This window comes from Ovis canadensis, chromosome 23 (assembly GCF_042477335.2).
Source record: "Ovis canadensis isolate MfBH-ARS-UI-01 breed Bighorn chromosome 23, ARS-UI_OviCan_v2, whole genome shotgun sequence".
Lineage (NCBI taxonomy): Eukaryota > Metazoa > Chordata > Mammalia > Artiodactyla > Bovidae > Ovis > Ovis canadensis.
Window position 1 is genome coordinate 64,901,227 of NC_091267.1, and position 72,089 is coordinate 64,973,315.

The window sequence follows — 72,089 nt, forward strand, 5'->3', positions numbered from 1 at the left end:
GCATTCGGCCCTGATGCTGTAGGTAGATGAGAACCATCAAAGAACTGCGGAACAGAAGAATGTCTAAATGAGGTTTGCGTTTATTCAGTTCAATGCAGCGGAATTGGAGGGATGAAGAGAGGCCGGTCAGGGGGCAGTGGAATAGGTCTGCTGCTGCTGCTGCGTTGCTTCAGCTGTGTCCGATTCTGTGCGACCCCATAGACGGCAGCCCACTAGGCTTCCCTGTCCCTGGGATTCTCCAGGCAAGAGCACTGGAGTGGGGTGCCGTTGCCTTCTCTGGTGGTCTAGGTCAGGTGACAGAATATGAGGGCTGGCACTGGGTCAGAGTGGAGATGGATGCAGAAACAGGAGTGGCTTTGAAAAAAAAAAATATTTGTAATGGATTAGAAATTAAACCCTGTTGGAAGGTCACTTAGTTATTTAATTTGAGGATGTTATTTAACAGGATGTATCCAATCGATTAGAACAGATCCCAGACAAGTTCTAAGCATATGAGAGGATTTTTAATATCCTTTAAAATTTTCCACCAAACCCTGGGGTGTGATGCCTTCAAAGTTACTGGGAACTTCTTGGAACAGCCTAGGCCGGTTTTTAGGCCCCCGTGCCTTTCTTTGTCTTTTCCTCCATTTATTTCCCTTAACGCTTAATGGAGCAGTTTCAGTTTTGTAGGTAAACACAAGCACTTGTCCTGTTACTTCTCTCATCTTTTACTCCGTTTCAGAACTGATTCTTTAAAATCCCACATTCTTATTCTCTCCTGTTGCCAGGTCCCTGATATTAGAGGGAGGAGAAACCACTGATAATTCAATAACATGCAAATCAATTTGTATTCCAGGAAATGCCTCTGGGATAAGATGCCAGGAAAACAATTCTGAAGGAGTTAAACCCTAATGGTGGACGTGCAGATGCTGGCAGCTTAGTTGAGAAGACACATTTGGAGTTAGAGAGATATTCCTCTCAAATATCATCTCATTAAATGTCAAATAGTGCCACCTGGTCATCCTCACTCTTAGAAAGGGGCTCACCATCCAGGCTTTACTGCTCACTTTGTTTGCACACCTGTAGAAACAATATTTGAGTAACTGATTTAAACCTTTCATTTAGTTTTAGTCCATTGGGGCAAAGCCAGTAACAGGCAGAATCATTATTAACTAGATAGGTCAAAACACTGATTAATTCAGAATCCCAAGTGACTCTATGCCAAAGAATGGGATTAAATTTTATGGCTGAGACAAACTCCAGCCCTTTTTTATTGAGGGTCTACTTCTGCTTTCTATAGCTCCATTCAACTGCACGGTCTGTGCTTTCACACCCCCGACTTGGTTCCACCAAGTACCTTTGTCCACTTTAATCAAATCATATGTGAGACTGGAGGGGGCTTCACCTAGGTCTTATGCCCATCATTCTGGCTTTCTTGCAGTGAGCAGCTGTCTGTCCATCCAGTCTTAGCCTGCTGTGTGGGATAATCTCTATGATGGCTTTTATCTCTTTATTTCTGCTCAGTACTTTGGTTCCCCTGCTGGAATTGGAGACTTGCCTTGAATGCCAGCCCAAATGACTAGGATCTTGTCAACATGCCTGCCGCTTGACATTCCCTGCAATTTGGCAGCCGAGTGCTGTCTCCCTTAGTGCCAGCCACTGACAGAGGTCTTGTTCCAAATTAAATGGACCACCCAAAACTCAGAGTCTGCCACCCACCTGACTTAGTGCCTCACCTCTGCCTGGTGACACCTGGGGTCCAGCAGATGGGATCCTCATTAACATCAGGGAAGTTTGGAACTAACACTACTCATGTGAACCTTGATGTAAATTGTCTTTGATTCCTGGAGGTAACAAGGCAACTCTAAAGCCAGCCAATGCTCTTCCCTATCTGCACCCCTGTACACATCTCAAGGCTTACATGCCTTGTTGCCCATAATTTGAAGCTAATACAGTAAGTCTCTGGTTTGTCTAGCTTTATTGACACCAGATTTAACCTCAGCATGATTTAAAATCTCTGTTTGTATCTCTGCATCTCTGGGTCTACTTTATGTTCAGCAAAGCATATAAACTTATCAAAAAATTTTTCAGTGTTTATGATTTAGGGCAATATATCTGGAAAGTAGCTGGTGACAAACCCATATTATACTGACTCCCTTTTGAAGTTTGTGTTAGAAATACAGCCAGGATTGATGAACCTGGAAAAAGATATGTTGAAGGAGAGGAAAAATACTTGCTCTTGGTATGAGGGTAAAAATGAAGAAAAGAGATACTCAGTGTTTGATTTGTTTTTTTCAGGCTTCTAAGGGGAAATAAACTCTTAGAGGACTTTTCTTGTGGAATCATTTCTGTGGAAAATAATGGTACATGGAAACTTGTTGAAAAAGGTGGAGGGAGAAGAGAGAAAATAATTGGCAACTGTAAAGCACGCTGTTGATCAGAGAAACCATTCACGCAGGTTTAACGCAGAACCGTCCACAGCACAGACTTTCAAGCACCCCTACACCTGGTCAACCCAATACTATGCAGAATTGAAAACTGCATTATTTTCCACACCTGAGTTTCTAATTTGAAACAAACAAAAAAATGCATTTGATGTAACAAAATGAAGAATATCTTATCTCTCCTTAATGAATGATTTTACAGTTCCTTAAGGTATACTCAACGATTGACTACAGAATTTAACCTGCCAGGTTATCTTCAAGCCATGTTCTTCCTAGTTAGGTTTTGAATTAGGTCCACTCCCCCCATGCCTCTCCACTGTCCCTACCTTCTCCTGCCTCATCTCAGATCCCACTGTCCACAAGCGTTACTTCTTTATCCCTATGTACTTATTCACTTTATTACTGTTTACTGAATATTTCTGTCTTTTCTCACCATCTAAGAACCAGGTGCTACCCTCTCTTGGGTGATGCCTCTCATGGCTGGAACCCTGCTGCAAAGAACATTCTAAATCTCAAACCAAAGTCGTTAACTCAAGAGAGGGATGTCATTGAAATAAAGGAATTAAACTCTACTGCTTGGGTTGCAAGCGTCAAATAGCCAGTCAGACTTGGATAGTCAGAAAAGCTCTTCTGACCCCTTCAAGTCACCTCGTGTAGCTGGTAGCTAGTTCCTCTTGCCCTGAAGGTCTGCAGGGCTGTGGACTAGGCCTCCAGTAAATGGCTAATCAGCTCTCACTATGCTGCATGAAAGAAAAAGTGAAGTCACTCAGTTGTGTCCAATTCTTTGCAACCCCATGGACTGTAGCCTGCCAGGCTCCTCTGTCCATGGGATTTTGTAAGCAAGAGTATTAGAGTGGGTTGCCATTTCCTTTTCCAGGGGATCTTCCCGACCCAGGGGTTGAACCTGGGTCTACCCACATTGTAGGCAGACGCTTTACCGTCTGAGCCAGCAGGGAAGATATGCTGCATAACTCTACAGTAAACTGTGCTAAACCTGGACCCAGGCTACCACATTGACAGGACAGTCAGTCCAAAGGGTTGAGCAAAGAGATTTAGGCAGTGAGTATTGCAGAAATCAGTTGCATAGCACCTCTTCTCTAATGTAATTGATTATTATTGTTTTGGCTGCTCTGGGTCTTTGTTGCTGCCCGCAGACTTGTTCTGGTTGTGGCGAGCAGGGGCTATGTATGCTCCAGCTGCAGCAGGCGGGCTTCTCCTTGCGGTGGTTTCTCTTGTTGCAGAGCAAGGGCTCTAGAGTTCCTGCTCAGCAGCTGTGGCGCATGGACTTAGTTGCCCCACAGCATGTGGAATCTTCCTGGATCAGAGACCGAAGCCGTGTCCCCTGCATAATCAGGCACATTCTTAACTACCAGACCACCAGGGAAGTCTGCAATAGTGTCCTGATTGTTGCATAACCACTGACTGATGTGGATGCTGGCACTGGCTCTCTGATGGAGAGACATGTAGATACATCAGGCTGAGTTCTACAATGTTAGGTTTTCTAACCACAGTATTTGTTTCCACCCCTACACAACTCAGAGAAAGGAGTTATTAGCTGTTTTAAAAATTGTGAGGCATAAAGTGTATAAAAGAAAATGGAAAGAAAAGTTGAGCAGTTGAGGGTAAGTAGGTTTTCATCAGATACTTGGGAGAAAGTATCTGGAGTCTAAACACTAACAATAAGGAATTTTAACTGTTTAAAAGAATGATTTGCTAAAATATAACAATAGAGATGGCGTCTCTGCATACTGTGATTTTTTTTTTCTCTTTATGGCATGCTTTCCATTGTCACTCATACTGCTTAATCTCTTCTCAAATGTTTAGTTTGTCAAGTGGGAGGAAAGTAAACTTCCCAAATAGACAGCACCCAGAGTTAATATTTTGCAAAATTTGCTGAGTCTGAATAAGACGAAGCAGTGATTTGAGGAAAACGCAGATAATATTGTTGAGGGAAAATATCTTCAGAGGAAAATAACATTTGGCTAAAATACAAGCTTTGATGTTTCAGAAGGAAAAAGAGGATAGCTGTGAAGACTGTGAAGACAAAAGGTCAAACATCAATGATACCTTTCTGAAAATTATATACGCTTATTTGGAAAAATTCACTCTTTGGGGAATCCAGTTCTAGGAATTTTAATAAATACATATAGTTTTGTAATTGTCTTAAAATCAATACACAAAGACACTCCTCATCCCTTCCAATATTCCTTCCTTTCCTAGTTTCTCTTTTAGTAAAAACAAAAGTGCCCCAATAGTGTGATTCTTGGTAACTGCTACTCTCTTTTCTACAGCTATCAATTACATAATAATAGTATCATAAAATAAAAAAATAATACTTAGTCATACACTTGAATAAAATATTTTAAAAACTGAATTTGAGTTTATATGAATATATTTTTGCAGAGACATGTTGTAAGATGAGAAATGAAAAGAACGTTCAAGCACAAAACACCTGAAGCTCTAAGGAAGAACTTGAATAAGAAAATAATGTGAATTTGTGGAGACAAATGAAAAACATTTGAGTGTTAAAGCTTGTTCCTGTCAACTTACAATGTAAAACTTCAGGTGTCAGCTTATAATGGAACTGAGTGCATAGCAACTCAAAACTATTTTTTGAGGGAAAGTGAACAAGACATTGAAAACCAGTCAACTAAAAAATTGGTCCTTCTATGGAGAATTATTTTATCATAACAATCATTTCTGTCCTCTACCCTTTGCTTCCTCAGTCTCCAACCTAAGGCAAATCCTTCTGTTTTTCTTCCATATTCTCCAGTTCTCCTTCTCATTACTTTCAGTTCAGTTCAGTTCAATTCAGTCACTCAGTCATGTCCAACTCTTTGCAGCCCCATGGACTGCAGCATGCCAGGCTTCCCTGTCCATCGCCAGCTACCAGAGCTTACTCAAACTCATGTCCATTGAGTCAATGATGCCATCCAACCATCTCATCCTCTGTCATCCCCTTTTCCTCTTGCCTTCAATCTTTCCCAGCACTGGGGTCTTTTCCAATGAGTTCACTCTTCGCATCAGATGGCCAGAGTATTGGAGTTTCAGCTTCAGCATCAGTCCTTCCAATGAATATTCAGGACTGATCTCCTTTAGGATGAACTGGTTGGATCTCCTTGCAGTCCAAGGCACTCTCAAGAGTCTTCTCTAACACCAAAGTTCAACAACATCAATTCTTTGGTGCTCAGCTTTCTTTATAGTTCAACTTACATACCCATACATGACCACTGGAAAAACCATAGCCTTGACTAGACGGACCTTTGTTGGCAAAGTAATGCCTCTGCTTTTGAATATGCTGTCTAGGTTGGTCATAGCTTTTCTTCCAAGGAGCAAGCGTCTTTTAATTTCATGACTGCAGTCACCATCTGCAGTGATTTTTGAGCCCAAGAAAATAAAGTCTGTCACTGTTTCCATGTTTCCCCATCTTTTTGCCATGAAGTGATGGGACCAGATGCCATGATCTTAGTTTTCTGAATGTTGAGCTTTAAGCCAACATTCTCCTCTTTCACTTTCATCAAGAGGCTCTTTAGTTCTTCTTTGCTTTCTGCCATGAGGGTGGTGTCATCTGCATATGTGAGGTTACTGATATTCTCCCAGCAATCTCAATTACAGCTTGTGCTTCCTCCAGGCTAGCATTTTTCATGATGATGCCTGCATTTAAGATAAATAAGCAAAGTGACAATATAGCCTTGATGTACTCCTTTCTCGATTTGGAACCAGTGTGTTGTTCCATGTCCAGTTTTAACTGTTGCTTCCTGACCTGCATACAGATTTCTCAAGAGGCAGGTCAGGTGGTCTGGTGTTACCATCTCTTGAAGAATTTTCCACAGTTTGTTGTGATCCACACAATCAAAGGCTTTGGGGTAGTCAATAAAGCAGAAATAGATGTTTTTCTGGAACTCTCTTGCTTTTTCCATGATCCAACGAATGTTGGCAATTTGATCTCTGGTTCCTCTGCCTTTTCTAAAACCAGCTTGGACATCTGGAAGTTCACAGTTCACATCCTGTTGAAGCCTGGCTTGGAGAATTTTGAGCATTACTTTGCTAGCGTGTGAGATGAGTGCAATTGTGCGGTAGTTTGAGCATTCTTTGGCATTGCCTTTCTTTGGGATTGGAATGAAAACTGACATTTTCCAGTCCTGTGGCCGCTGTTGAGTTTTCCAAATTTGCTGGCATGTTGAGTGCAGCACTTTCACAGTATCATCTCTCAGGATTTGAAACAGCTCAAGTGGAATTCCATCATCTCCACCAGCTTTGTTCATAGTGATGCTTCCTAAGGCCCCCTTGACTTCGCATTCCAGGATGTCTAGCTCTAGGTGAGTGATCACACCATAGTGATTGTCTGGGTTGTGAAGATCTTTTTTGTAGAGTTCTCCTGTGTATTTGTGCCACCTTTTCTTAATATCTTCTGCTTCTGTTAGGTTAATCACTTGTAATTATATATTTAATTAACACCTCTCCTGCACAGGTGTTCAAATATATTCCTTTACTGATCCAATCTCTATATTCTATTTAGGACCAACCCAGAGATCCTTGGGAGCAAGGACCACATCTTTATATTGTGAGGGCTTGGTACTATACCTGGCATAGGAGAATTTCCAAAATGTACTTCATTAAATGATGAATGAAATTGTGTAAGGAGAAGGTTATGAATCAGTTAAGAAGTTGAGGAGGCCCTTTTGGGCACCATGGAAGTTTAGATAATTGTGCACCAGAATTTCATGCTTACCTTTCCATAATTTGCAGTTTTTATGTGGAAGTAGTGATGCCTCCAGGGACTACAGTTCCTGGTTCCATTGCTAGTAGGTGTGGACAGGGCATGCCTATAATTTCTGGGCCAGATTTTGTTTTTAATGAAGACTTGGCGTCTTCTCTAGTCTCTTTCCCCTTCCACAGAGAGGTCTCTGAGGTCGCAGGGGATGATACATTCCCAAGACAGAAATAGCATAGGTCTCTGAATACTACCTGGAGGAAAGCTGCTTTCTGGCCTGTCACCCCCACATATAACAGACCCTGGTATGCATCAAAGTCCTTTGAAAACCAGGTGCTGGTTGTTAGAGTAGCTAGTCTGACCACAAAAGCCTAGTGCTTTTACTGCCTAAGGGAAAACCGGATAGATGTCTGTTTAAACAAACAAGCAAACAAAGAAAATCTCCAACAACAACACTAAAAACAATAAAGGAGGATTGGTGTTGCCAAGTACCCAGTCACCATCAACTCTTTGAATTGCCACTTGCCCTTTTTTGAATTTAAACTCTGGACTTACAGTGCTAAGCTTTGGGGAGGGGTTTAGGGGCTTCCTTTTTCTTTTTCTTCCTTTTTCTTTTTTGCTTTGCATTACCATGAAAAACCTAGACAGTGTATTGAAAAGTAAAGATATCACTTTGCCAACAAAGGTCTATATAAGTCAAAGTTCCAGCAGTCATGTTCTTCTCTGGTGGCTCAGAAGATAAAGAATCTGCCTGCAGTTCAGGAGATCTAGGTTTGATCCCTGGATCAGGAAGATCCCCTGGAGAAGGGAATGGCACCCCACTCTAGTATTCTTGCCTGGAGAATTACATGGACAGAGGAACCTGGTGGGTACAGTCGATGAGACTGCAAAGATTTGGACACGACTGAATGACTAACACACACATGTAGGGATGTGAGAGATGGATAGTAAAGAAAGCTAAACACAGAAGAATTGATGCTTTAGAATTGTGGTGCTAGAGAAGACTCTTGAGAGTCCCTTGTTCTGCAAGGAGACCAAACCTGGTCAACCTGAATATTCAACAGAAGGACTGATGCTGAAGCTGAAGCATCAATACTTTGACCACCTGATGCAAAGAGCTGACTCATTGAAAAGACTCTGTTTCTGGGAAAGACTGAAAGAAAGAAAAAGGAGAAGAGGGCAGTGGAGGATGAGATGGTTAGAAAGCATCACCAACTCAAAGGACATGAATTTGAAAAAAATTCCGGGAGATAGTGAAAGACACGGAAGTCTGACATCCTGCAGTCCACGGTGTTTCAAAGAGTCAGATATGACTTAGCAACTGAACAATAACAACAGAATGAAGCTCTGATCTGACTTTTGACATGAACACAAAGTGCTAGATGGTCTTCTTGACCTCCAGCAAACAGGATGGAGGAAATATAACAATTCTTGGTAAATTCCTTTATAACAATGGTTTGATATTTTTATTTCAAAAGAATCTTTTTCAAGGTATGTTTTTTTTCCTTTTTGCCCAGTTTCCTTATCACTTGCTGTAGATGACTTATTTTGCTTTCAGGAAGACTATATTACAAGTCTGTTTTATCTAATAAACTGAAAATTACTGCTTTAAAAAATTAAACTAATTAAATTCCTAAGATTTAGTAGCTTAGAAACAACATTTCAACCAGTAGGTTCTATCGAAAGAGTAGATTAAAGTACAACAAAAACCAAAAACAAGAACATAATTAAACAACTAGCCTAGTCTAAAAAAGTAGGATTTCAAACCATAGCGTTTCTGAGTGAAAATAAGAGAAGAAACATCAAGATAGCCTTTAAATTTGTTAAAAGGAAGTAGTAAAAGTCTTTGTGAGACTTTGTGGTACAAAAGCAGGAAGCAAGGGGTATAAGACAACATTGCTGAAAGCCTGAATGAGCATTTCTTGTGTATTGATTGAATACTCTGAAGGTCACATCTTGGGCATGAAAACTGGCTTCCAGGCTTGGGGGACCATGGTTAATAGCATGCTTTGAAATCCCCTTCTTTCCTTCCTTCCAAGTTGAAATTGAGTAAAGAAAAAATTGTGATTGGGACATTGGGACATTGGGACATTGAAAGCTGAGAGCATCTTTCTGGCTCAGAAGAATGGTGCATTCCACCTACTCTGGGAACCTAGACAGGGGAATGAAATGATTTCCACACCGTTCCATATTTCGTCCTGTTATTTAAGAAACATCATCTACAATGGACAGACTGCTTTGGGGAGTGACACAGATCATTCTTAGTGAGCTTGTAGTGTGAGGGTGTCGAAGGGGTGCAGGATAGAGGGGCAGATGGGCCAGAACACAGAGAACTAAGGGATATTGCCATCTAGGACTGCTTCATGACTTTATGAAACAGTCAGTCTCAGAAGGAGTCTGCTTTGGAAAAAGAGTGTCAGGACAAAATGGCTTCAAGGCAACTTGCAAATGCTGCCAAGAAGCTGATATCTTGGCCGTGTGAGATTGCAAATGGCAGTGAAATGGATTTTTCTGCAGAAGTGCCGGTGATTCTGAGGATATGAGCAGTAGAAAGAGTTCTTGCAGATCTAGATTTGCTAAGTACAGATGAAGCTGACAGTTTCACTCCATGCCCCTGGAAAACTCAAGTTAAGGACTGAATGTCACTGCTGAGCAGTCCCACTGGGAGATTGCTTAACTGGTTTTCATGAACCTATGAATCTTTTGAAGGCACAATCTTGGGTCAGTAGTGTCACACTTCATTTGATAAGTGGCTTTGCTCATTGCTTTCCAATATCTGGAAACATATACCATATTGCACACTATTCCACCCACAAAACAAAACAAGAAAATGTTATTGCATATTTGGATAAGCAGCAAGTGGGGGAGAGGAATTTGATTCTGCAGAAGGAGCAGATAAGGATGTTTTGTGCCATTGTTAAGTTGAAGGGTCCAAACCTGAATCTGAACCAGGTGATTATATCATTAAATTTTCACCACTGGTTTGCTTCATTTTAAAATGACCTTTCTTTTTAATTACCTAACTCATGTCATATGTAATCTTATGACTAAAATTCAAAGCATGTTGGTTAAATGCCTTGAGAGAAATATCAGTCCCATAGCAGGGAACTTAGAGAAAGAAGAACACTAATCTTGAATGGAAGAGATCAGCTGAGACTTTATGGAAAAAACAGTAAATGATCTTGAATTTGAAAAATAAATAAGAGTCAAAAGACACCACCAGAAAATTATTAGAGCTAATCAATGAATATAGTAAAATCCCCAAATATGAAATTAATAACAGAAATCTCTTGCATCCCTATACCCTGACAATGAAAAATCAGAAAGAGAAATCAAGGAAATAATCCCATCCACTATTGTAACAAAAAGAATAAAACAGCTAGGAATAAAACCTACCTAAAGAGACAAAATGCCTGTATGCAGAAAACTAAGACTCTGATGAAAGAAATCAAACAGATGGAAGGATACACCATGTTTTGGTTTGGAAGAATCAATATTAAAATGATTGTACTCCCAAAGAAATCTATAGATTCAATGCAATCCCTATCAAACTACCAATTTCTATAGAAATAGAGGAAAAAATTAACAATTTGTATGGAATCACAAAAGACCCCAAATAGCCAAAGCAATCTTGAGAAAGAAAAATGGAGCTGGAGGAATCAACCTTCCTGACTTCAGATTATACAGCAAAGCTATAGTTATCCAGACAGTATGGTACTGGCATGCACAGGCGCGCACGCACGCGCGCGCGCACACACACACACACACACACACACTAGACCAATGGAACAAGATTTAAAAGCCCAAAGATAAACCCACTCACCTACGGAAACCTTATCTTTGACCGAGGAAGCAAGAATATACAACGGAGAAAAACGACAGCCTCTTCAATAAGTGGTGTTAGGAAAACTGGACAGCTATGTGTAAAATAATGAAACTAGAACACTTTCTACTACCACACTCAAAAATAAACTCAAAATGGATTTAAAAACTTAAATGTAAGGCCAGAAACTACAAAGCTCTTAGAGGAAAGCATAGACAATGCAGTCTTTGGTGTAACTCACAACAAGGTCCTCCTTGAAAGCTTTTGCACAGTGAAGGAAACAATAAACAAAAGACAGCCTTCAGAATGGGAGAAAATAATTGCCAAGAAAACAACAGACAAAGGATGAATCTCCAAAGTACATAAGCAGCTCATATAGCTCAATATGGGAAAAACAAACAGCTCAATCAAAAAAAATAAAAAATGGGCAGAAGACCTAAACATACTTCTCCAAAGAAGATATGCAGATGGCCAGTAAACTCATGAAAAGATGCTTAATGTAGCTCATTATTAGAGAAATGCAAATCAAAACTACAGTGAGATATCACCACACACCAGGCAGAATGGCCATCATAAAATAATCTACAAGCAATGAGTGCTGGAGAGGATATGGAGAAAAGGAACCCTCTTGCACTGTTGGTGGGATTGTAAACAAATCCAGCCACTATGGAGAATAGTATGGAGATTCCTTATAAAACTAGCAATGAGACTACCATGTGACCCAGTAATCCCACTACTGAGCATATACCCTAAGGAACCCATACTGAAAAAGACACGTGAACCCCAATCTTCACTGAAGTACTGTTTACAATAGCAAGGACACAGAAGCAACCTAGCTGTCCATTGACAGATGAATGGATATAGAAGGTTGTGATACATATTCAATGGAATATTACTCATTCATAAAAAAAGAATGGATTTGAATCAGTTCTAGTGAGGTGAATGAACCTAGAACCTGTTATACAGAGTGAAGTAAGTCAGAAAGAGAAAAAAAAGCATTATATATTGACATATATATGGAATCTTGAAAAATGGTATTAATGAATCTATTTGCAGGAAAGGAGTGGAGTTGCAGATATGGAGGATGGACTTCTGGACACAGTGAGGGAAATGAAGAGTAGGACGGATGGAGAAAGCAGCATCAACATACACACACCACCATGTGCACAACAGATAGCTGCTGAGAAGTGGCTATATAACACAGCGAGCCCAGCTCGGTGCTCTGTGATGACCTAGAGGGGTGGAGCAGGGAGAAGAGGGGCAGCGGGTTCAAGAGAGGGATGATGTATGTATAATCATGGCTGAACTGTGTTGTCGTATGGCAGAAACCAGCACATCATAAAGCAATTTTCCTCCAATTTAAAAAGTAAATTTAAGCCTGAGTGATAAAGAAAAATAGCCAACTAAAAACGTTTTGGGCTTCCCTTGTGATTCAGCTGGTAAAGAATTCGTCTGCAATGCGGGAGACCCGGGTTCAATCTCTGGGTTGGGAAGATCCCCTGGAGAAGGGAAAGGCTACCCACTCCAGTATTCTGGTCTGGAGAATTCCATGGGCTATGTAGTTTATGGGGTTGCAAAGAGTCGGACACAACTGAGTGAGTTTCACTTTCACACAAAAACATTTCAGGATATTTAGCATATATAAAGAAATATGGATAGACCTTAAGTGCACAGGTGGATGAGTTATTTTGAAGTGGAAGTCAAACATTTCAAGTACTCAGCAGCCACCATGCCTCCTCCCAATCACTATTTCTCCTTGCTCCCCAGAAGTACCCACTGTCCTGACATTTAACAGCACAGACCAGTTTTATTCATACTTGAACTTTATATAAACAGAATCACACAGGATGTACTCTTTCACTTTGGGCTCTTTTGCTTGACATTTTGTTCCTCAGCACAGTGTCATTGCAGGTCATAGCCTTTCATTACTTTTCCTTGCTCTATGATAATCCATTCAATGTATATATCACAATTTATCCTCTCTACTGTTGATGAAAATTGTCTCCACCAGCTTTTGGTGCTTACAAATAAAGATGCTATGAATATTTTTACATACTTTTTGTTTACAAGCATATGCATTATTTGAGTACATATCTGAGAATGAAATTGTTGACTTGGGTGTGCATACGATTAACTTTACCTGATGATGGTAAACTGTTCTCCAAAGTGGTAGTTGAATATGATTTAAGAAAAGAAATGGTGGGGAAGAGAGTCAAGAAACAGGAAAAAATCATGGCAAAGAGACGGGGATAGGAAAGCATGTTCTAGAGTGGCTTGAAGGATATACTATTACACAAATCAAGCAGAGATAAGAACAAGACTATGGAAGACCTTTATGTCTTTCTTGGAAATTGGAACTGTCTAGGGGATGGAGAATCATCACAGAAGCTGGAATGAGGGTAACATTATGAGCTCTATGCTTTAGGAAGAGCAGTCAGTATGAAGTATCTGAGGGTGAGATGGAGGCTGAGATTCTGAATCGGGATACTGAAACTGGGAATCAAGAGTCATCTAGGACAGGTGTCTCCAACCTCTGGGATCTAATGGTGTGACTGACCACCATTAATAATAATAGAAATAAAATGCACAATTAATGTAATGTGCTTGAATCATCCTGAAACCATTCCCCCACCACCCTGGTCCATGGAAAAGTTGTCTTCAATGAAACCAATCCCTGTGCCAAAAAGTCTGGGGACCACTGATTTAGGAGATAGAGTGGCTGAGATTCCTGTTAGTCTCTTTTGCCACGTAGGGCCCCTTTCCTGCTGAGTTCTGGAACTCTAACATTGCTGGGTTTCATTCTACCTTTCCTTAACAACCATGGCAATTGACTTCTTTTAGGATTCCTTAATTTATTTCCTCTCAGTAAGATTTTTTTTCCTAGTGATAAGAGCTTCTTGGGGCCTCCCTGGCAGTCCAGTGGTTAAGACTCACTTCAGTGTTTCTATGGCAGGAGGCATAAGTTTGATCCCTAGTCCTGGAACTAAGATACTGCATGGCATACGGCGAAGAGCTTCTGTGTGGTTTTAAGCAGAGACTGAGAAAAAACAGCTCAGAATGGACAATTCTATATTTTTAATGAATGTTAGATAAAAGCAAGAGGTTACCCAGGAGCCTTTAAACAGTGCTCTGTAAAAAAAAAAAATACTATCTGTCAAAAAGATGCTAAAGACTTTATGATTTCTAAACCACACACTCAAATATTAGGAAAAGCCCTGTCTATATCTAGTACTCTGTTTATAGTTTTAATAGGAAAGGCTTCACAGTCTATGAATAATTTGTATGAAACCATATTAAGCGTTGATCAACAGACAACCAATTTACTCTGATTGTTTTATGATGGTATTAGCACGCAGTTAAGGGGACCAGATGGGTCAACAAAGAAGTAGATAATTATGTGGCAAAGAATGAATTCTGTCAATCAGGTTTTTCTTGCAGCGCAGAAAAATACACTAACAACCCCTCTACCCCCCAGTGTCAAAGGCTTGACATTACCCCTGTTTTTCAACATGAATCTGCCATCATTTAATAGCTGTGGGGTTTGGGCTCAATTAGTTTCAATCTTAGTGGTATGAGCCTGAAACCTCAGCTGAAGCAATCACAATAAATATTTGGTAGACTCCAGAAGAATAATTGTGTTCCCCAGCTATAAGCAATTAAGCATTAGATGTATTCCTTGTAAACCTTTGCAAGTGCAATGAAAAACATGTTTTAAAAGACAAATAATTAAATGGCTTCTTTCCTTCAGTGGCATTTAGGTAGAGGAAATGAAGGTTTGTTGTTTTTTACCTAGGAGGGACAGATATTTTCTGCTATAAAAATTATAATGGTTTGTATATAACCCACTGATCATCTTTCAGAAATCATGGAGAATGGGATAGATGCCAAGAAACAGATGGACAAAGATCCCAAAATTCAGAAAGAGAAAAAGAATGGTTTTAGAAACTGCCTGGGGAGACGCTTAATTTCAATTCCCTCTTATCTTTTAGAATGCATTAATAAGAATTTTAGGTTTAAAAGTATTTGCCAGTCTTCTCCCAACACAATAACCTCTTCTACAACTTCCGAAAAATACCCATTATCCACATAGAGGAAAATGACAAATATATTTTAAGTTGCGTGAAGTCATTAGAGCCTTATAAAATGGGAAAGCTGGGGCATTTATCTAATGAAAGAGAAGTTTTGTCACACTGTCTTGAAATTTTTATATATGGATTGAAAGTAGGAGAGGAAAAGAACATTTAAAGAACTCATTTAATACCCTTTTAATCTTTACAATAGTCCTGTGTAATGGATACTTTATAGCATAAAGTGAAAAACCTGAGGCTTCAAGAGATTATGTAATTCATCCAAGGTCACTGAAATAGTAAGTGGTGAAAAATAGATGCTTTCAGTTTGATTTTTTCTCCTCTATCTCTATACTGATATTTTCCTCACCACACTGTATCCTGCCTTGCACCTCATGCAACTACTGTACAAATATGATATCTTCTGCATGAATAATCCCTATAATGGAGAGTTCATTATGTATGATTTTAAAACTTATTCTTTGCATTCATTTTTCTTTTACTGCTCTGGTTACTTTTCCCAGTCCCCTTTCTCAGGCCTTTGTCTTCAACGTGTTCCACAGGTGTCTTCCTTTTTAGCCCTCCATCTTTTAATAACCAGACACTCCCTGGAGTATCGTGGTACATGTATGGCTTTACCTAACACCTGTATACATTTAAACCAGATCACTCTCCTTAGACTCAAGTATCAAGTTATGCAGAATCATCAGGGCATCGTATGGATCACAATATTCAATCATTCGGCCCACATCCTCCCAACAAACAACTCTCCCAGCCCCAGATCTATTACTCTTTCTGTGGTTCTGCTCTGTATCTCTGCCCAGCCACGCACTCGAGTCAGAAACACAGTGAGTGGTTATTTGCCACTCCTGCAAGCCTTGGCTCCCCACATCCACGTAATCACTCATTCCTGTCTCCTTGAAGATGTTCACGTCTCTTCCCTTCTATTTCTACTACGCCTTGGTACAAACCCTTGCCATAACTACTGCTCAGCTTCAGAAATGATCTCTAGTTCTGGAAGGTCTCCATCCCTGCAGTACTCAGAATGGTTTACATAAAGCCTGTATCTTAGTAAGTCGCTTTCTTTCCTCAATATTCTTAGCCTTCTTATGTCTTCAGAACAAAAGAAAACATCACACTGTGGGATTAAAGAGCACTCATTGTTTCCTCTAATTAAGCTACTTTTTTCTTCTCTTCTCTGAACTGGCTATTGTGTGCAGATCAGGAAGATGATGTCCTACTGACTATCAGAGGTTCCTCAAAATGAATGTATATCTGAACTCATTGGAAAAATTTTTTAAGAAATTAGACCAAAGAGTCTTATCCTAGACTGCCAAAATTAAAGCATTTGGTATTTGAGTTTGTGATTTTAACAAGTGTCCTGGGTATCTCTGGTACAAGTACGCATTTTTGGGAACCAAAACTTCAGTGGTTAAGAAGGAAGTAGCGCATTTCTGCCTACTAATGACATCACAGTGTGTTAAGGAAGTTAACATGAACATACTTGAGACAACTAGGACATAAGGCGAGGCAGGTATCTAGAGATCTGAGATTATGAAGCACAGACAAAAATTTTGCTGTTGGAAATCAAAGGCACTGGGAGAGTACCAGGAGTCACTTTTTGTCAGGGAAGTCTCTCTGAAAATTAGGTCTTGGCTCAGCTACTTTTTGCAATGTTCTCTGCTCTGACTTGAGTAGGAGGATGTGTATTATACAGGTTTGTCCTATTAATATGCTACTTAGAACTTGCAAAATTATACTCGGCTCCTCAAGCAACAAACCTATTAAGATATTCAGTAATAATTTGTTAGCAGAGCAGTGAGACTTGATGGCTGCAAGGAGTATCTGGCAGGAGGACATCAGGGTGATGTGTGTGGGAGGTGTCTATTTCCTGTGATGTTGCCTTTCAGAAGTGGCGGGAGAGTAAGGAAGCCTTCCAACTCCACTAGTTCTCCCGTGGTCCTCTGCATACACTCCACTGTTCTCAACTCTACATTCTTAATCAAGCACTTATGTATTCCCCTATATGTATCCCTATATCTTAGCTGTCATTCAAGCTGTATCTTGAAACCTCTGCCTGTTCCAGCTCAGGCTAATCTTTTTAGGATCTGAATGAATGACCATTGCCGTTCATAGTCCTTGTCATCATCCCCTCTTCCTCTTAAGATTCACCAAGCACTTACTTTATTATGGACATTGGGTGAAACATTTACCCAAAATATCTTATTCAATTCTTATAAGTTCCATGAATTCAGCGGTGTTTTTATCTTCTTTCTATGTTGACAGCTTAGAGAAATATGATAAATCATCCATAGTCACACAGCCAGTAAATAGCACAGAAGGGTTGGAACTCAAGTCTTGCTGATTATTTCAGGAGAGAATGCAGTTACCTTTTGTTTCTTTGCAATTATTTCATATATGTCAGCTTGTTCTCCCTCCCCCAGGTCACTGTAAATTCCCCGGAGAAAATCCTTGAGTAGGAGTCAGCGTGATGATGACTGTTTTCCTGGGTTTGTTTTCTGTATTTCTCTTTACCAGTGCGTCACAGGAAGCTGGCTTCTTGTGAGCCGCATCATGCAGAGCCTCCCTTGACCCTGGTCTTCCTTCTGGTTGGCTTTGGCCAATGGGGGTTAGGAAAATGGAGGTAAGAGAATGAAAGTGAGAGAGGCCAGGGTATTGGTTCCACGCTTCGTCTCTGCTTTGGGCCAACTTTGTTGTCACTGAACCTCTCAGGTACTGAAATTTCGAGCTGGAGTCCCTCCTCCATGGTTTGGTTTCTCAGGCATTGACCCGGGCTTTGGTTCTCCCTCTGGCTCCCTTGGGCTTCCAAGCAGTAGCAGCTCCGTCCACATTATGGCTATTTTCTGAGTGAAGAGTCCCTCTGGTATGTTCCCCTCTTCCAGCCTCCCTTTATTAATCCCTCTGCTTTTGAACCATCTGAGGCTTATTCTTTTTTTTTTTTTAATATTTACTCTCTGGTCCTAATTATTTGGCCATGCTTTGCTGCAAAAGGGATCTTAGTTCCCCACCAACAGGTCAAACCCATGCCCCCTGCACTGGAAGTGTGGAGTCTTAACCACTGGACAACCAGAGAATTCTCTTCTGAGGCTTATTCTCCTTCCTGCTGGGATACTGCCCAATAGGGTTAGCATACTTGATTCTACACTCAGCTCTGCCACTAACAAGCCCAGATTTTAGTTGTAGTTCCAGATAGATAAATCCAACCCTGTAACTAGATCATTATTGCTTGGATAGCCCAAGAATGCCCTAAACATTTCCAAACCCGAAGGTGTATGTTTTCAGATTGTTTTTCACCATATGTGCTCCATGCCGGTGACTGAGACACTCCAACCAGGAACCTGGAAGTCATTTTAACCTGTTCTTGCTTCTTCATTTCCTGCAGCCAATGTCATCGTGTTCCTGAGTCTACATCCTTAATATCACTCAAATCCACAGCCGCCTCTCTCTTCCCCTCATACCTCTGTTGCTGGTTAGACTTTCATTGTCTATCATTTGGACAATTAAATTGCACAACAGCTTCTTAATTTGGTTTCTTGAATGCTGATCTTAACATCAACATTGCTGCCAGAGTGAGCTTGCTTTTTAATGTAAAAAGTAAGGAGATGCTTGTTGGTAAAATTCAACTAATATGATATTTATAAAGTTCAGTCCTCCTTTATTACCCCAACACTACTTCATGGCGGTAACTACTAAATCCATTTTGAATATGCACTATGCAAATAAACAGTATACCGAAACACACATAGAGGCTTGCTTATAACAATGATATTACAGTATACATGCAGTTTAGTAATTTAGAGTACCATAGTTATCTTTTAAAAATAAAATCGAATATCACCTCTCCCCATTAATACTCTTCTATGGATTCCTTATCATTTTTGATTGAGTCCAAGTGCTTTTATAGGCTGATCACTTGGATCACAGCGTTGCTAACTCAATGAAACTATGAGCCAAGCCACGTAGGGCCACCGAAGACGACGGCTTTTACATGACAGCCCAAGGCCTTTCTTGATGAACTCGTTGCCGTGCTCTCCGTCCTCATCTCTTCCACGCTCTCCTTTTCATCCTGTGTTCCAGGCACGATGAAGTGCTAACTGCTCTCTGAAGCACCTGAGTTTTTCATGTCCTCATGTCTTTTATACATATGTCTCCATTTATACAAATTTCAGAATATGTCCTTTTTTGCCTACTAGATTTTAAGTCCCTTAAGGAAAGAGCCATGGCATGGGAGCCAGTTAACAATTCCTGGCCTTTGAAATCTCCAGAAAGCATAAAGACTCTCTGAATAGCAAATTCATTTTTATAACCATCATATATTTCTAATATTTCCCAGTTTTGAGCCATGAACTAGTTAGTGGCAATGAGCTAAGTAATCTTTATATTTGCAAAGATATGTCTCTGAATACATGCCCCATTCTCTAAATGTTTCCACTGCTATACATTTGTTTTAAAATATCTACTCTTAACAGATCTCAGTAATTTTCTATAACTTAGGTGCCAAAAAGGAAAACAAATTAGGATATTATGCTTCATATATTTCTTAAAACTCTATGTAATAAAAAGAGTTTTAGGCTTAGAAATCTTGACACTGACCTCCATTGTGTCTTGGAAAATATAGGTGTATAATAAAAAAGCAAATTCAAAATAACAGTGTCTATGCATGCTGTAATACTGGAAACCCAGGTGGCAAAAAGAAAGTGGACATACATAATGTGTTTCTCTTAAAACATAAGTTTAACTTGGAAGAAGGTGCTGGGGTCCAGCCCTGGTGGATCCAGGGTAATTCGAAGCGAGGACAGAGTCAGCGTCCTAGGAATTAATTGCTTAATTAGAGATATAGAAGGAGATTAGAAAGAAATAGTGTAGTAGGAAAATTAGTGGAGGAAAAGAGGCTCAATAACTTGGTTTACTTGGGATACCAATAAAGCTTCGAGACAAGAAGCTTGCTGAGCACCCACGCTCCAGATGGGAATTCAGCCAGAAAAACAGAGAACAAGAAAGAACGACATGGGGGAATCAATCTTTCCAGAAACTGATCTGATTTCTTTATTTTCAGGTTTGCTTATATACCTTTTTTTACACATAGAGACAAATGGAAATTTTAAAATCATGGGGTGGGGGGGGGGGCGGTGTCAGCAGTCCTGACCTTTATCAAAATCAGGTGCTTCATATAAATGTATACAAAAAGGTCTTAGGGGTTTTATATCATCTTCTGGCCATGAGGCCTGCTGACATTTTTTGATCCTTTCTTTCTGATAACCAAAAAACTTATTTTCCAGGGGTGATTTTTCTTAAACCAGGCATCACTCTCCGAAGGTACCAGATAAAGTTGCATTCCTATAGGGTGAGGGTGTAGTGGGTTACAATTAAGAAAGGAATTTACTTAGCCTAAGGTTTAACATGATTAATCTTTTTTTTTTTTTGGTATTTTTTTTTTAGTTTTTTATTTTTTAAATTTTAAAATCTTTAATTCTTACATGTGTTCCCAAACATGAACCCCCCTCCCACCTCCCTCCCCACAACATCTCTCTGGGTCATCCCCATGCACCAGCCCCAAGCATGCTGCACCCTGCGTCAGACATAGACTGGCGATTCAATTCTTACATGATAGTATACATAACATGATTAATCTTAAAGGTTAATACTTATTTCTCCTATATGCTAGTTATATATTCATTAACATGTATAAGGGCAGGGGATTTAGCAGCAAATATTGGCCCAATAAATGAAAAACCTTTCACCAATACAATTCCTAATCAACCCACTATACTAATAATTTCTAACTTCCTAAAACAATCTGCCTTTAGTAAGTCTAAAACATCTCGTGCCTCTCATGGTTGGGAGGCTGTAAACAATCACATGTGGTCAGACAAACCTGTACAGGCAGGCTAGGTAACCTTCAGAGGAGTTCGTAAGTCGAAACACTCTTGTCATGCCCAGGAATTTTTATTAACTGGAGCTGTAGGATAACTCCCTCTCCGAGAGAGGTGATGGGGGAGAGCCCCCCGTAAAGACAGAGGTGTAGGTGAGAGTATAAAACAGTAAAGCAGGCAGACTCTGGTTATGGGAGTAGATGCTTGGGAGCAGGGGGTTTCCTGAGGCTCCATCCCACCTTTGAGTATGCTGAAGCCTCCTTCCTCATGACCTTTGCCATGGGCAGAGTTCCTCATGCTGGCTCCTGGCAAGAAGGTGCATATTTTGCCTTGTTTTAAAAAATAACATTCCAGGTAGGAATCACTGAGTAGCTGATCTATGAAGTGTGAACCTTGCTTCTTACATTGGAAGTGCTGGAAAACCTGTTTGGTTATACTCCCTAGCACTCACAATTAATTGTTGGGTACCTCTTAGGGTGCTATGAAGAGGTTTTAAGTAATTTTTATAAATTTAAATTTCTTATTTTACAAAGAGCCATGTCTGATTTCTTTCTGAGACTATGAAACCTGAGGGTGATGAATAATTGAACACAGGCTAGTAGCCATCCTTATTGGTACTTCCAGCTGTGTTCTCTAAGTGAAGACTGACCAGTGGATACTTTTAGAAGTCCTCACTCTCTAGGAATCTCTGGTTGAAAATAGGAGGAGGATAAATATCACCTCCAAGTACTTAAGATCATTAGGAAGAATGTTCAGAGTCCATATGGCCCACTTTCTAGAATGTTTTATAGCAATAATGCTCCAAAAGTCATCTTACTGAGTGAGACTTTCTTAGTGAGATGCCCTGGTCAGATCTTGGAGACAGTCAAGATATGTTTCTCTTGTGTGTCTTGTTTGGCAGATGGACAAAGTTGATGAGACCACTGCTACTGCACCGTCCAGTCCTGAGAGGGTCAGAGACTTTCCCCAGGGCTCACAGTGCTTATCAAATTGGGACCTAAAACAGCCCTGAAGAATTAGCTCATGAGCTGCGGTGAAAACTGTAGAATGTCTACTCAGACTTTCCCCTTTTATTTTGCACAGTTCTAAGTTCTTATTGTGCTAAGGAATGTAAGGGCAATAAAATAATGAATTATGCTGGCCAGGTAGCACTTATCTTAAATGGTAAGTGGACTCTCACCTCACAGAGAAAGGTGTAGGAGAAGCCTTCTGGACAACAGAACCAGTGTGACTGAAGGCCGAGTGTTAGAGAATTGCCTGGTATAAGTGTCACCTTTACCTGTTGGGAGCAAGGAAGATTGCAATAAACATGAGTAGACTTGGGTGTTTGTCCTATTGTGATATTAATTATGTAATCCCAGTTCCCTGGGCCATGGTGTATGGATGAACTGTAAAAGTGTATGTATGTGCATATATATATATATATATATATATGCGTTAGGGTTTAGAAATAAGGAGTTAAAACACTCCATCTTTCAGGTTGCTTCTAGCTCTCACTTCTAGAAGAAGTTCTTTCTTAGTTTGTATTACATGAACTAGGTTATATTGAGGATCTTGTAGGATTGATGGTGACGATGATAGTGGTTCACGTAATAGTTAGTGGTTAACAGTTCTGCCTGAAGAGAGGAAGGGTCCTAGGGGCCTTAAGGAAAAACATGGCTAGAGGACCATCCCCACCTCCAGTTGCAAGGGACCACACTGTACTCAGCGTTTTCTACTCAACAGGGTGAATAACATCAATTGGCTGGTTTATTTTCCATGTATTGGTTGTTTCCTCCTGGAAACACTATGAACTTTCTGTTTGATGTACAGACTCTGAAGTTAGGGAGGATGAGGTGAAGAAAGGGAAACCTGGAAATCCTAGATTATATTACCTGGGCCTGTCCTTATTTGCTTTGTGTATTATCAATGCAGGACATCCTCTGCTAAAAGAAGATAAGTCAAGTTAAAGAAGCCTCTGTTTAAAATTGTTTTCCCATTTTGGTTTTTGTAGGCCTTTTTTTCCCCCTTCTTTTATTCTCTTTTGTGGTTTGATGACCATCTTCAGTGCTGTGTTTGGATTACATGTTTATGTATAACTGAATTACTTTGCTGTTCACCTGAAACTAACGCAACATTGTTAATCCACTATACTCCAATATAAAATGAAAGGTTTTTTCAAAAATATTAAAAGGAAGAAGCCTCTGGAGCAGTGCTCTTAAATTCTCTCCATGACTTTGTCCTGTTCAAAATTTCATCATTGTCTTATGAACGTCTTTAGAGGGGGCACTTATTATTCTTCAAGTTACTTGGGCTATTTTCTATTATGTGGCCATGCAAATATTTCCTGCCAATGAACAATGAATGGGCAACATGTTTGCAAGATGGTGAGAGACTCTCTAGTTCTCCTATACTACTACAGTGACCGTGGAGGGTTCGCTGTTTACATGACACAACTACAAAATGTTGAAGTCTACCCTAGCCTGGGTCCCTAAGTGACTGTGGAGGGTAGAGCCCCTAAGTCTTATTGAATGAATAATGTGAGCAAGATATAAATATTATTATATTAAGTCACTGAGATTTCACAGTTGCATAGTTACCATAGGCTATTCTATCCAAGCGAATACAAATAAATAGAAGAGCTGATATTGTAAATTATACTTACAGACCAAAACACTTGGGAATTGCAATATTTAGGCCAAGAGTAATTCCATATGAGTAGAGAGTTGCTCGATAGTAGTTCATGTAAGAAGTTATAAAAGATAAATTGCAACATACTTGTCATCTTCAAATATTTGAGGAGTTGCCATAAAGAGGTCAACTTGTTCTGAGCTACTCTAGAGAGGGCAGAAACAAGACCAATATGAGAAAGTTTTAAGTGATATATATATATATAGATTCAATATAAAAAAGAATAGTTTATTAATTTGAGCAATTCATATGTGGATAGAGATACCTTTGAAATAGTAAAATTAGGAAACATAGTCATGTTGAAGCCAGATGTCCTATAGTCAGAAATGCTATATGACAAATTTATTTGCTGCATAAAATTTTGGTCTATAAAATATTTTCAGTGTTGAAATTCTACAATATTTTTAACATCAATAATGGTGAGGTGCCCAATATGTGTGTTTCGAGGTAGGGTATGTTTTGTGATTTACCCGGAAGGGGACTTGTAATAACTGATCTCCACTCCATGCATCCATTTGTGATGATGGTATGGATGCTGTCCGTGCTGTAAGACAAAACTGCATCCACTATGATTTGGCTAGACTAAGTTGGTTATGATCAGGAACCTAGAGCAGTGATTCCCAAGTTTGGTGGCAAGACTCCTGCTCAGAAAAGAGGATAATTAGACCCTCAGGTCCATGCAGAGTCCACAGCAGAATGAATACCTGCTCTTCTTGGAGCCTTCTCAAGCTTCCTTCATCCCATCCTCTCTGCAAAAATTGGCCAGGTGCACTGGGCATGCTGTCTCTTCATGACAGTGTCTTTTCCCTGGATGACAATTATTTTTTTAACAGGTTGAAGTAACTACATAGTTATTTGTGTCTGGGGATAAGTGTCGCAGGCTATTTTCAGTTCAGTCCATTTCTCTCTCTTGCTATAATTGTCACACTCTTTAATGAGGCTTGAAATGCTCAAATGCCTGACCTCGGTTTCAAAGACTTTGATGTTTGATGCTTGGCAAGGCAGTGTGAACCCCCTAAGCATGAAAGGTAGAGTTCTTCTGACTCCCCATCCTGCCCCCTAATATGTTGTTACCTAGCTCTAGTATTGCGTTTGCATTTCAGCTGGTAACTGTCTCCTCTGAATTTTTGTTGTAGCCCATAGTCAGCTTCAAAGTTTTAGTTAACTGATCTATCTGGGAGGATGAAACAAAGCCCTCCAAAATTCTGGCAGCCTGAATTTCTGATTTCTTTCCACATGTGTGTGTGTGTGTTCCATTTTACCTACTTCCAGTGTCTAGCACAAAGCTTTACACATAGAAAGAGCTTAACTAATAAGCCTTTTGCCTTTGCATGGGTAGATGGGGAAATAAAAAAGCTACCTGGAATACTGTTAAGAACCAGACTGGAATTCAAAGAAGAAACTTTGGGGCACAGGTATTAGACTGGCCAAAAATTTTGTTTGAGTTTTTTTTAATAACATCATTTAGAAAAACCAGAATGAACTTTTTGGCCAACCCAATATATATATATATATATATATATATATATATATATATATATATATATATATATATATATGCACTGTCCATTTATATGGTATAGCCCTGTTAGCAAAGAGATCTATTCATTGATAGTAGTTCTATCCACTTTTAAATATGTTGGACATTAAATGTATGGTCATCATATTCATTTGTGTTATTTTCAGGTACTTTTAAAAAAACTGTTACTCATATTTAGCTCAGTTGGTAAAGAGTCCACCTGCAATGCCGGAGACCTCAGTTCAATTTCTGGGTCAGGAAGATCCACTAAAGAAGGGATAGGCTACCCACTCCAGTATTCTTGGGCTTCCCTTGTAGCTCAGGTGGTAAAGAATCCACCTGCAGTGCAGGAGACCTGGGTTTGATCCCTGGGTTGGGAAGATTTCTTGGAAAAGGGAAAGGCTACCCATGCCAGTATTCTGGTCTGAAGAATTCCATGGACTAAAGTCCATGGGGTTGCAAAGAGCTGTACACAACTGAGTGGCTTTCATTTTCACCCTTCTATTTAATTCAGATGATCTTGGATGGTTACTTATCATTTTGTAACACAATAGTGTATTTAAATGACTAAGAGCAGGTAGAGAGGCTCACCCTATCTACCAACAAGCCTCTTAAAGGTATCAGCGGTTTATAGCATCAAGGAAACTTGCTTCTCTCATAGCTCAGTCGGTAAAGAATCTACCTGCAATGCGAAACACCTGGGTTCATTCTCTGGGTCAGGAAGATCCGCTGGAGAAGGAAATTGCTGCCCACTCCAGTATTCTTGCCTGGAGAATCCCATGGACAGAGGAGTCTGGTGGGCTACAGTCCATGGGATTGCAAGAGTTGGACACAACTTAGTGACTAAACCACCACCATCACTACAAGACAGGGAATTAAAGAATGTGCTCAAAACAGTCAAAATTATTACAATTTTTAAAAGTATTGGTGTTTCATTTATCTGAAAAGTAACTCATCCTCATATGTATCAGACAAATGAAGTATTGCTAAAATTAGTCACGTTTACTCCCAGCTACTGTGCCACGTGTTGTGGGTGGATATGCAGAAATTAAAGTTAAGGTCTTGTCTCTTGCGGAGATTGTAAAATATAGTAAAGGCTTGATTAAGCACACTTTGGCTTCTAAAAATCATAATTAACCGTTTTCCTATTTTACTGTCTTTCAAGGGAACGAGATGGTTCACGTGAAAATAAATTGGTATCTTTAAATTTAGATTTAAAAAGAAGGGAAAATGGAAAAGCAGTTGTCCCTCTTGATTCCTCGAGGTTGTCATAGTCTCAGCACTCAATCTGTCCAGTCTTCTGTCGTTTCCCTTTCTCCATCTTCAGTGTGAAGCAATGAGATGTGACGCTCAGATGAATTAGAGACTATAGGACCTCTGGCTTCTGAGACCACCAAGAAAGGGTTCAATTCCCATCGCTAGCCTGTCCATCGAGACAGAAGAATGGGCTTAACTGTTATTTGAAAGATTTTCCAGCATCAAGCATTGAACTTGTTAACTCTGAGTTGAGCTGAAAATGCCGTTTATCAGAAACCCTGCTTCCTAAGTACTGACACAGGCCTCCAGTCCCTCAAGTGTTTTAGCCCAGTGTGATTTGCTGCTACTGTGGATGCAAGGTGTGCAGATGATTGACCTGTGTGGCTGGCAATGCCCATGCCTTCCTGGAGCAGAGGGAAACACAGGGGATGGCAGCACTGTGCAGGTTGGGTATGTGGGTACCCCTTGGTAAGTTCAGTTCAGTCGCTCAGTCACGTCTGACTCTTTGCTACCCCGTGAATCGCAGCACGCCAGGCCTCCCTGTCCATCATCAACTCCTGGAGTTCACTCAGACCCACGTCCATCGAGTCAGTGATGCCATCCAGCCATCTCATCCTCTGTCGTCCTCTTCTCCTCCTGCCCCCAATCCCTCCCAGCAACAGAGTCTTTTCCAATGAGTCAACTCTTCGCATGAGGTGGCCAAAGTACTGGAGTTTCAGCTTCAGCATCACTCCTTCCAAAGAAATCCCAGGGCTGATCTCCTTCAGAATGGACTGGTTGGATCTCCTTGCAGTCCAAGGGACTCTCAAGAGTCTTCTTCAACACCACAGTTCAAAGGCATCAATTCTTCGGCACTGAGCCTTCTTCACAGTCCAACTCTCACATCCATACATGACCACAGGAAAAACCATAGCCTTGACTAGATGGACCTTTGTTGGCAAACTAATGTCTCTGTTTTTCAATATGTTATTTAGGTTGGTCATAACTTTCTTTCCAAGGAGTAAGCATCTTTTAATTTCATGGCTGCAATCACCATCTGCAGTGATTTTGGAGCCCCCAAAAATAAAGTCTGACCCTGTTTCCCCATCTATTTCCCATGAAGTGATGGGACCAGATGCCATGATCTTCATTTTCTGAATGTTGAGCTTTAAGCCAACTTTTTCAATCTCCACTTTCACTTTCATCAAGAGGCTTTTTAGTTCCTCTTTACTTTCTGCCATAACGGTGGGGTTATCTGCATATCTGAGGTGATTGATATTTCTCCCAGCAGTCTTGATTACAGCTTGTGCTTCTTCCAACCCAGCATTTCTCATGATGTACTCTGCATATATGAAACTAAGCCATGCTTTGTGGGGCCACCCAAGATGGGTGGGTCATGGTGGAGAGGTCTGACAGAATGTGGTCCACTGGAGAAGGGAATGGCAAACCACCTCAGTATTCTTGCCTTGAGAACCCCATGAACAGTATGAAAAGGCAAAATGATAGGATACTGAAAGAGGTACTCCCCAGGTCAGTAGGTGCCCAGTGTGCTACTGGAGATCAGTGGAGAAATAACTCCGGAAAGAATGAAGGGATGGAGCCAAAGCAAAAACAATAACCAGTTGTGAATGTGACTGGTGATAGAGGCAAGGTCTGATGCTGTAAAGAGCAATACTGCGTAGGAACCTGGAATGTCATGTCCATGAATCAAGGCAAATTGGAAGTGGTCAAACAGGAGATGGCAAGAGTGAACGTCGACATTCTAGGAATCAGCAAACTAAAATGGACTGGAATGGGTGAATTTAACTCAGATGACCATTATATCTACTACTGTAGGCAGAAATCCCTTAGAAGAAATGGAGTAGCCATCATAGTCAATAAAAAGAGTCCAAAATGCAGTACTTGGATACAATCTCAAAAATGACAGAATGATTTCTGTTCATTTCCAAGGCAAACCATTTAATATCATAGTAATCCAAGTCTATGCCCCAACCAGTAATGCTGAAGAAGCTGAAGTCGAATGGTTCTATGAAGACCTACAAGACCTGTTAGAACTAACACCACTTTGTAAAATCTTGATTATCTTTCAACTCTGCAAATGGGAAAATCATATTTCAACCTTTGTCCTCTGCAGCAAAAGAAATATCTTAATCCGGAAAAAGGAATCCTAAGAGTAACTTACTTAGTCCACTTGCTTTGCCCCGAGCAGGATGTACGTTATCCTCACTCAGTGCCAACACAGATACATCCCTGCCTCCTCTCAGCTGCTCTGCATCTTATACTTCTTTAAGGTCAAGTTCAAGTTCCAGTTCCCCCCTATCTCTGGCCTTCCTAGCCTATGCACCAGAGAAGGCAGTGACAACCCACTCTAGTACTCTTGCCTGGAAAATCCCACTGAAGGAGGAGCCTGGTGGGCTGCAGTCCATGGGGTCACTAAGAGTCAGACTCGACTGAGCGACTTCACTTTCACTTTTCACTTTCATGCATTGGAGAAGGAAATGGCAACTCACTCCAGTGTTCTTGCCTGGAGAATTCCAGGGATGGGTGAGCCTGGTAGGCTGCTGTCTATGAGGTCGCACAGAGTCAGACACGACTGAAGCGACTTCGCAGCAGCAGCAGCAGCCTATACACAGGGCTGTATTATCACTGTCTCCATCGTCTTTGATTTTGATTCATGTTTGGAGTTGAGACTGTGGATTTTCTTTCTCACGACAGCTTTAAAAATGGCATAGAGCCTCCTCTCTGTAAAATGCTTTACATGGGACCCTCCCCAGAGGCAACCAATACTGCACAGCCCCCTTGGCCTTCTCTGGCCTAATGAGCCCTCGATTATTGTTTGGCATTATTAAATGTCGACAATAAGATGGCTACCCTCTGGGAACTCAATGAGAATGGTGAGAAATACACGATTAGAATTGAGGAACTGCACAAAATAGCTTTTATTTATCGGCAAAGGGGAGAAAAAGCTACTAAATACCATCCCGACATTCCTCTTTATCATTTTTTTGTTGACTTCTTTTTCCTCCTCGAGGGCAGCAGTTCTGTCTCTGCACAGTGTAACCGGTAATGTGACACGTATTATTTCAATACGATAGTAATAGTGGAGTTAGAAAAACACTGATTTGCCGATCACTTAAAAGGAAATTTCAGCTGCATGGTTTCCTGCCCACAGTCTTGTCACTGCTTTCTCTGACTTTGAGGCTGGAGAGGGTGAATCTAGCCCTCTTGGCAGGGTATTAGTAGGGGAGGTGCTTGCATTTATGGCGTGCTTCCTAGGTGCTAGGCCTGAAGGCAAATAATAAACTCTTCACAATCACCTGTGGAATAGGTATCCTTGACCAGTTTCATGATGAGAGAACGGAGTGACAGAAGCAACTGAGCCAGGGCTAGTGCTGAGGAGTGGAGCTGGAACTTAACCCAGGGAAGCTGCTGTTTGGCAGAGACAGTGGGATGTGATGGGGGAGAGGATGAAGCCAAAGGGGATTAAGGGCAGGGGATGTCCTTCAGTGTCTTTGCCCTGTTTGGGAGCTCCTCCCTCTACCATCCGAAGACTGAGAGGTCCTGGACACTTTCATAAGGATGGAGAGGCAATCCTGGTTCCTGACTCTGCTCTCTACATGGAGACTTGAGGTTTTCGAGCAGTTTCCAATGATCTGTCCTCCCATTCAGGTGCTGCCACTGGCTGTCTAGAGGTCCTGCTTCTTCACTTGTGAAGAGGGGTCCCCAGCCTGTGTCCTTCCCACCCCTCGGGGTTTTAGAGGGTCACACATGTGGAGAAATGTCTAGGATGCTGAAGGCCTAGCAGGGGTTTGGCTGGGATGACTTTTCAGACAACTTCCAAGCTTGAGATTCTGTATCAGAGATTCATTTCTAGACTATCTTGAAAAGCATAAATCTCTTTAAAATTACAAGCAATTGTTAAGAGCAGGGAGGTGTGATACCAGGAGGCATGTAGACCAGCCAGATATAACTCCATGATTTTCTGCTTCATCTGCCTCTTGCAAAAGATTTGGGAAAAGTAGGAGAGGTTTTTGTTTTTTGTTTTTTTTTCTCTTCACATCTGTGGAGCGTGTTGTTTTAGACATGAAACAGGGTACAATCCAACATCTGTATCCACCATCCCTCGGTGAAGATAAATACTGTGTCCTGTTTTCATATTCTGTGTTTGCACTGTCCTGGCACATCACATTCAACAATTTCATTTTTTTAAATTTAATTTTATTATTATTATTATTTTTACTTTACAATATTATATTGGTTTTGCCATACATCAACACGAATCCAATGAACATGAGAGAGTGCCTCACAGAGTCATGAACAACAACAACAAAAAATTCCCTTAATGCGTTTCTAGCCTTTTCTAGAAATAACTGGCCACATTTTCTAGACATCAAGGTTATCTGGGGATTTGCTCTTTTATAAGTTGGTGTTGTGTTATGCTATGATAAATATCAGAAGGGGGAGAGGGTGTCAGAGGACGAGATGGGTGGACAGCATCACTGATGCTGTGAACACGAGCCCTGACAGACTCTGGGAGATGGTGAGTGACAGGGAGGCCCGGCATGCTGCGGTCCACGGGGTCGCAAAGAGTTGGACATGACTTGGTGACTGAATGACAACAGCAATGATAAATACAGTAATTCCAAAAAGAAACATTTACAGGAAATAACCTGTTGTATATTTCTTTGTACACAATACCATTAAAAATCCATTGTGATTCATTAGATGAGAATTAACTTTTTTCTCTTCTTCTTTCATGTACAGTAACCAATTAGAATAACTAGGAAGGAGAAACCAGCATTATCACTTCTGTAATGTACAGTGGGTCCAATGGCAACCCACTCCAGAATTCTTGCCTGGAGAATCCCAAGCACAGGAGAGCCTGGCAGGTTACAGTCCACGGGTGGCAAAAAGTTGGAGACGACTGAGCGACTAACACACACATGAAATAGGGACATTCAAACAGCCTTTTATCACCTGAAATAAATAGTTAAGAAATACCTGATACCCTGTTTTCTTTTTCCTGACTTGCACATTTGCCCCTTCCTCAGGGAGGAAGCCCCATGTCTAAGTGACAACTCTGTACTTGGAGTGGACAAAGCAAAGATGGTCTTACTGTTTCAATACCTTCCTCCCTTTATGACTTCGTTCCCATATGGCCTGTCCCAAGTTCAGTGGTAGTGGAGCCAGGCCCTGTGGGGTCATAGGGTCCTATTGAGCAATCTCAGTAATTGACAAAAACTATAAATTGGGTCCCTCTCATTTCTACTTGAGAGAAGTTAATTAAACATTTATCAGCATATGCCACTGCCCAGTCTTTCCCAGCCTTTGCTTTACAGCCTATGTATGGATCCTGCCTCTGGAAGGTTATTCTTTGGATGACCTTGATTCAGACATCTGTTCTCTGTAGGTGATGCTTCAATTTCTGTCTCTCTTATGGTAAAAGAAACATAAGGTTTTAGGACACATACAGAACAGTATTCAAATTGCGGCTTACTATTTGTAGAATTAGAAGTTATTTAGTCTTTGTTCTTAATTGTTATAGGATAATAATTTAACAATGCTTTTCATACCAGCTGGTTGAGAGAGACTGAATACCTAAAACTCTTGCCTAGCTAACACGACAAAGTGTTAATCTTTTCCCTAATGGTCTTCAGTTGTCTAGGGTGAGAAGCAACATCAGAGCTTCTTTGAATCTTCACTTATTCTTTTTTTACTGAAGTGTAGTTGATTTTTGATTGTTGGATCATCAAAAAAGCAAGAGAGTTCCAGAAAAAACATCTACTTCTGCTTTACTGACTACCCCAAAGCCTTTGACTGTGTGGATCATAATAAACTGTGGAAAATTCTTCAAGAGATGGGAATACCAGACCACTTACCTGCCTCCTGTGAAATCTGTATGCAGGTCAAGAAGCAATAGTTAGAACTGGACTTGGAACAACAGACTGGTTCCAAATCAGGAAAGGAGTATGTCAAGCTGTATATTGTCACCCTGTTTATTAACTTATATGCGGGGTACATCATGCAAAATGCTGGGCTGGATGAAGCACAAGCTGGAATCAAGATTGCTGGGAGAAATATCAGTAACCTCAGATATGCAGAAGACGCCACCCTTATGGCAGAAAGTGAAAAAGAACTAAAGAGCCTCCTGATGGAAGTGAAAGAGGAGAGTGAAAAAGTTGGCCTAAACTCAACATTCAGAAAACTAAGATCATGGCATCCAGTCCCATCACTTCATGGCAAATAGGTAGGGAAACAATGGAAACAGTGAGAAAGTATTTTTGGGGGCTCCAAAATCACTGCAGATGGTAGTGACTATAGCCATGAAATTAAAAGATGCTTGCTCCTTGGAAGAAAAGCTATGACCAACCTAGACAGCATATTAAAAAGCAGAGACATTACTTTGCCAACAAAGGTCTGTTTAATCAAAGCTATGGTTTTTCCAGTAGTCATGTATGGATGTGAGAGTTGGACCATAAAGAAAGCTGAGCACTGAATTGAGGCTTTTGGACTGTCGTGTTGGAGAAAACTCTTGAGAGTCCCTTGGACTGCAAGGAGATCCAACCAGTCCATCCTAAAGGAAATCAGTCCTGAATATTCATTGGAAGAACTGATGCTAAAGCATAAACTCCAATACTTTGGCCACTTGATGCGAAGAACTGACTCATTAGAAAAGACCCTGATGATGGGAAAGATTGAAGGCAGGAGGAGAAGGGATGAGGATGAGATGGTTGGATGGCATTACTAACTCAATGGACATGAGTTTGAGTAAGTTCCGGGTATTGGTGATGGACAGGGAGGCCTGGTGTGCTGCAGTACATGGGATCACAAAGAGTAGGACACCATTGAACAACTGAACTGAACTGAATAGTTGATTTACAATGATACTAGTTTCCTGTGTACAGCAAAGTGATTCAGATATCTATTTATCTTTCTCTATAGATACGCTTTTTCATATTCTTTCCGCATATAGTTTGTTACAAAATACTGATTATAGCTTCCTCTGCCACATAGTAGGTCCTTGTTATTTACCTATTTTATGTATAGTTAATGTATATATGTTAATCCCAAACTTTTAATTGATCCCTCCCTCTGCCTTTACCCTTTGGTAACCACAAGTTAGTTTTCTATTTCTGTGAGTCTGTTTCTGTTTTGTAAATAAGTTTATTTGTCTAATTTTTTAAAAAAGATTTCATGTATAAATGATATCATATGATATTAGTCTTTCTTTGGTTTACTTCACTTAGCATGATAATCTCTGGGTTCATCCATGTTGCTGCAAATGGGATCATTTATTTTTTATTGCTGAGTAATATTCCATTGTATGTTTGTACATATGTTTATATACATATCTCCTTTATCCATTCATCTGTCAATGGACATTTAGTTTGCTTCCATGTCTTGGCTATTGGAAACAGTGCTTCAGTGAACATGGAGATGCATCTGTCTTTTTGAATTATGGTTTCTCCATATATATGCCCAGAAGTGGGATCATAATGTGGCTCTATTTTTAGTTTTTTTAATGATGCTCCAGACTGTTTTCCATAGTGATTGTACCAATTTGCATTCCCACCAACAGTGTAGGAGGATTCCCTTTTATCTACACCTCCAGTGTTTATTACTTGTAGACTTTTTGATGATGGCTGTTCTGACTGGTATGAGGTGATACTTCATTGGATCAGTAGTTTTGATCTGCATTTATCTAATAATTAGCTATGCTAAGCATCTTATCATGTGCTTTTGGTTATTTGTATGTACTCTTTGGAGAAATGTATATTTAGATATTCTCCCCATCTTTCGATTAGGTTATTTACTTTTTTTTTTTAGGTTATTTACTTTTTAGATAGAGCTGTATGAGCTCTTAGTATATTTTTGAGATTAATCTCTTGTCAGTTGTATCATTTGCAAATTTCTCTCATTTTGTAGGTTGCCTTTTCATTTTGTTTATGATTTCCTTTGAGCTTAGAGCTTCTCTAAGTCTTCACTTAATTTTAAGTAATTTATATTTTGTGTGTTTTATAAGGTACAAAATGTAATTATGGAGTTGTACTTTATATAATTTATAAAACAACATACAGCCATATTGAGATGTAAGAAAAATTACTGATAAATTACACAATCAAAATAATTTAACCTTGCTGTGAGATTTGCTATTTCTAAGTATGACTGACATATTTATATTGAGGCATTAATAATAATATATAACAGATCACCAAGCTATCTTCACATTTTAAAATGAAATAATTTGACTATTTCAATGTCTTATTTTTAAAAAAGAATATAAGTATTGAGGATTATTAACATTCTTGACTATTTAGGATTATTTTCACATTCCCTTATTTCAGGCATCAGCCAACTATGGCCTGAAAAATGTAAAATATATACCATCTAACCTTTATAGAAAAGCTTACTCTCTCCTGCCTTATCTTTAACTCATAAATACTACAATTTACCCACTCTAGTGTTCTTGCCTTGAGAATCCCAGGGGCGGGGGAGCCTGGTTGGGCTACCACCTATGGGGTCTCACAGAGTCAGACATGACTGAAGCGACTTAGCAGCAGCAGCAGCATAAATACAGGGTTTAATCCCAGATCTGGTCACTGTAAGTTCTGTGCTCATTTTCCTAAACTATGCTGCCGTTTCCAGTAGTCTATTACAAATAGAGCAAGTACAAACAGAAGGATAAGAGGAAGATCACTAATAATGTTGTTCTATTACAGGGCATTCTGAGAGTCAGACAGCATTTTATTATATAAACTACATCTCTATCTATGGCTATATAGTACTATTCCCTGATCCTACACCCATGGCTGATGTTGCTAATTGATTAAGTACTATTTTTTTGCATGTTTATTTATATAATTTTTAGAAGTTACACTCCATTTACAGCTATTACAGAATATTGACTATATTCTCTATGTTTTACAATACATCTCTGTAGTCTATCTTATACCCAATAATTTGCACCTCCCAGTCCCCATTGTACTATCCAATAGTCCATCCTTATATGCAAGGGATACATTCTAAGACCCTCAGTGGATGCGTAAAACCAGGGATTGCACCAAACCCTACATATACTATCTAGCTCCCTCGTTTCCTCTCCCCACTGGCAGCCAGTAGTTTATTCTCTGTATTAAAGTAGTATTTTTGAAGAGCCAGATTGCAGCCACAGAATGCTTCTGAACCCAACTCTCCGGGCATAATACATGAAACATAATTGGCACTTCTGTGTAGAGCGAAGTATGAGTATTTGGGTCCAATAGGAGCTTGGAGTAAAGGTGAAAAGATTATAAGAAAATGAAAGAAAACATGAATTTCTGTTTATTAGCAGGAATTTAATTCAAGAACATATTCAAGAAATCCTCTTTCCTGAGAAAATAGCTAGGAGGTGAGGGAGATACAGGAGAGCAGAAAAGAGTCTTGTAGAACATTAGGGTCTGGGCCCCCAGAGTCAGAACATCTGGGTGCACATTTCAGCTCTGCCGTTTAACTGTGTGTGATCTTGGGCAAGTTTTAATTATTCCCCTGTTTCTCCAAAATCCCCATCTAGTAAAATGGGAAAATAAGAAAACCTACTTTTTCGAGGTAACCTTGAAAATCAGCTGACTTCATCTGCATAGAGCAGTGCCAGGGCAGTGCTCTTATAAAATGTTACACTCCTCTGGCATGGCCCTGGATGTGCTGGAAATCTGGTTGTGGACTCAGGAGAGTCACTGCAGAGAAACTAAGAAAAACAGTAGATGATGATACAGTCGTTCCCCCTTACCCTAGATTTGACTTTCGATGGTTGGTTGCCCATTGTTAACCTCAGTCTGAAAATGTTAAATGAAAAATTCCAGAGATAAATACTTCATCAGTTTTAAGTTGCACACCATTCAGACTAGCATAATAAAATCTCTCACCATCCCACCTTGAACAGAAATCATCCCTTTGTTCACTGAACCCCACCCATTAGTCACTTACCAGCTGCCTTGGTTATCAGATCGATTACAACAGAATCACAGTGCTGTGTCAAGTAACTCTTATTTTACTTCATGATGGCCCCAAAGCTCAAGAACAGTGAGGTTAAGAGAAGCCACAAAATGCTTTCTTTAAGAAAAAAGGTTGAAGTGTTCAACTTGAAAGAAAAAAAAAAATCCTATTCTGAGGTTGCTAAGATTTATAATAACTTTAGTATAGAATATTGCCATAATTGTTCCATTATTGTTAGTTTCTTACCGTGCCTGATTTATAAGTTAAACATAGGTGTGCATGTATATATGCATAGGAAAAAAATATGGTGTATGTAGGGTTTGGGGCTATTCCTGGTTTTAGGCAACCACTGAGGGTCTTAGAAAGTGTCCCTTACAGATAAGGATGGACTATTGGATAGTACAAATCATGTCCCAAGATCTTTATTTTTCTGTGATCTGCTACTCAGCACTGTTTTTGTCAGTCTCTAAAAGTCAAAGATAAAACACTGAGTCACCATCTTCTGCATTTATGCATGACTGTGTTCCATCCCAGTGAATTTTATCTATCACCTCCAGGATTTCTCAATAGCTCCCAAGACAGCACAGTCTCACAGGATACCTTGCTGACCTATCATTTGTACTCTTTTTTTTTTTTTTTTCCTGTAGTTATTGTCAAGTAGAAATTCTTGCCATTGCGGCCATTTGGAAAATAATTCATGTCACTTTACTACTTTTCTAGTAAATGTTGATTTGCTGCTGCGTTTAATCAGGTAGCATCAAGGTCTCATCATGCCATAAAACATCTGTAGCTAGAAGTTACCTTTAAATATTCAAAATAATTCATTCCAAGTTATGGGAGCCATTTGTGTTATAATACTCAACTATAATCCTCCAGGGGTGTCTGGGCCATAACTAATGAGCTAAACTACCTTTGTTCAATCCTCTAGAGGGAAAAAATCTTCTATGATATATGACTGAAAATATCCCTTACAATGCCCTTATGATCTACAACTTTAAATACTAAAATTTAAAGATGTTTTCTAAAGTAAGTTTACAGGGAAAAAATATCAAATTTTAACATAAGCTCTCATTGAGCAAAGAGTCAAAGTAGAAAAAAAAATTGAAATTTCAGAATTTTCTCCCATCTTTGGTGTGTGTGTGTTTTAATCAGTTCTTCTAAGATGGTGGATATTGAGTCAGTCCAGAGGTGACTAGAATTGTCCCATTTCTGTATAAATAGACAAACACTTTGATCTCTAAATATAGCCTTTAAAACTCAGTCTTAAAAATATAATCTAAAAACATGCAGGTCAGGAAGCGACAGTTAGAAGTGGACATGGAACAACAGACTGGTTCCAAATAGGAAAAGGAATATGTCAAGGCTGTATATTGTCACCCTGCTTATTTAACTTCTATGCAGAATACATCATGAGAAACGCTGGGCTGGAAGAAGCACAAGCTGGAATCAAGATTGCTGAGAGAAATATCAATCATCTCAGATATGCAGATGACACCACCCTTATGGCAGAAAGTGAAGAGGAACTAAAAAGCCTCTTAATGAAAGTGAAAGAGGAGAGTGAAAAAGTTGGCTTAAAGCTCAACATTCAGAAAACAAAGATCATGGCATCCGGTCCCATCACTTCATGGGAAACAGATGGGGAAACAGTGGAAACAGTGTCCGACTTTACTTTTCTGGGCTCCAAAATCACTGTGGATGGTGACTGCAGCCATGAAATTAAAAGACACTTACTCCTTGGAAGGAAAGTTATGACCAACCTAAATAGCATATTGAAAAGCAGAGACATTACTTTGCCAACAAAGGTCCGTCTAGTTAAGGATATGGTTTTTCCAGTGGGCATGTATGGATATGAAAGTCAGACTGTGAAGAAAGCTGAGCACCGAAGAATTGGTGCTTTTGAACTGTGGTGTTGGAGAAGACTCTTGAGAGTCCCTTGGACTGCAAGGAGATCCAACCAGTCCATTCTGAAGGAGATCAACCCTGGGATTTCTTTGGAAAGAATGATGCTAAAGCTGAAACTCCAGTACTTTGGCCACATCGTGTGAAGAGTTGACTCATTGGAAAAGACTCTGATGCTGGGAGGGATTGGGGAAAGGAGGAGAAGGGGACAACAGAGGATGAGATGGCTGGATGGTATCACGGACTCGATGGACGTGAGTCTGAGTGAACTCTGGGAGATGGTTTTGGACAGGGAGGCCTGACGTGCTGTGATTCATGGGGTCGTAAAGAGTCGGACACGACTGAGTGACTGAACTGAATTGAACTGAAAGATGTAAGTAGGAGAATGTGAAACCCAGCAGTTGAATCTGTGAAAGCCTCCAGGCCAGGAGGCTTGGAGGCTATACTGCTCTTCCTGTAAGCTAAGGCCTCTGACTCTGAAGGTTTCCACTCACACAAAATACAAAAACTAGCTAGGCCACACAGAAGGATCTCACTCCTCCATACCCCCTAAACAAAATTCTGCCCGTATTGAAATATATACTTTTATTGGTGAATGGTGAAGTCGCTCAGTCATGTCCAACTCTTTGAGACCCAGTGGACTGTAGCCTACCAGGCTCCTCCATCCATGGGATTCTCCAGGCAAAAATACTGGAGTGGGTCGCCATTTCCTTCTCCAGGGGATCTTCCTGACCCAGGGATTGAACCTAGGTCTTCCGCATTGGAGGCAGACACTTTAACCTCTGAGCCACCAGGAAAACTTTTATTAGCCAGGCTCTTTTCTTCAATTACTGATAGATGTGATGATTGACTAGGGAAATGACAGAAAGAGAATTAACATCCATTCCCTTATAGAGGTGACTAAGGAGAAAATTATCCTGACTTTTGACAATTTTTCTGATGCCCACATCTGAACAGGTGCAATTAATGGATATTCCAAGGATCCAGTTGTAAAGCAAATATGGATACCTGATGCCTAATTCCCACAGCACCTTAATAGAGTGCACAGAGCTAGCACCCCAGAGGGAAAGGCAGAGAAGGAGAGCTGAGAGGGGACATCTATGAGACAAAAGGGGACTTCTCTGAATGCACATCTACAATCAGACAAAATAGTTCAGAGGAATCGCACAAGATGCCCATCTTCATCCTGAGATTCACAGGGATTTTATGACTATGAGAAAGTGTGTCCCACCCCCCACCCCCAACCAAAGGACAGAAAAAGACAAGAGATCTAAGAGAGGTTCCCCCACCCCAAGATGGATGGGGTCTTATGAATCACAATAGCTTAATTAGGGCTGGGAAAGAATTAAGACTGTCTCCCGAGGTACACTGAATGTTCACTGAAAGATAAGCGTGGGACAGCAGAGTGGAGAGATTTTCTGATGCACAGAAAACCAGACACAGGGAAAGAGAATGAGACTCCCACTGACCCTAAAGAGGTGTTCTTCAAGTTATAAATCTGAGAGTTCAGAATTACAGATTCTGAGAGTTTAGAAGCCTGGTGACTGGCTTTAAAGCATAAAAAAAAATCCTGAGGTCTTGGAGGTGTACAGATCCTAAGCTCTGCTAAGGGAAATTTCTACTCCCACCATAAAATATTTGAAGATAGTGGTATACTGAATCTTTCAAAAGGTCCAGCAAATCCGAAACCCAGCTGAATTAAAGATTAGATAGATACAATCTCAACATAATGATGGTCTGAGAAAAAAGGTTGTGTGACCTTATCCAGAGATAAACATTACTTATTCACTTGCTACTGTCAGTTTTTCAAACACAATGTCTGGTTTACAAAAAATAAAAATAAAGAACTAGGAAACAAGCAGGAAAATAGAAACTATAATCTAGGAGCAGAACCATTAAAGAGTAAATTATTCACTATCTGGTCATTTATAGTGAAAGTTTGCCAACTCGTGGTCCAGGGAAAATTGTTTAGGAGTGTAATATTAAGAATGTCAGCAGACTTCTTATAAAATAATGGAAGTAAAAGTGAATAGAACAATGTATTTTAAAATGTTGAAGAAAGAAAAAGAAGAGAAGGAAAGAAATTGTCAACCTAATTTTGACACTTTCAGTTCTGTATTAGCATTCCTTGCTATTTATTAATTTTTTTTCTTTTTTTTTGCTGTGGAGTGCATAGACACCCTTCTACAGACCTTGATGGTTGAACCTAAGAAGGTAGAGTTAAATAATGTCAAGCATAAGGTGCACAGCTGAGTTTAAAAACCAAACTAAAGAAACCCAAACCAACTACTCACAAAGAAGTTAGGGGAGATATGCTTCACAGTAACCTATGTGAAAACCAGACAGGACTTTAAATGGCAGGACACCCAATTTTGGCTTGCAGTGATGCGTACTCAATACAACAGGAGATTGGTGTCAGGAGATTAACATAGAATCAAATCATATTTCTACATCTGCAGTGTTTTTATGACAACTTCTCTTAGCTGTTTTTTCCTTCTCTATAAAATAAACAATCATTCTTCCTACCTTACATAGTTGATGTGCAATATTAAAGTAGTCAAGGTGGCTGTTGTAATGGAAAGACATCTTGGATACTCCCAAAATACACGTTGAAATATTACTCATAAAGCAAAAAAAAGAAAAAAGACAAAACCACCATCAAAAATTTCTACCATCAGTAAAAACAAGTGCAGGAGAGACGTCAGTATTATGAGATGTCAGTCATGAGAAGCTCCTTTTATCTCCCTGCTTCAGTCTACAACAAGTAAAACACCTGTAACTTGGCAAAGATTTCTCCAACTAATTCACCAGGATGCTGGAGAGATCCATCCATGTGTACATCTGGAGGTGGGTGGACTGGAACACAGAAGGGGCAGAATGGGGGAACAATGAGCGTGGTGCCCTGGATGCCAGCCCAGGGGTCACAGAGAACAGTGACGCAGTGGGGAAGCAGTGCACACTACTTGAGCTCTGGCTGCGGTGGTGGGCTGTGGAACCTGGGCAGCAGCAAGGTCGACAGTTCTGCCCTCCCACAGGTGGTGACGGTGCTCACAGCCCAATGATACGGGATATGGCAGAGGCGTCTGAGACCTAAATTCCACCCCGCACACACTGAAGCAACAGTGCCTGCAACCTAGGCAACCTGAGACACTGTGGAGGCTCCCAGCACCCTGATGTCCCTGCTGGTGGTGCCAATGACACCAGCAGTTGCAAGGCACCAGCAACCCCAGAAGCACAACCCGTGACGGCAGGGGCACTGGCAGTGCCTCTGGCAGAGTGATGAGTAGGAAGTACCATTCTCCAATGTAGCCAGAGGCAGCATGAGTGGGAAACAAACATACCATAATGACACCTATTGAAAAATAAGAGAAAGACCTCTAATTAAAAACCTGCTGAACTATTAGAATCAAAGTTTCAAAAGAAAAGAAAGAAAAGCTTTACCTGAAGAAGGAAAGAAAGGTGTTTTGCTACTACAGATGTGCTTGAAGAGGAGCAGCTCTTCAAGCATCATGAAAACCCACGATAATATGGTGTCATGAAAAGAAAATGATAGTTCTCCAGAAACCAGCTTTAGTCATGGAGAATTGTGAAATCGATAAAGACTCAAAACAGCTGTCATGAAAAAGCTCAGCTAGCTGCAAGAAAACTCAGAAAGGCAGGTTAACAATCTCAGGAATAAAATTCATGAACAAAGGGGATAATTTGCCAAGGAGATTAGAATACTAAAAGAGAATCAAATTCTAGAGCTGAAGAATTTAATCAATGAGATTAGTAATGAAATAGTAAGCATTGGAAATAGAGCAGACTATACGGAAGAGAGAATTAGTGAGCTTCAAGGTAGAAATCTAGAAATGATTCAGGTAGAAGAGAGAACTTAGATTTTCTTTTTCAGTGAAGAAATTTTGTGAGAACTACTTGATACTAACACGGGAAAGAAAATAAGGGTAATGGGTATCCTAGAAGGAGAAGGGAGAGAGAATGGAGCAGAGAGTTTATTTAAAGGAACAATAACTGCATTTAATATATATATATATGGTCTATATAGTTTGATTACAATATATAATATATATATAAGTTTATACATTAATATATACTATATTATATATAAGCATTTCCAGTGCTTTCAATTGCATCATTCATCTCATTTATTGAGTTCTTCAGCTCCAGAATTTGATTGTTTTTTAGTGTTTTAATCTCTTTGGCAAATTATTCCTTTCATTCAATTTTGTTCCTGAGATCAGTGAAGTGCCTTTCTGAGTTTTCTCGTAGCTCACTGACAGTTTTTCATGACAGCCATTCCCAGTCCTCTATCAGTTGGATTCACAAATTTCCATAACTAATGAAGGTTATATGCTGTCAGAAAACATACTGTATTATTTTGAGAGAGTCATCTCTGTTCTAAAGACAAAGATAGTCCCAAAGTGAAGAGATGGAAGATGACCCTCCAAGCAAATGGCAGTCCAAAGAAAGTAGGGAAAGCCATACTTGTATCAGACAGAATAGACTTCAAGCTAAAAAAAAAATAAAAGTGTGTGTCTTGTGTGTGAATACACCTAGTCACTCAGTTATGTCTGACTTTTTGCAAGCCCACAGGCTGTAGCCCACCAGGTGCTTCTGTCCATGGAATTTGCCAAGCAAGAGTGGGTTGCCATTTCCTACTCTGGAGAATCTTCCCAGCTCAGGGATTGAACTCACATCTCCTGTGTCTCCTGCATTAGCAGGCAAACTCTTTACCCCTGTGCCAGGTAGCAAGAGATAAACATGGACATTACGTAAAGACAAAGGAGACACTTCATCAAGAAAATATAATTTCATAATATATATGTATCGAGATAGAGAAAGAAATTGTAGGAATAAATTTAACCAAGGAATTGAAAGATCTATAAGATGTTGAAAAAAAATTGAAGACACATAAAAAGGAAAAGATATTCAATTCTAACGGGTTGGAAGAATTAACATTGTGAAAAAGGTTCATATTACTTAAAGCAATCTACAATTCACTGTCAGTTCAGTTCAGTCACTCAGTCATGTCCGACTCTTTGCAACCCCATGAATCACGGCACGCCAGGCCTCCCGGTCCATCACCATCTCCCGGAGTTCACTCAGACTCACGTCCATAGAGTCAGTGATGCCATCCAGCCATCTCATCCTCTGTTGTCCCCTTCTCCTCCTGCCCCCAATCCCTCCCAGCATCAGTCTTTTCCAATGAGTCAACTCTTTGCATGAGGTGGCCAAAGTACTGGAGTTTCAGCTTTAGCATCATTCCTTCCAAAGAAATCCCAGGGGCTGATCTCCTTCAGAATGGACTGGTTGGATCTCCTTGCAGTCCAAGGGACTCTCAAGAGTCTTCTCCAACACCACAGTTCCAAAGCATCAATTCTTCGGTGCTCAGCCCTCTTCACAGTCCAACTCTCACACCCATACATGACCACAGGAAAAACCATAGCCTTAACTAGACAGACCTTTGTTGGCAAAGTAATGTCTCTGCTTTTGAATATGCTATCTAGATTGGTCATAACTTTACTTCCAAGGAGTAAGCGTCTTTTAATTTCATGGCTGCAGTCACCATCTGCAGTGACTTTGGAGCCCCCAAAAAATAAATTCTGACACTGTTTCCACTGTTTCCCCATCTATTTCCCATGAAGTGATGGGACCGGATGCCATGATCTTCGTTTTCTGAATACTATAATCCCCATCAAAATCCCAATTATATTTTTCACAGAAATAATACAAAATAAATCCTAAAATTCGTATGAAACCATAAAAGACCCTGATAGCCAAACCAATTTTCTTGAAGGAAAATAGTGAACCTGGAGGTATCATATTCCCTGATTTCAAATTATACTACAAAGCTATAGTAACCAAAACTGTACAGCATTGGCTAAAAAACCAGGGACATGCATCAATGGAATAGAATTCAAAGCCCAGAAATGAATCCATACATATATGTGCAATTAATTTATGACAAAGTACAAAGAATATACAAGGAAGAAAGCATAGTCTCCTCAGTTGATAGTGCTGGAAAAACTAGATGCAAAAGAATGCAATTAGGTTGATATATTACATCATACACAAAAATTAACTCAAAATGGATTAAAGACAAATGCAAAACCTGAAATAATAGAATTTCTAGAAGAAAACATAGGCAGTAATCTCTTTGATACTGGTCTCAGCAATATCTTTCTGAGCATGTCTGCACAGGCAAGGCAAACAAAAGTAAAATTAAACAAGTGGAACTACATCAAACTTAAATGCTTCTGCACCGAAAAGTGAAAGTGAAGCCGCTCAGTTGTGTCCGATTCTTTGTGACCCCATAGACTATAGCCTACCAGGCTTCTCCGTCCATGGGATTTTCCAGGCAAGAGTACTGGAGTGGGTTGCCATTTCCTTCTCCAGAGGATCTTCCTGACCCAGGGATCGAACCTGGGTCTCCTGCATTGCAGGCAGACGCTTTACCGTCTAAGCCACCAGGGAAGCCTGCACACCAGGAAGCACAGAAAAAGAAACCATCAACTAAACAAAAAGACAACCTCCTGAATGGGAAAATGTATTTGCAAATCATATATTTGATAAAGAATTAATATCCCAAGTATATAAAAAACTCATAAAACTTGAAGCAACAAAAGCAACCTGATTGAAAAATGGGCAAAGGATTTAAATAAAAATTTTTACCAAGAAGACATATAGATTACCAACAGGCTTGTGAAAAGATGTTCAGTATCACTAATTACTAGGGAAATGACAATCACAACCAAAACAAGATATCACCTCATACTGGTTGGAATTGTTACTTTTTATCTTTCTAATTGTCAGTGTTGAAAAGGGTGTGGAGAAAAGGTAACACTTATACACAGTTGGTTGTAAAGTAAATTGGTACAATCAGTATGGAAAACAGTATGGAGAATCCTCAAAAAATTAAGAATAGAACTACCATATGACCCAGCTATCCTACCTCTGGATATTTACCTGAGAAATACAACAATACTGTTTAAAAAAGAAAAGTGCCCCTCTATGTTCCTTGCAGTGTTATTTATGATAGCCAAGATACGTGAGCAATCTAATTGCTCACTGATGGATGGATGGATGAAGACGTGTATATATGTGTTTGAATGTGTGTATATACATGTTTACATAGCAATAGCATATTACTCTGCAATAAAAAAGTGGGATCTTGCCATTTGCAACAACATGGATGGACCTGGAGGGTATTAGGTGAAGTGGGGTAAGTCAGACAAAGAAAGGCAACTACTGTACGGTTTTGCTCGTATATGAAGTATGAAAGTTCTGGAAAAAATGAACCAACACTACACATAGATACTGAGAACAAGTTTGTGGTTATCAGAGGAGAGGAAAACGGGTAAAGAGGGGATCGCTTATACAGTGATGGATGGGAACTAGACTTTTGATGATGAGCTCACTGTAGCGTATTCAGCAATCTAATTATACTGTTGCACACGTGAAATATACAATGTTACAAACCTATGTTACCACAGAAAATGAATAAGTGTATTCTGTGTTCCATGGATACCATTATAGACAAGTGGTGATTTTCTTCTACTTTGTCCTGATACCCCCCTCCAGGAGTCTTCTGAATGTCACACATTAAGAGAGAAATAGCCTTACCAGGGGCACATTCAGAGGCAAATGTTGAGTGGAATTCTAAAAACCTTAGGTACCAAATACTTGAAAGAAGGAGGGATTATTCCTGGGTGAGTAGTAGCCTTGAAGTAAAGAGATTTAGGAGTCCAAAGAAACAAATGGAAAAGTGTGTACTTTTGTGAAAATTCAGTGAGGTAATATTAAGTAAGATAGAAGAATGCATGGGCTGTTTTTATGTATAACTCTAAGATAATGGCTCAGACGGTAAAGAATCCACCTGCAATGCGGGAGACCCAGGTTTGATCCTTGGGTCGGGAAGATTCCCCTGGTGAAGGAAATGGCAACCCACTCCAGTATTCTTGCCTAGAGAATCCCATGGACGGAGGAACCTAGCAGGCTATAGTCCATGGGGTCGTAAAGAGTCAGATACAAATGAAGCGACTTCTCTTTCCTAAGATAATAAACCTAGAATAATTTTCACTATTTATAAAGCACCTTAAATCAATGAAACTCTATAGAAGTGAAATTAACTGCTTCTCTTTGGTTAAAGAATTAGACTATACATTTGATGGAGGGTATTCAAATGGCATCAGTATATGATTGGACCTTATGTTGCTTTAGGTCCTTTCTAACCTTCAGCTCTATTTAGACAGTATCAGTAAATAGTCACAATACATCAGTTTACTAGCTTTAATCTCATTATCATTCATAATTTGCATGCCTTTATACATAAAATCAGAGACGGCAATGGCAACCCACTCCAACACTCTTGCCTGGAAAATCCCATGGACGGAGAAGCCTGGTAGGCTGCAGTCCATGGGGCCGCTAAGAGTCGGGCGACTGAGCGACTTCACTTTCCCTTTTCACTTTCATGCATTGGAGAAGGAAATGGCAACCCACTCCAGTGTTCTTGCCTGGAGAATCCCAGGGATAGGAGAGCCTGGTGGGCTGCCATCTATGGGGTCGCACAGAGTCCGACATGACTGAAAAGACTTAGCAGCATAGATAAAATAGAGTAGGTTCAAGGAGGTAGGGAAATATTTATCTACCATCCTGGCAGAAGAGCAGAGCAGACTGAAAATCTGAGAGACCCCAGTAGGGTATCCTGCTGGATGGCAATCAAAATTATGGTTCTTTGTCTCAAAGTTTCGTAGGTTTTCACAGTAAGAACACAAAGTTCTTAATTCTAGAGCAGAAAAGCCCCAAGGATCTCTATGGAAGGTTTTAAAATTTTTACTATCAGATTAACATTTGGAGTTGTCTAATAAATGCTAGGAGTTTTATATTTTTTAAGCTAAGAGACAGGAAACAGTGCTTTGCCATTCCTCTGCAGACATTTTACTTATGAAAGAAACAGGGAACAATGGCAGACACATCTGCTAAAATGACTTCAAACTGTCAGACGTGGAGACATGTTGTTCTTTATCTTACATTTTAATAATATGCAGAAGTCTGGCTTAAAGAAAAGGTCTCCTGTTGGTATTGTATCAGCAACAATGACTGAACTACAAAGGGGTGCATGAAGGGAAATGCTCTAATGGAATATTTGAGGGCTATTTGAGAGAACTACCTGGAGAAGGAAAATACATTCTGGCAAAAGGGATGTGTGATTGCTGTGGACCTGCCAGAAGCTGCTTTTCCTGGAGAAGTTAATGTTTTTCTCTGAGAGATTCTCATTTTGCATGTTGATTAAATTAGAATCGATGCTAAAGGGACTTTTGTTATGATTTATTTTTACATTTCCTGATTTATTCATATTTTCTTTCCCCATTTACAATTTGCATATATTCAGGGAAAATGAATCCTGAATTTTAGGAGGAATCAGATTCTTACCCCTAGTGTCAAAGATTAAACTGAGGCGAGGCCCTTTGTAGACAAAACAGCTAATTACACACATGAACTCTTTTTCATTGATTCTTTTACTATCTTATATTGCTTTTTCTATTTCTCAGAAGTGCTTCTTCCTCCCATCTCAATCATCACAATTTCAATTTATTTTTAACAGATTTATTGAGATACAATTCACAAACCATGTGATTCACTCATTTAAAGTCTACAATTTAATGCCTTTGAGGATATTCACAATCTCTTCATCTATCCCACAATCAGCTGATAGCACTTGATTACCCCCATATGAAGTCCACTTCCCTTAGTCGTTACCCCCATGCCCTCAGCCTCCCAGCACTATGCAACCACCGATCTACTTTCTGCTTTTTTATCCTATTCTGGATATTTTATATGAATGGAGTCAGATAATAGGTGGTCTTTAGAGTCTATTTTCTTTCACTGAACATCATGTTTTCAAGGTTCATCCATAGTTGCAACATCTATTAGTATTTTACTGTTAAAACTGCTAATAGCCTTCCATTATATGGATATACCGCATTTCATTTATCCACTGTTCAACCGACAGACATTGGTGTTTTTCTACTCTGGGCTATTATGAATAATTCTGCTATGACCATTTGTGTACAAGTTTTTGTAAGGGAGTATATTTTTATCTCTCTTGTGTCTATACATAAGATAAGAGTAGAGTTACTGTGTCGTATGACTTTTAATGAACTGTCAGAATGTTTTCCAAAGCAGCCATACCATTTTACTTTCCCCCAGCCAGGTATAAGGATTTCAGTATCTTCATATCCTCACCAACACCTGTTATTTCTGTCTCTTGGATTATAGTGTTGCTAGTGAGTATAAAGTAGTATCTCCCTGTGGTTTTGATTTGCATTTCTCTGATGGCTAATGAGGTTGGGAGTCTTTTCATATACTTATCAGCATTTGTATACCTTCTTTGGAGAAATGTCTGTTAAAATCTGCTCAGTGTTTTAAAAATTAGATTGTCTTTTTATAAGTGAGTTGTAGTTATTCTTAACATGTCTAGATGTATATATCCTTATCAGAGACTTGATTTGCAAACTTCCTCCCATTCTATGTGTTGTCTTAAATCATTTTTATCAGATATTTTTCCCTTACTTCCTAACACTTGCTCCTAGGAATGGCCTAGTAAGTAGTTGTCATGAGAGGTTTAACCATATTAGCACCGTTCTTCCATCAGCTATCACATTAATTCACCTGATCTATGGATAAATATCAGTGTTACTAATGCACAATGGCCAGTATGCTGTCTTGTTCCTGACTCCACGGCACTTACGATCTATTGTGAGAGACCATCAAGATATTATCTTACTGCTAAAAATGACTATCTAGATCACGCACTTTTGCATTCCATTAGTTCGTTTCCTACTCCAGTACAAGCATCCCCTGTTGTTTGTAGCCTTGATCTAACACATTCTCCCTTCTTTTAAAGGGCTTGGATTTTTGTCTGCAGAGTGAACCATTTTAAGAGCAGTTATATAGATTAGAGAACATTGAAATGAGGGGTACAAGATAAAATCTGCACAGAGGATCAGATGTTTTCTGAAAGTTGGTATGAACACCAGGAGTTATCCAAATAGCCTCCAAATGATAAATCAAAGACGGAGACTGCAGAGACTGTGGGGTGACCATAGTGAGTCGTGTGTGCAGGCCTCAGCCTGCAGCTCAGGGAAGGGCTGTATTTCTTATCCGATGAGGTCTTCTCTAATGAGGAAACTTGTGTGTGGTAACTCTGATAGTCATTTTTTACACTGGCTTTAGATTACCCTTTGGTTCTATAAAATGTTTCAGTAAAAACAGAAAATCCAGGAGCCTAAGTACTGAGAAAATTCAAATTGAATTCAGATTTCTAGTTTCTTCTCAGATAAATGTAAGTAAGTTAGAATCTTCTCTGACTTAGAAAGGTGACAACTGCTTGGGATTATATTGTTTATACATAGGATGTTAAGTAAATGGTGATAATGTTGGCAGAAATAATTCATTGGATTATTATAGTGTCTAGATTTTTCAAGGAATTTTATATACATTGCCATGAGAACCTAACAAGAACCAAGCAAAACTGCTAAATAAGGCTTCATTATTCGTTTCTACAAACTTTTTTCATCAATAATATACACATAAGAAATGCACAGATCATAAGTCTGCAGCTAGATTCTCACATATTGAATATTCCATGTAAACAGTTCAAGAACAGATCATTACTAGCATCCCACATGCTTCTCTTTATACCCATTTAATCAATACCTTCAACATTACCCTCCCAAGTGGCAGAGTGGTAAAAAATCCTAATGCTAATGCAGGAGACGCAAGATATATGGGTTCGATCCCTGGGTCAGGAAGATCCCCTGGAGTAGGAAATAGCAACCGACTATAGTATCCTTGCCTGGAAAATTTCTTGGACAGAGGAGGCTGGCAGGCTACAGTCCATGGCGTTGCAAAGAATTGAACATGACTGAGCATGCAAAGATGGAGAACCTTCAACATTATAGGTAGCCTTCCTCCTAGTCTAGTACCATAGTTTAATTTGGACTCTTCTTAGACTACAGATAAATGAAATTGTACAATAGGTACTACTTTTTGTTTCAGTTCTCTCACTCAGCATCATGTCTGTGAGATTTATCCTTGTCGTTGTTGCTTACTATTCTGTTGTGTGAATACACCACCATTGATTTACCAATCTAATGACGTTTGAGCTTTTTTCAGTTCAAGGTTATTATGAATAGCACAGAACCTGTTATTTTACAGGCTTTGTTTGTTGGTTTGTTTGTTTTATTGGTATATAACTGGAGTAAAATCACTGGGCCATAATAGGGTATCTGCATGCTTTTACATTTAGAATAAACTGTTAAACAGTTATCCAAAGTGGCTTACGCATGATCCCACTAGCAATGCATGATGAAACTATGGACTACCCAGATCCTACAGAAACAGCTGGTATTTTCTATATTGTTATGCCATTTTCTGGGTGATTATTCTTGTTTAAAAAATGGAGACTTTGATGTACTTTCACAGGAGAAAAATCTAGAGCACAGATCGGCTGGCACTGTGTTATTTACACTAAGCCAGACACAATGACTTTGCTTCCTTGGCAAAGAAGGCTAAGATCTCAGCAGCACAGATGCGGCAAAAAGATGAAATTGAATATTAAGACTTCTGATTGCAGCTGTGGCATATTCAGAGCTTAGAAGTTGCTATTCTCACCCTTCAAACAAGGAAAAAAGAAACTGGACAAACTCAATGACGTTTCTTGGACTCGTTGGAGAACAGAGCTCTGGGTGCAAATTTGCTTCCTTGGAGGTAAAGGCGCTGGAACCATAAACTAGCAGGTGCGCTTGAGTCGTGATTTTGATGATTAGTTGGAAGTTGAGCGTGAAGAAGCATGAGTTCACATATGTGCATTATTACATGGTGTTTGTCTTTCTGACTTCACACTCTATGACACTCTTGAGGTCCATCCACACCTCTACCTAGAAAAATGGTATAGATGATCTTATTTGCAAAGCAGAAATAGAGACGCAGAGGTAGAGGACAAAAGTGTGGATACTCAGGTGGAAAGAGGCGGGCAGTGGGAGGAATCGGGAGAGTCTACATTACTGATGCATGCGTGCAGGCATATGCTCAGTCGTGTCCAACTCTGCAACCCCATGGACTGTAGCCCGCCAGGCTCCTCTGTCCATGGGATTCTCTAGGCAAGAATACTGGAGTGGGTTGCTATTTCCTCCTCCAGGGGATCTTCCTGACCCCGGGATCGAACCTGAATCTCCTGCATTTTCAGGCGGATCCTGTGCCACGGTGCTACTTGGGAAGCCCATACACTGTTGATACTATATATATAATAGATTAGTAGTGAGAACCTACTCTATAGGACAGGAAACTCTACTTCATGCACTGTGATGACCTGAGTGAGAAGGAAGTCCAAAAGGGGGGGATACATGTATATGTATGGTTGATTCACTTTGCTGTACAGTAGAAATGAATACAAAATTGTAAAGTAATTATACTCCTATATAAATTATTTTTTTTTAAAGAAGCATAAAAGTAAGAAACTTCTGTCTCCTTCCATACTCTCATTCCTACCTCACATCCTGCTTTCTGGAAGAAAGGGTTTTGAGCCACATGAGTGGTTTATTATGAGGCAGGACCAAATTCTCTCTTCAAATCCAGCCACAGGTCCTAGGAGCAGATGTTAGAGCAACCTAGTGTAGCCAGTCCCTATCAATTTGCTACGGCTCTGTGCTCACCTGTTCCGTACTGAGATCACAGACCTAAATAGAGACTTCAAGATTCAGGATCTGTTCACCTCTAAACAGCCAGAGGAAGACAGCCCAGGCGACAAGGTGGCAGTGCTGGAAGTCGTCTCAGCTTCTCCCCTGTAGAGACACTTTACGGAAACAGGTTTCTAACAACCCTGGCCCCAGAGAAAGGCACTTACAAGGCATCGCTCCTACAATTTATCATGCAAATTAGACAGAACACAATAGATTAATTAGGAAACATGGTTTGAATTTCCATTATGCAGATAACAATTGGTTGTAAAGTGACTGTGTTCAGGAACTAACACCTTGGGAGTGGGAGAAAAAAATCATTGACAAGATGCATAAACATACGTCTTTCCAGCTACTGAGTGCCCAGCTGCTCAGTTAACCTCAAGTTCATTTTTCCCCTGGGGCTGAGATCCTGGGGAGGCTGGAGACACGTGGTAGAGAATAGGGTCGATGGGCTGGGGTCTGTCTTTATAGATCATAGAAGAAAACTAAGTTGTGGGCTCAATTAAGCTCTTCTAGTCCCATACAATTCTATTCCAGGTGGTATTCAGAGTCTAGGACTTAAGTTGTATTATGTTGTATAGGGTTTATAGGAATTTCAGGATCCCAGTAACCTGGGATTTGGTAACTAACTCCAGAAACAAAATCTACACCAGCTTAGTGACTCAGGGAGACTGCAAGGGTTGAAAGATGTAGCTGCAGTCAAGCAGTACAGCAGCACAGATTTCAACATGCATTCTTCTCCCCATCCTCCTGATTGTCTTCATGAAGAAAATATGAGAGCCACTAAGAATGGCTACAGAAAATCTTTGCCCTCTTACAATTTCTAAGTGGCATTATAAAATTAATTCCAAACTTCCTAAAGATAAAATAATATTTTAGACAAGGAGAATGGGCTCTAACAACTCTACAGTAGTCGTGCGGTTGTGAAGTATATGGTCCCTTTAAGCCATTGGGGTTTGAGATAACAAAGAATGAAATGCATTTATTTCATTGCGCATCATGTCTGTGTTACTAACTCAATGCTGGGCATCAAATTAATGCAAAACAAAACACAAAAAGCATGGTCTGATGTGCTGTTTCCTCTGAGAGTCAGGGGCACATTTGCTTACTCATTCATTTGCATCTGGAATGGAGACTCAGGAATGATTGTAAGTGATTGGTGAAGCCATGGGTGTGGGCAGGCTCTAGCGTGTAGAAGAGATGATGACTGGGCACAGAGTCCTGGGCAGTACTGTCATTTAAAAAGGACAAGAAGCTCATGAAGGACATGCTAAAGAGGGGTCAGAAAGCAATAAGCAAAGCCAGGAAAGATACATTCCAGTAGTGAAGGGAGGAGGGAGTTCCAAGAAGGCGTTAATGGAGTCTGTTGAATGCCACTAGGAGGTGTTTCATCTGGTTTCTCTAAGAAAGCAGACCTCAAAACACAAGTGTGTACTGAGATGGTTTATTTTGAGAAGTGACGCCAAGGAATGAGGAAAATCAGGATCTGGTGAACTGTCTAACTGACACCCACTGGACAAGTGGTGCTGGACCTTCTCAGGGGTGAAGAAAATAGCTCTCAATTGACTGTCTAAGTGATGGAAAAAAGAAGCAGTGATCCAGCAGCCCCAGTCTCCAGCTGCCCCTGTATCCCCTATGCGATGGAAGTTCCCTTGTATTTCAAGGTTTGTGAGTCATAGTTCCTAGAAGCTCTCTCTGAGACAGAGATAAGCCACTACGAAAAGTGAGAGATTCCCCATGGAGGTGAAGTAACACTTTCCAGATGCTTTGAGGTTTACCCACCTAGAACTGACGGCTACAAGCAGAAAGGCTTAATGTAGGTGACATGCGACAGATAGCAAGAACTAGCCAATGCAGAGGTGAAGAAACCATCAGGAAATCTGCAGTGAAGCAGCAAATGAGGAGCAATGCAAGGGACATTTTAGCTTTAATAATCCAAAGCCTTAGGACTTGACAACTTCAGGGAGAGCTGAATCAAGAGACTTAATTGATATCTTCAGCTTCCTTGAATCTTTTTTATTTGGCCGCCTTTTATATTGGCTTCAGTTTCAGCAAGATCTCTCCAGACTAGAAAAAATGACATCTAGAAACGTCAGTTTATGTAGTACTTGTCGATCACACTCTCATGAGACAGGGTGCCTTTTGGTCTTCCTTCATTAATATCAGTCTCTTAAAAATAACTGACTGATCTTATTGGGTGATCTGCCCATTCACAGCCCAACTGCTTATGCTCAAGGTGATGGCGTATGCCTGTGTTCTATAACTCTCCTGTGACGTTTCAAGCAATACCCCTTAACCGATAGACTCAATGATAGGAGCCATGGAGGTGTAGCTGCAGAAAAGGAGAACTTGGAGAGACTGCAGATGGAGCAGAAAAAATGGGGGAGAAAAAGCATAACATGCTCTGTATATATGGCAAGGGAAAGAGAGTCCTTGAGGGACTGGCAATATGGAAACACCAACTGACCTGGGTCCTAGTTCTCTCTCTTACTATTTGTGGGATGTTGGACAAATTACCTAAATGCTCTGAATCTCTAAAGCTTCTAAAGTCAAAGTGAGAGCAGTTGATTTCCTTCTTTAAAAAAATAGTTTTAAGAATTTTCAACATTAACCATATAAAAATCATCCATGCCCCAAACTCAGAACTGCACCAAACTTAGGAAGATGTCAATGACGACCCTGTATGCAAGACAGGAAAAAAGACACAGATGTGTATAATGGACTTTTGGACTCAGAGGGAGAGGGAGAGGGTGAGATGATTTGGGAGAATGGGAATTCTAACATGTATACTATCATGTAAGAATTGAATCGCCAGTCTATGTCTGACGCAGGGTGCAGCATGCTTGGGGCTGGTGCATGGGGATGACCCAGAAAGATGTTGTGGGGAGGGAGGTGGGAGGGGGGTTCATGTTTGGGAACGCATGTAAGAATTAAAGATTTTAAAATTAAAAAAAAAAAAGAAGAATTGCACCAAACAGCATTCTTGAGGGTGTCACGGTCATTGGAACATATTTCTCCCTGCAATATACATGCTGAGCTCACTGGTGAACTCTGCGAAGGCAACTTTAAACTCAATATTCTCAATCATAATCCTCCATCAGCATCAATTCTCAAACCCCAGTTATGTATCAAAAATAAGACAATATCTACTATGCAGTATTCACAGCATCAACAAGGGGGTAATATCAGCTTCGCTTCACTTAACATGTTTAATCAATCAAGTTAACAAGAATTAAAATTCACTTAAAGTCTTTCTGCAGATGTGGATGCCCCTTGAATGCAGAAACTATCCAGACATTATTTGCTTTCACTGCTCTTTGAAAGCTCTCTCACCAAAGCCCTGGGTTTGAGAGACACACCTGAACAAGTTTTTAAAATATAGTCTTTGGCACCGAGTATCTGCATGGGCTGTCTGCTTTTTCTCCCCCGTACAACCTTTTATTCCAGCACCACCGTCAACCTCACCAGGGTTTCATAAGTTCAAACACCATCTGGTTCCATATCACAGACTTGCATTCAGTGTTGATACGACTCCATGGAATAAAATGTGTTGGGTGAATATAGGACACCCACTGTCCAAGACACGGCAAGTAGAGTTTGATAATATTCTTAACTGAGAAAGTATGTTGACAGAAGGGATTCTGTAGTAAAATATTTACAATAATGCAAAGCACTTCTTCCATAGAATTTGAAGTAAGACTAATTGCAGAGATTAAATGGAGGCTTTATAGTATATTTTATAATATGAAGCCAGGCAATGATAAAAAATAATATAAGCAACAATCAAATACGGTGTACTATTATTTCCCAAGAAGAGAATTTGCTCAGGAAAAAAATCATATATGAGAGTTTAAATTAAAATAAGGAAATACTATAATTTTAACCAATATCTTCTATTTTGAACATTCAAATAATTTTCTTAAATATTCTATATGAGCAGAAAACCCTTTCAGTATCAGTTATATTGTATCGGTTTGCCTACTTGCAAACATTTCAGCTATTCAGTATTTCAACTCTTTCTGTAACAACACTTTTTCTTGTTTTTCAGTCACTAAATGGTGTCTGACTCTTTGTAACCCCTTGGACCTCAGCATACCAGGCTTCCTTGTCCTTCACTATCTACCAGAGTTGGCTCAAATTCCAATTCACCTCCATTGAGTCAGTGAAGCTTTCTAACCATCTCATCCTCTGCTGCCCCCTTCTCCTTTTGCCTTCAATCTTTCTGAGCATCAGGGTCTTTTCCAATGAGCAAAACTTTAACATTCTTTTACTTCTCTTTGTCTAAAGAATAATATCTGAACTACTAGTAAATATACTTCACATTGGCTATAGTAATTCTGAAAGTGTTAATACAAAGGTATTCTTACAATGGCATTACTATTAGTTTAGAAAACTTTGTATGTTCTCCACTCTCCCAACCAGAATCCTGGTCTGCATTCCCCAGCCAGAAGAATTGGAGCCACTGTTGTATTCAATACCTGCTGTGAGCCCCTGCCCAATCTTACTCTCATGCCATTTTATCTGAAGACACAGAAAGGGGTAGTAGTCAATGAAGGGGCACTCACAGAAGCATCTAATAAGAGGCAAGAGAGCAGCCACGCAATATCTTCTTACTGTACAGTAACTGCCCTGGAATGCTTTTCCCTATTAAAGAAAACATTCTTCTGCTGTCTTGCCCTGGTAAGGAGTGCAGTTTTATCTAGACAGCCAACTTGTGTTCATTTTTCCTGTAGGCACGCCATAGCTTAAGTCATTAACATATCAAAGTTTCCCCGTTTAGAGCATTGTTATTTTCAGTTGTAAGCAGATCAGGGCAAGCCTTGATTCATCAGAATTCATTCATCCAACTTTTATTAGGTGTTGATCATATGCAAGACCCAGTCAAGGATCCTTCAGGGATATAGAGTAGAGCAAGACATGATTCCTACCCTCAAGAAGTTTAACATTTAGCTCTGGAGATGAAATATGTACCAGATGTTTAAGTGTTGAATAAATGCTAAATAATATAGATTTTAAAAGGTAAAAAAAAAACTTCTGTAAAAGAAACATAAAAATCCTATTTAAGGTTACATAAGACAAAACTTTAGCTGTCAGAACAGACTTTGGGAAAGGCTCCTTTGTCTAGATGAAATTCTATGCACTTGATTTCTTGAAATGATATTGGGCAGGCACCGACCACATGCTCAGCACTGTGCTTGGCCTTTAAGCTGAAATCTTGAGAAAGGCTTTGAGTTTTGATCTACGGCAACTGAGACTGGGGATTTGGGGTATGCTTGCTCATGGCTTGTGACAGCCAATTTTTCTCAAGAGGTTAGCCAATCAATCCTCGGTTGAGCTGTGGGGATTTGCCATGGAAATGGGCAAACACTGCAATTTGGGATCTCCACATCCACCCTGCTCAGAGTTATTTAACTTTTGTGGGCATGAATATATTCCAGGCAGAGGGAGCGAAACGATAGTCAGCTAATTTGTCATATGGTTTCCAGCAGTTACTTTGTTGGTTCATGGGGTTTGTTTTTTTTTTGTTCCCATCCACAGGAAGTTTGATAACTTCAGGATTTTCTGTCTCTAACATCCTCTTATCTGTAGAGGAAGAAGTGGAAAGAAACCCAATGATAAAGGGTTAATGAGGATCGAGGGCATCTCTGCAGCCTGCTTGCTTCCTCTGCTGGGCAGGTGCTCAGGGAGAAGAGCTAATAAGCGTCACATTTATCTCTGCACTGTAATGAGGGGCTGCTGGATCCAAGCCTCTCCGTAGGAGTGCTGTTTTCCCTGCTCTGAGGTTGTCTGAAGTGGCAGAAGAGAGCCCTGAGCTGAGAGCCCTCCCTTTATTCGTCCCTCCTTGCTGGGTCTCTGTGGGACCCCAGGGCAAGTCACTTAACCTCTCAGTGCCTGGTGGTCTTAACCTGCAAATTAGACTCCTTTCTTTCCCCTCCTGCTCCCACATTGATCATGTTGCGAGGGTCTACACACCAAGCTCAGGTTGTCTGTGTGCTGTGCTAAGATGCTTCCATCGTATCCTACTCTGTGTGACCCCATGGACTGTAGCCCGCCAGGCTTCTCTGTCCATGGGATTCTCCAGGCAAGAGTACTGGAGTGGGTGGCCTTGCCCTCCTCCAGGGGATCTTTCTGATGTAGAGATAGAACCCATGTTTCTTGTGTCTCCAGCATTGGCAGGTGGGTTTCTGCCCACACCGCCAGGGAAGCCCCAGGTTGTCTACAGGTGTCAGGAACAAAGTATCATGAGAGTGTCAGGTGCTGCCGTCATTACTTGCCCGGAAGGGGAAGAAGGCCATGGAGATCTAGCCAAGCTGGGTGACATCATCACGTGGTCCAGGCTTAATGGCATCTGGACACAGAGATGAAGCTTTGGTTCCACTGACATTTCCCACTAGCCCCTGCCTGGGCCATTGATGGCCTCTTTTTTGAGCCTTTTTAACCTAGGTTCTCCTTTTCTTATTCGGTCTGCAAAAGCAGAGCAGTATGTGGAGGGACAGGCATGGGAGAGGAATACGTTTTCTTTCCTCTTCCTTAGCATTTACCAAGAGGTTTCAAGGCTTGTTTTCTCATTCATCAAGCTTCCTTTCCTCCAAGAAATTCCCAAGCAATTCAGGAGAATGTTGATTCTTTGGAATGAATGGCCTTTGATTCCTTCACCAAAGCACCTCTCTTGGTCATAGATGAGTACACCGGACATTCGTGGAGCTGACATTTGGAGAAAATCAGACTTGGAGACAGCACTGAATCCAAGTACCAGCTCCATCATTTACTGAGTGGCGTGGGTCAGGCCACCTCCATCTTATCTGTGCTTGAATGTCTCATCAGCAAAGGGAGTGTGTATCAGCTGTGGCTCAGAAGCATTTTTGATCTGTTCACCCCGCGGGTGGCAGATTCCAAGGTGGTCAGGTCAGCTGGCTTCTGACTGGGCTTGGCCACAGGGAGATGCTGGCAGGAGATGGTAGTAGGCAGGATGGAGCAGCAGGGAGGCTGCTGGGGCCCTTGCTTATCCTGAGGTGCATCCCCCAGAGAGGCTGAGTCTCCTTTGGGATTCAGCCTCAGAGAATGTGCCCCCAGCCAGGCTCCTATCACTCCACCTTCCCTTCTACATTCTTCATTGCTTCCTGCTTTGGCCAATGTTTGTGTTGCCTCGGTTTCCCCCTTTAAATGTCCTTGGTTATAAATATTGTGTGTGTGTGCTCAGTAGCTCAGTCGTGTCTGATTCTTTGCAACCCCATGGACTGTAGCCCACCAGGCTCCTCTGCGCATGGAATTTTCCAGGCAAGCGTCTTGGAGTGGGGTGCCACTTTCTACTCCAGGGCAGCTTCCCAACCAGGGATCAAACTCACCTCTCTTGTGACTCCTGCATTGGCGGTGGATTCTTTACCACTCACGACACCAGGGATGAGCTAAATTTTATTAGAAGCAGTTCCTTTCCCTGATTAGATCCTGATAAAGTTGATGACATACCTGTTTTACAAGGATGTCAAGATTTAAAGAAACTCCTATTCAGTTCCTTATTAGGGTAAATGCTCAGGAAATAGCCATAGGTTCTGACTCATTAGCAGCCCTTCTTTTGCTTCGCAGCATTGCCACGTTTTTTGTCCTTTCAAGTTCTAAAAATGTTTCAACGTTCAATGCAGAAGCCACTTACTTCACACAGTTTTGCTCATCCCTAGTTATAAAGGACTTTTCTCCATTGTTCTCTCGTGGCCTTTTGGATTTTTCTCCATTTTTCTCTCATGGCCTTTTGTGTACGCCTCTCTAACAGAGTTTAGCATAGTCTGCCAAGTAATCACTTGTAAAATTGTCTTCTCTTACTAATCGGTAAAGTTCTATTTCTTTCCTCTTTCTCTCCCAAACCTCCAAACCCAAAGAGGTTCTTAAAAATATTTGCTGAACCAAATTGAATAGGAATGTCTTTCTTGTGCCTTTTTCTTGCAACTTGATTCCTGTAATCTGAGGGGCTCTGGAAAACACTGAGACTGGCTCTCCAAGTTAAGTATTCGATGAGTTCTTGAACCAGTCCATAATACAAGGAGCTTTTTGAAGGGTGCAGCTTTACCATACTTGAGCTTATTTTTAATACCCAACACTCATCAGTTTTTTTTAAAAATCATAATTTCAGTATATGTTCCCTATTAAGGACATTCATGGGCTTCCCTTGTAGCTCAGCTGGTAAAGAATCCGCCTGCAATGTGGGAGACCTGGGTTCAATCCCTGGGTTGTGATGATCCTTTTGAGAAGGGAAAGGCTTCACTTCAATATTCTGGCCTGGAGAATTCCATGGACTACCGTCCATGGGGTCACAAAGAGTTGGACACAACTTAGCAACTTTCACTCACTCACAAGGATATTCATATCAAAATGCACGGGATGTGAGAAAATGTTTGTTGCTGTAAATGAATAATGGAAAATCAGATGCTTGATTTATGTCATGATGCAGGATCCACAAGCATATCTACAAAACTATACATCTAGGTCTAGAATTGTACTGACACGTTATAGGTGCTCAGTAAATATTTGTTGGATGCTTGACTACATATGTATTTGAGCAAGATCTGAAAGAAAATTACATGCCTGTAGTTACCCTCCGGATACCGTTCTCTCATGAAAATTTCAAATTGATTTTTCCTCATTTTTCCTAGAAGCATTTATTTTATTTTTTATTGAAGTACGTGTGATTTACAATGTTACATTAGTGTCTGGTGTACGGCAAGGTGATTCAGTTATACACATATATATGTAATCTGTCACAGTCTTGTATTTTTAATTTTAAGGGAGGCTTACCCTCAAGCTATCTCTTCTATTTTTTCCTTTTTTTTTTCTTATTTAAATATACCATCCAGTATTTGACTTCTGAAAATCGTGAAAACGTGACATGGGTTAAATTGTTTCTGCAGTGTTAATGGTAGAAAAGAGGAGCAGAAGTCCTCGTGCCTTGGAATGAAGATCATTCCTTTTCTTTCTCCTCGAGCTTCTGTACCCAGTTTCCCCCCCCCCCACCAGCCCCTTGTCTGTTTCACTGTCCTCCTGCCCATGCTTCATACCCCTCTACCCCTGATACCTGCACCCCAAAGTTTCCTGTGGTTGTGGTCCACAGGGAGGGACCTACAAGCAGTTGATTGTGGAACATTACAAGTAAAAGGGGTCCTCAAGTTTAATGTAGTGGACTTCGCTTGATTTACAGATCAGCAAACTGAACCCAAGGGTGAAGTCAAACCCTCAAGCTCTCAAAAGAAGGAGCCAGAATTTTGCATTTTCTGATTCCCTGCGGAATAGTGGGAAGGGGCAGTAATTTAATTATTGCCCCTGGGAAAGGGCCCAACCTGTAGGAATGGTGTCTCCAGGGCTGTCTTGCCCCAGCACCCCAGCTAATGAAATATACAGATTCTTTGTGACAGTCTAGATTGAGTGGCCATTTTTGCTTTTCCCACTCTGGCCCTTCCAGCTTTCAAAACTTGCCTTATCCTTGAGTAGAAAATTCACCCTGTGAATAAAGGGTTCTATTAGCATAAGCAGTATTTTTCTTAACCTCCAAGCCTTAGAGGGTTGAGCTAAATTTCCCCAGAGACATGGGCCAGGCTTCTGTTGGCTTGTTTCATTTTCCCAAGTGCCTCTGAGCCAGAGTTCCTTCCACGACTGTTCCTTTCCATTGAGTGTCCTTGCCAAGATTTATGAGTCAGTAAAGAGAAAAAGAGCCACGTCAACTGTCCTGTGAAGGAAAATGAGATTCTGCTAAATTTAAGGAGACTTGAAATGAATAAAAAGATCACTGGGTTAAATACCATGAAGGAGGATAATAGATGGATTTTAGGAAATACAGCAGTCATCCTAATTACAGGTACAACAGAGTAGAAAGCTAGATAAGTCCCCTCTAGTCTTTTGATAGGCCACCATAATATAATTAAATGACTGTTCATTTCCTAGATAAGACTACATCTTTGACATAGACACTGGGTACTGGGAAATCATCCACGCTGGGCCCTTTATGTGACACAGACTCATTCTTACTGAAACAAAAACCAAGAATATTCAGGCCAGCACTAGCTCTGTGAGAAAAATCATGAGCTTCACAAAGGAGAGAGATTTCTCCATTTAAAAACACAAGCTTGTGGGTTGCTGGAGTCTATCAGATATATTTCAGAGTAGTTTGCTCCAGATAGAGTGTTGGTAGGCTCAGGCGACAAATTAGGATGGTTCAGCCCTGTTCTGATAACGTTCATCTGTCCCACCACATCCCCTGTTCTGTAGTATGGCCGATGGATGACATTTTCTCAACTTAGTCAAGTGTAGCTTCAGGACTGTCTCCCTAATTCTCCCTGGCATTTCACATTGCCAAGCCCCTAAGGAAATCCTGGTACCATTCCATGAGTTCCTTACACAGTTTAAATCAGTGCATGTGAAATAAAGCACTATTCTTTGGGTGTTTTAATACTTCTGAGTATTTTCTAAAGGAAATCTTTCCCTAGATGTTCCATAGACTTCTTTTAAGAGCTGCCCTCATCCTGGCTCACCATTTCTAGTCACTTGGCTGCAAGTATTGGTGCCATCATTATTTTCTTGTCCCTTGATTTTCACATCCAATCTATCACCAAGATATGTGGGTTCTTCCACGGTACGACTTTTCATGTCTTTCTCCTCCTCATTTCCATGAGCAACACTTGGTATTTATCCTTGGTTTCTTGACAGCATCACACACTTTTATAGTAGGTTTTCCTCTCCCCCAGTGTTCCCCTCCCATTCTGTCCTATGCTCTTTTTTTTCCCCATTGAATTTTCAGATTTAGTCACCCCATGTTTATTACACCTGTATTGAATTTTGGTGCTAAGTGAACAAAAAAAAATGAAAAATTCATGGATCTTCATCTCAGGGAACTCAGGGTAGAGTGAAACAGAGACCCAGAAGACTGCAAGGTAATGGTGAGGAGTGAACCAGAAGGGCCTGAATCCAGTTGTGGCTCTGACATCCTCAATCATAGGGTTCTTGGTAATCTCAGTGCTCCATGCCTGCAAAGTGGGGATAATGATAGCATGGCCCCAGTCTCACAAGTTCGTGGTGAAGGTGAAATGGGTCAATCCAGGAGGCACTCCAATAGTTCCTGACAACTGATAAATGAGAAATAATAATAGCCATGACTATAAAGCAATACTCCTCAATCTGTCTGTGGTCAAGTATCCCTTTTTTTGTTTATTTGATTTCTGATACATCACGAGCCAATTTGCGGCTCTGCTGTGCATGAAACAACATGCAGCTCAATCCTGGGGTGTTACAACAGGCAAACTGATCTGTAACCTGCTCAATGAGTCTATGGCTTGAATGTCTGGACATGAGGGCAGGGTCACACTGTAGACCTGTAACACACAGTTTATAGGTCAGAACCAATCCCTGGGCCATGGGGTTGAGTAGCACTGTGATAAAGTACAGCTTTATTTTCACCTTCTCACCCATAAGAAGCTCCCCATGAGCTAAGAAAAATCCTTTAACTTGACATTTGAGAACTTAAACATTCAGGTCACATCCTTCTTTCTAAATCTCATGTTTCATGACTTCTTTTCGCAAATTTGAGGTTTCTGTCCAGGAAATTATCTTACGGTTTCAGGGGGCAAGGTACACGGATGAAGTTAAAGGACATTTCACTCTGTTTCATCTTCTTTAAAGACTCCTGGCTATCTGAAATTAGCTTTCCATTTCACAATGGCAAGTTGTATTCACAATGTTTTCTCAGGAGTTTAATCTCGTCTTATTGGTTAACTGTATTTCTGACATCTAGAACAGTACCTGGCATACAAGAAGTATTAAATAAATACCCATTGGATGAACAAGTGAATAGTAAAGAGATTCTGCTCAACACATTTAAAATTCAATCTCCTAAACACATTACTCACCTGTTAATGCTTTAAAATTTGGAATTGCTTGCTTTTAGCAAGAAACAGTTCTTCTCTTCTCACCTAGAATGACACTGTCTTCCCACCTATCTTTCTTGTCATTGCATTTTTGGCTACTATTCATCCCCTAAAACTCAACTGAAAACAACATGCATACTGTGAGAGTTGTGACTTAAGTTTAATTTGGAAAAAAATGAGAATGATAGCCCAGGAAATAGCCTCTCAGGCAGGTCTGAGGAACTGTCTGAAGAGGTTGAGGACCTGGTCAGAATGTATATGACTTTACTGAAGGGGGAATGCATGAATCAAGCACTCGTTTTGACAGAAAGGTGCTGCTAGTCTCAAGGAGTAGGTGTCTCTATTAATGATCTTAAAGCTTTTCTAGATAGGAGAAGATGCAAAATTTGGGCTCATAAGGTGTTCTCCTGCGAGTATCTAACTCTCTGAAGGTCTGTTCTGCCAGTTGTTCCCAGAGCACAGAGTGCCTCATTCCTGATCTCCTCTCTGAACTCTTTTCAGGGTGTGTTGAATTGGCAACTGCAGTGGCCAGTGATTTCATCCCTGTAGAAATAGATGGCAAGTGACAATGTTCAGCTGGCACCTTTTTCTGACTCTATTACAGCACTTTCTGCCATGTTTCATTACTTATCTTGCACACTCTCTACCAAATTAAAAGATCACAGGTCCCTTTGGCATCATTCATGTTTTCATTTTCAAATGTGTTCAACACAGTGTCTGATAGGCAGTGGGACTCTAATGCTGAATTACACAGGTTATAGCTGAGTTCCACAGAATCTATTTATGTCTCAGCATATCAATTAAAGTTTTGCCTCCTTCATAGAGCCTGTCCTGAATATTCCTACCCACAGCAGTGTATCTGTTCTGTATGAACTTATGGCCTTTTTGAAGCTTATCCTTTAATTCACATTTTAAGATTTTATTCATGATTTTATTTCCTTAACAAATGTTTATATTTTGCTATTGTGTTTAGGGCATTATTAAAGCTAGCAAGGCAGATAATGGAAGATTTTTTAAAAACTCCTACTTTCAATCATCTTGGAATAGAATTTTCATTCTTAGTATCTAGCAGTGTGTATGTGTTACTGTTGTTTTCCATAACTTGAACGCATGCATACATATACACACACCCTGAGATCTTAGCCTTCTCCACAGCATTGCTTAGCCTGCAGGTCTTAACCAATACTCAATACAAATGGGATTAGTTGGTGTTCTACACACATATACTGGTATAACCACATGGCACAAACTTATTATCTCTTATTAGAAGGTAATTATCTGTCTATGGAGTGAAATGGGAAGACCACATAGCACTGATACTATGGACCACAAATGCAGGTGAGCTCTGACGATATTGATAACTTCACCTGTAGAGAAAGCCTGTAATAACCCATGCTCCATAGACCACTTAAATCTGGTGCCTAGAGAACTAATTAGATGCAAATAGAATGTGATAGGAAACATTTACCAGTCAGGTAGAGTAAAAAACTTTGTTAATTTGAAATGCAAGGGACCAGAAAAATGAGCTCTGAATTAATTGGGTTTGGATTATCTGATGTTTTTTATTAAGGACACTTAGTCATTTAGGCAATAACAGCTGCTGTTTGAATTTTTCAAAGTTGGCCTTCTGAGGTTTTACTGTCAAGGCATGATTTCTTACGGTCGTAATGTAATGTGTGTGTTTAACTATTACCCTTTGCCACTGGATATACATGTCTAGTAATTTGACCAGATTTTAACCAGCCCTTCCAAACTGCCATCTATCAGGTTTTAAAATTTTTCATTTCTATTTTTACTGACTGCCACTACCTCTGACTCCCTTCAACTTGGTTCTTCTCTGATAGCAGAGAAAATTGATGGAAACCTTTCAGGCAACCAGAGAAAAAGGCCATTTGACTGTCTGTTGCTCTACCTCAAGTCATCTTAATGTGTTTAATCACTCATCTAATTGCTCATCTGATCCATCTATTTGCATGATAAATATTGTAGAAATCTATCTCTTAGAAACTGTAAGGGGGTAACAAGGCTCCGACCAAGGCAGCAAGTTCTTTGGGACTATTCTAAATCATATTTGAAACGTGATATTCATAATAAAAAATAATCAAGGTTACCTGTGATGTTCTCTAAATAGACAAAACAAAACAAAACAAAAATCCATTGGAATATATTCATGAATCATTCTAAATTTGAAAACTTTGCTTTGATGATTCTGTTAGGCAAGAAGTGACAGCTTGCTGGCAGAATGTAAGGTTTGCTTACATTGCTTAGCTAAAAGACAAGATAACTACACATTAAAAATAACAACACATATCAGTAAATAGACCCAGAACACGAGACTGTAAGCATCAAGTTCATGCTACAGATAAAACCTGTCAGATTTTAGGGAAGAGATCCTGATTACCTGGGAGGACAGCCCTCACATGGTGGAAGTGAAGTTCAAATAATGTTGAAAATGCGTCACAAGTCATGAGTGCCAAATCCATGCTTATGGTGCAACTGATAGACTGTTAGGATAGCAAGACTGATTTCACTAATCATGGGAGCATTCCATTCTACTCATTGATGCACATCTTCTTGGGGATACTGTCAGCATTTCTCCCACTCTTCATTTAAGTTACTGGAGAGCCTCACAGTCTTTCAAAGCCCAGAGCGGGGGCCTGGTGCAGTTCCGTCTTTATACAAATGAGAGGACAAGTGACATGGCCTGCGACCCAGAGCCAAGAGCGTGACCTATCAGAGCAGAGTCCCTTGACTGCTTTCCTAGTCATAAGTGATGGGGTCTTCTTTGTCCTCCGCCATCACCATTGTCCCATTCAGCTTTACAGGAGATAGACCTCTCTACTTGTCCAAGGGAGAGCTGAACATAAAGTTTATTCCTTTCCCTTTTTAGACAATGCTTCATATTTTCTTTCTAGTACTTTAATTTTTTTCCCATTTCTCTTAAATTTTTAATTAAAAAGACAAACTTTTTTGGTCATACCATGCAGCATATGGGATCTTATTTGCCAGACCAGGGATCAAACCCCTGCCTGCTGCAGTGGAAATGCAGTCTTAACCACTGAACGACCACGGAAGTCCTTTAGATTTTTAAATTATTTAAATTATTTTCAGAGCAGCTTTATGGACTTCGCTGGTGGCTCAGATGGTGAAGACTCTGCCTACAATGTGGAAGACCCAGGTTCGATCCCTGGGTCGGGAAGATCCCCTGAAGAAGGAAATGGTAACCCACTCCAATACTCTTGTCTGGAAAATCCCATGGACAGAGGACCCTGGCAGGCTACAGTCTATGGGGTCACAAAGAGTCGGACATGACTGAGCAACTTCACTTTCTTTCTTTCTTTAGGTTTGCAACAAAATTGAGTGGAAGATACAGAGATTTCCCACATGCCCCATGACCCCACCTAAGCACAGCATCCCTTATTATCAACATCTGCCATCAGACTGGTGCATTTGCTACAACCGATGAACCTGCCTCATAGTCACCCCCAATCCATAGTTTACATACAACTCTTCATCTTAAACCATTCTACATGTTTGGACCAACATATAAAGCACATGTATCTAATATTATAGTACCATACAGAGTATTTTCACTGCCATAAAAATCATCTGTGCTCCATCTATTCATCCTTCCCTCCCTTCCAAGCCCTGATTTTTATTTTATCATTATCTTATGTTAGTTTTGCTTTCTTTCTTCTGCTTTGGCTCCTCACAGAAGCTCTGTTTGTAGAATAGATGAACATGGGCACTCAGAGTAATTTTTATTAGCCTTGTGTTCAATGAGTAAATGAATGGCTATATTTTCATTATCCTTTAGATGCACATAAGTACTAATTACTGAAAATACATTTTTGGCACACAAAGAAGGCAGGATTTACAAGCTTTCCCTTAAAGTGGGCTGACTTCAGACTAATGACCTTGAGATGAAGGTCTCTGTAACTCAAACCCACTGAGCCATCCAATACCTGGTCCTTTTTAATAGGTACGAATTATATTATTTATGAGATATGGAGAGATTATTCAACTGACCTGGCTCCATCCTCTGAATTAGTTTGCTTTCTCTTTGAGAATTTATAATCAGTTCAAACTTTCTCCTTTCAAAATGTTAGATGGCACTGGTTTCAAAAGGAGTTTGGGAGCCCATAGATTTAGAGTTGGAAGTTAGTATATCTCCTGCTGGAGAAACAGTCTCTGTTGTCATTGGTGTTTTTTAAATATTTTGCTTTTATTGGAGTATAGTTGATTTTCAATGTGTGTTAGTTTCAGGTGCATGGCAAAGTGATTCACTTAGACATACATTCATTTTCTTAGAATCTTTTCTCATAAAGGTTATCACAGACTACTGGGCAGAGTTCTCTGTGCTATACCCTAGATCCCTGTCGGTCATCTGTCTTACATACAGAGGTATACATGTGTTCATCCCAAGCTCCTGATTTATGCCCCCCTCACCCTACAAATCCCCTTTGGTAGCCATGTTTGTTTTTGGTATCTATGTTTCTTTCTGTTTTTTGTAATTATGTTTATTTGTATCTTTTTTAAAAATTCAATTCTACATATGAGTGCTATCACATATTTATTTCTCTCTCTGACTTATTTCATTTAGTATGATAATCTCCATGTCCATCCATATTGCTGAAAATGGTATGATTTCATTCTTTTTTATTGCTGATATATGTCCATTATATACATGTACCACATGGTTTTTATCCATTCATCTGTCAAGGAACATTTAGGTTGCTTCCATGTCTTAACTGTTGTAAATAGTGCTGCAAAGAACACTGGGGTACATGTTATCTTTTGAGTTATGGTTTTCTTCAGAAATATACTCAGGAGTGGGATTGTTAGATTACATGGTAGCTTTACTTTTAGTTTTTTCAGGAACCTCCTCCAGAATGTTTTCCAAAGTGGCTGCACCAATTTACCTTCCCACCAACAATGTAGGGAGTTCCCTTCCCTCCAGACCCTCTCCAGGATTTATTGTTTGCACTCGTTTTGATAATGGCCATTCTGACCAGCATGAGGTGATACCTCATTGTACTTCTGATTTGCATGTCTCCATCAGTGGGTTGATTGGTTTATCTGGGTCTTGTTCTAAACAACTTTTCCAAAGCAATATCTTGAAGAGAAAACTGGGTCCTTGATGGGAAACAGCAGGGGACTGCGAGGTCTGGACAATTAATTTAGAAATCCAGGACAATGACAGAACTGTTGCTTCGTTGTGGCTTTCCCAATATTCAAATCTACTTGTCTGTCTCTCTTCTCTCCATCTGTCTCTCTGTCTCTATCTCTCTTGCTCTCTCTCTCTCACATAGTTTATGAAACGTCAGCAGAGATGAAATATGGGCCCCCAGAAATGGAATATGGCTACCTGGAGGTTTTTTCTCAGAACGAAAAGTCTCTGATTTTTTGATGCCCCGGTTCTCAGGATCACCTCACACCCTCCAGAGATTATGTTCAACCTGTCAAGGGGATCTGTCATCTAATCCTCCAGCAAGATATGGCAGTGTGGCAGCTGGCCAGCAGGGACTCCTCCTCCATCCCCTCCAAGGGTTACTCCCTATCGCTTCTCTGCCTGACACAGAGTTTCCATACTTTCAGACTTTGGCTCTGCTAAGCCTGTCAGCTGCTGGAAATTCTTGCCTGACCAAGCACATCTTTCCTTCCATTCTGATCTTCAGGATCCTCTCTGGCTTTGCCCAGAGCAGCGAGGCGTAGACGTGACTGTACAGAGTCCGCTGTTCTTTAGTGTTCTTGGCGTCTCTCAGCCGTGGCCTTGCCCAGCTCAGATGAGCTGCTATCAACAGGTACCAAGCAAGCCTTTCTTTCTCCTAGACTCCTTTAGTCATGGTACCTGGCATTTAGACACACTCCCTGAATCATGGGCAGAGCTGCCAGTGTGGATTCTGCTCTATGACAGACCCACAATCAGATCTCCAACCAACAGTCAAGAAAGCCTTCATCCTTTGTCTGATTATCTCGTTTTGCTTGGGTTGTATCTTGTTGCTATGTAGTGAATAGAGCTGAGCTGATTCCATTTCCAAATATACTGGCCTGGTAAGCAAAATTCGTGAGTTATATTACATGTCTCTGAAATACAGGATAAACACTTGCAGTGTCTTGTTTTTTTTCCATCTGTAAAATTGGATTGGTTCCTGTTAAATAGAAATCCTTTATACATTTTACTTCAAGCTGTGTTGCCACATTTTGGGGGAAACTTTGGGGAAAATTAAAGAACATTTATCTCCTGTATACTTCATGTTATACTGCAAATCTCTAATAGTGATAATTCAAAGACATACTCCCAAGAGTTGTCCCAGGCTCAGTTTAGCAGGGTTATGAAATAAACTGAGCGTCCCTGGTAGCTCAGCTGGTAAAGAATCCGCTGGCAATGCAAGAGACCCTGGTTCGATTCCTGGGTTGGGAAGATCCCCTGGAGGAGGGCATGGCAACCCACTCCAGTACTCTTGCCTAGAGAATCCCCATGGGCAGAGGAGCCTGGCAGGCTGCAGACCATGGGGTCACAAAGAGTCAGACACGACTGAGGGACTAAGTACAGTAAGAAGCATGCTTGACAGAGCATTTATTTGGTTAATGCAAAAGTGCAGCCTGAGACCCAGCAGATTCTTCAGGCAGTTTGTTGCAAGTCCTTTGAACAAGGCAACTTAGCACCCCGGCCACGCGACCTTCTCAGAGTTCCACACCTCCTGCAGCAGGAAGGAAAGAGTCCATGTTCAGAGATAGGCCAACCACATGGAAACACAGGGGGCTTTCTTAAGTGGACAAAGTTTGTTCCAAAAGAGGAATTATTACGAATCCCAAGCTCAGAAAATGAAACCACCTACACACAGCTGTATTTTTGTTTGTTTGTTTTAGCTGCAGTGGTCCATGGGGTCGCTAAGAGTCGGATATGACTGAGCGACTTCACTTTCCCTTTTCACTTTCCTGCATTGGAGAAGGAAATGGCAACCCGCTCCAGTGTTCTTGCCTGGAGAATCCTAGGGACGGAGGAGCCTGACGGGCTGCTGTCTATGGGGTTGCACAGAGTCGGACACGACTGAATCGACTTAGCGGCGGCAGCAGCAGGGTCTTAGTTGCAACTCTCAGGATCTTTCGCTGTGATGTAAAAGGATTTTCTCTAGTGGGGCACGTGGGCTCCAGAGCTTGTGGGCTCAGTAGTTGCAGCACATCGGCTTAATTGCCCCAGGCCATATGGGATTTCGGTTCCCCCACGAGGGATCAAATCCCCATCCCCTGTATTGGAAGGTGGGTTCTTAACCCCTGGACCACCAGGAAGTCCCCAGAGTTGTATTTTGCACATGCACAGACTTCTTCAACACATTTGGGCCCCCTGTGCTGTGCATTTTCTTTTCTTTCACTGTAACCCCTTTTTTGAAACTTCAATGGCATACGACCTTAATAGCATACATCTGAAGCTGTCTCAAAGAACCCCATGGAATCAAGTCATTATCGTCAATCCAAACACATCAGATTCAAATTATTTCTTGCCCTCAGAACCAGCAGCTCTCAAAAGGAAGTTCTCGGTGCCAACAGTATGCACATTAACCTGGCTTCACACTAGACTCACAAACTCTGAGGGTGGGCCCAATTATCTGCATTGAACACGTCCTCCATGAGATTCTTATGGACTGCAACTTTGAGAATAAATTAAGCTTAGCTATACTTTAGAATCACCTGATGAGTGTTTTCTTATTGCTTGCTTTTTTAAAAATACGCAGGATTTCCACTCCCCGAGATGCTGAAGTAATTGGTCTGGAGCATAGTCTCCAGGGATTTTAAGAGCTCCCCAGGAGATTTCAAGGTTCAGAGTTGAGACCAGTAGATTGTGCTGGTAAAAGTCTGAGAAACTCCTCAAATTGTAATGTCCACGAAACTTACCTGAGGATTCTGCTAAATTGCAGGTATGGTTTAGCAGGACGGGGATGGGTGCCCGGAGCCTGCCTTTCCAAGGAGCTCCCCAGTGATGTCCATTCAGCTGGTAACAGGACCACAGTCTGAATCCAAGACTTAAAGATGTACTGACCATTGGCCATGTCCCACAAAGATGCTCTAGGCTAGCAGAGGCCAACTGTTTGCTGCTTTTATTAACTGAGAGTCAGCAGTGTTAGTTCCCAAACAGGTCAGAGTGTTTACAACAGGTGTAAATTTTATTTTAGTTAAATATTTTGAAAGCCAATAAAATATTACTCTGAAAAGAAAGTAACAAGAC

At 40.4% G+C, this 72,089-nt stretch overlaps 1 non-coding gene across 1 annotated transcript; it reads right to left on the reverse strand.

Annotated features, from left to right (window-relative positions):
* Nucleotides 1-44,618: 44,618 nt before the first annotated feature.
* TRNAC-GCA (transfer RNA cysteine (anticodon GCA)) lies at nt 44,619-44,691 on the reverse strand. Its single transcript has one exon. It is a non-coding gene; the product is annotated as a tRNA-Cys (tRNA).
* Nucleotides 44,692-72,089: the final 27,398 nt, after the last annotated feature.